Consider the following 72089-nt stretch of genomic DNA (forward strand, 5'->3'; position numbering starts at 1 on the left):
CTCCAATATTTGGGTTGTCACCGACCATTTCTCTAAGATGGTGCATTTGGTGCCGCTTCCTCAGTGACCTTCAGCACGGGCCTTGGCGGTGTTGTTCATTAAGCACGTTTTCCGATTGCATGGTATGCCTGATAAGATTGTCAGCGATCGGGGTCCCCAGTTCGCGTCTCGGTTTTGGAGAGAGCTCTGCCGTTTACTCAGCATAGAGTTAAACCTCTCCTCTGCATACCATCCCGAGATGAATGGGTTGGTGGAGAGAACCAACCAGACTCTGGTGACATATTTGCGTCATTTCGTCTCTGCTAGGCAGGACGACTGGGCATCTTTGCTACCTTGGGCGGAACTTGTCTTGAACAACACCGTAGCCGATTCCACTGGTCAGACTCCTTTTCTCCTTAATTACGGCCAGCATCCGTGTGTCCCTGTGCCCATGCCCGTGTCATCCACCGATTCTAGGGTGGCAGACTGGGCGGTGGAGGTACGTGACATCTAGGACCGCACACAGTATGCCATCCGGGCCTCCAAGGAGACAATGAGGGTTTCGGCTGATACACACCGGCGCCCCGCTCCGGTCTTTGCTCCTGGCGACTTGGTGTGGCTCTCCGCCCGTAACATCAGGCTGCGAGTTGAGTCCACTAAGTTTGCTCCTCGCTACATTGGCCCGTTTAAGGTTCTGGAACAGGTCAACCCTGTGGTCTACCGTTTGGCTATTCCTCCACGCCTTGGTATCAACGATACTTTTCATGTTTCCCTCTTAAAGCCCGTTCGTTTGTCCCGGTTTTCTGAGTCATCTGCTGGGACATTGGGTTCATCCACAGATGAGTTTGAGGTGAATGCTATTGAGGGGTGCAAGGTGGTACGTGGCAAGAAATTTTATCTGGTGGACTGGAAGGGTCACGGCCCAGAGGATAGAACCTGGGAGCCTGTGGAGCACATTCGGGCTCCGCTGCTTATTGCAGCTTTTGAGCGTAGTGAGGCTCAAGGAGGGGGGGTAATGTTAGGAGTCAAGTTTCCTCTGCTACACAGGAGGAATCTCGATCCGTGTCTGCTGCGGTCTCCCATTCTGCATCGGCCGCAGTGGGGTCTGCTCAGCGGAGGCGTCGCTCCCAGCGTCTTGCTGGGACTGATTCTGTGCAGAGGGTTACTACTGCCTTTTCTGGCTCTCCTGTTGTACCCTGCACTGATCTGCGGCGAGCGGGCTTCTCTGGGACTAAGTCCTTATTTTCACACACTGAGCATGCCCAGGGCGGGATCTCCCGTTGGAGATTGAGGGTCACATGCTCAGGTACTGCAGCACATTCCATTGGTCCTCCAGGAAGGTCCTGAAAGGGCAAAACTTCGGTAGCAGCTTCCTGTGCTGCAACTATATAAACTGCGCATGACCGCACGGCCATGCGCTAGTATTGTCTTGTAAATATGTGTGTGTGTTGTGAGTGAAAGTCGTTCTTTAAATAACCCTCCCTACTGGATGTCTGTTCACGGAAGGTGTATGTTTGCTATCTAGCGCCCGACTTATCCAACAGCACGTAACACACATTACAGCTACCAGTTGCTGTGTCCGCCAGTACGGCGCCTGTTGTGAATTCTGTGGTCAAGCTCCCTCCTGTGGTCATGAGTGGTACTTCGGCTGGTTCTGTCCATGAGCTTCCTTTGGTGGATGTGAGTGGGGCTGCGGCTTCTGAGTTTTCTTCCTCAGGTGACGAGGTTAAGTCGTTAGGTGCTGCTCTATTTAACTCCACCTAGTTCTTTGTTCCTGGCCTCCAGTCAATGTTCCAGTATTGGTCTTGCTTTCTCCTGGATCGTTCTTGTGGCCTGTCTGCCCTGCATAAGCTAAGTTCTGCTTGTGTTACTTTTGTTTGCTATTTTTTCTGTCCAGCTTGCTATATTGGTTTGTCTTGCTTGCTGGAAGCTCTGGGACACAAAGGAAGCAGCTCCGTACCGTTAGTCGGTGCGGAGGGTCTTTTTGCGCCCTCTGCGTGGTTGTTTGTAGGTTTTTGTGCTGACCGCAAAGCTATCTTTCCTATCCTCGGTCTATTTAGTAAGTCGGGCCTCACTTTGCTAAAGTCTATTTCATCTCTGTGTTTGTGTTTTCATCTTTGCTCACAGTCATTATATGTGGTGGGCTGCCTTTTCCTTTGGGGAATTTCTCTGAGGCAAGGTAGGCTTATTTTTCTATCTTCAGGGCTAGCTAGTTTCTCAGGCTGTGCCCGAGGCGCCTAGGTCTGGTCAGGAGCGCTCCACGGCTACCTCTAGTGTGGTGTGATAGGATTAGGGATTGCGGTCAGCAGAGTTCCCACGTCTCAGAGCTCGTCCTATGTGATTAGCAACTATCAGGTCATTTTCTGTGCTCGTAACCACCAGGTCCATTGTGGTTCTGAATCACCTGTTCAGAACAGTACTGGAGGCCCAAAGTACTAATGCTTCTCAATAGAGGGAAAAGAGAAGTTCTGAGAGCATTTTTTTTTCTTTGCACTGTGTTTTGTCTTTTTTTTTCCCCTTTACATCAGGGTGGTTCAGAACACAGGTGTAGACATGGACATTCAAGGTCTGTCCTCTTTGATGGATAATCTCGCTATAAGTGTAGAGAACATTCAAGATTTAGTGGTTCAGAATCCTATGTTAGAACCTAAAATTCCTATTCCTGAGTTATTTTCTGGAGATAGAGCTAAGTTTCTGAATTTCAAAAATAATTGTAAACTATTTCTGGCTTTGAAACTCCGCTCTTCTGGTGACCCAGTTCAACAAATAAAGATCATTATTTCTTTATTACGTGGCGACCCTCAAGACTTGGCATTTTCCCTTGTGCCAGGAGATCCTGCATTATGTGATATTGATGCGTTTTTTCTGGCGCTCGGGATGCATTATGATGAACCTAATTCAGTGGATCAGGCAGAGAAAATCTTGCTGGCTCTGTGTCAGGGTCAGGATGAGGTAGAGATATATTGTCAGAAATTTAGGAAGTGGTCTGTGCTCACTCAATGGAATGAATGTGCTCTGGCAGCAATTTTCAGAAAGGGTCTCTCTGAAGCCCTTAAGGATGTCATGGTGGGATTTCCTATGCCTGCTGGTCTGAATGAGTCTATGTCTTTGGCCATTCGGATCGATCGACGCTTACGTTAGCGTAAAACTGTGCACCATTTGGCGGTATTATCTGAGCATAAACCTGAGCCTATGCAATGTAATAGGACTTTGACCAGAGCTGAACGGCAAGAACACAGACGACGGAATGGGCTGTGTTTTTACTGTGGTGATTCCACTCATGCTATCTCCGATTGTCATAAGCGCATTAAGCGTTTTGCTAGGTCTGCCACCATTGGTACGGTACAGTCGAAATTTCTTTTGTCCGTTACTTTGATCTGCTCTTTGTCATCCTTTTCTGTCATGGCATTTGTGGATTCAGGCGCTGCCCTGAATTTGATGGACTTGGAGTTTGCTAGGCGCTGTGGGTTTTTCTTGGAGCCCTTGCAACATCCTATTCCATTGAGAGGAATTGATGCTACGCCTTTGGCCAAGAATAAGCCTCAGTATTGGACCCAACTGACCATGTGCATGGCTCCTGCGCATCAGGAGGATATTTGCTTTTTGTTGTTGCAGAATCTGCATGATGTGGTCGTGTTGGGGTTGCCATGGCTACAAGTCCATAACCCAGTATTGGATTGGAAATCAATGTCTGTGTCCAGCTGGGGTTGTCAGGGGTTACATGGTAATGTTCCATTTCTGTCTATCTCATCATCCACACCTTCTGAGGACCCAGAATTCTTGTCAGATTACCGGGATGTATTTGATGAGCCCAAGTCCAGTGCCCTACCCCCGCATAGGGATTGCGATTGTGCTATCGATTTGATTCCTGGTAGTAAGTTTCCTAAAGGTCGACTGTTTAATTTGTCTGTACCTGAGCACGCCGCTATGCGGAGTTACGTAAATGAATCCTTGGAGAAGGGTCATATTCGCCCCTTGTCGTCGCCATTGGGGGCAGGGTTCTTTTTTGTGGCCAAGAAGGATGGTTCGTTGAGACCTTGTATTGATTACCGCCTTCTAAATAAGATCACAGTCAAATTTCAGTACCCCTTGCCGCTGCTGTCTGATTTGTTTGCTCGGATTAAGGGGGCTAGTTGGTTCACCAAGATAGATCTTCGTGGTGCGTATAATCTTGTGCGTATTAAACAGGGCGATGAATGGAAAACAGCATTTAATACGCCCGAGGGCCATTTTGAGTACCTGGTTATGCCATTCGGGCTTTCCAGTGCTCCATCTGTGTTTCAGTCCTTTATGCATGACATCTTCCGAGAGTACCTGGATAAATTCCTGATTGTGTACTTGGCTGACATTTTGGTCTTCTCGGATGATTGGGAGTCGCACGTGAAGCAGGTTAGAATGGTGTTCCAGGTCCTGCGTGCGAATTCTTTGTTTGTGAAGGGGTCAAAGTGTCTCTTTGGTGTTCAGAAGGTTTCATTTTTGGGTTTCATTTTTTCCCCTTCTACTATTGAGATGGACCCTGTCAAAGTTCAGGCCATTTATGATTGGACTCAGCCGACATCTCTGAAGAGTCTGCAAAAGTTCCTGGGCTTTGCTAATTTTTATCGCCGCTTCATCAATAATTTTTCTAGAATTGCTAAACCGTTGACTGATTTAACCAAGAAGGGTGCTGATGTGGTCAATTGGTCTTCTGCTGCTGTGGAAGCTTTTCAGGAGTTGAAGCGTCGTTTTTCTTCTGCCCCTGTATTGTGCCAGCCAGATGTTTCACTCCCGTTCCAGGTCGAGGTTGATGCTTCTGAGATTGGAGCAGGGGCTGTTTTGTCGCAAAGAAGTTCTGATGGCTCGGTGATGAAACCATGTGCCTTCTTTTCCAGGAAGTTTTCGCCTGCTGAGCGTAGTTATGATGTTGGCAATCGAGAGTTGCTGGCCATGAAGTGGGCATTCGAGGAGTGGCATCATTGGCTTGAAGGAGCTAAGCATCGCGTGGTGGTCTTGACTGATCACAAGAACTTGACTTATCTCGAGTCTGCCAAACGGTTAAATCCTAGACAGGCTCATTGGTCGCTGTTTTTCTCCTGTTTTGACTTTGTGGTTTCGTACCTTCCGGGCTCTAAAAATGTGAAGGTGGATGCCCTGGTTAGGAGTTTTGTGCCCGACTCTCCGGATTTGCCTGAGCCGGCGGGTATTCTCAAAGAGGGGGTAATTTTGTCTGCCATCTCCCCTGATTTGCGGCGGGTGCTGCAAAAATTTCAGGCTAATAGACCTGACCGTTGCCCGACGGAGAAACTGTTTGTCCCGGATAGATGGACGAGTAGAGTTATCTCTGAGGTTCATTGTTCGGTGTTGGCTGGTCATCCTGGAATCTTTGGTACCAGAGATTTGGTGGCTAGATCCTTTTGGTGGCCGTCTCTGTCGCGGGATGTGCGTTCGTTTGTGCAGTCCTGTGGGATTTGTGCTCGGGCTAAGCCCTGCTGTTCTCGTGCCAGTGGGTTGCTTTTGCCCTTGCCGGTCCCAAAGAGGCCCTGGACACATATCTCTATGGATTTTATTTCGGATCTCCCCATCTCTCAAAAGATGTCGGTCATTTGGGTGGTTTGTGATCGCTTCTCTAAGATGGTCCATATGGTACCGTTGTCTAAATTGCCCTCCTCCTCTGATTTGGTGCCATTGTTTTTCCAGCATGTGGTTTGTTTACATGGCATTCCGGAGAACATCGTTTCTTACAGAGGTTCCCAGTTTGTTTTGAGGTTTTAGCGAGCCTTTTGTGCTAGGATGGGCATTGATCTGTCTTTTTCCTCGGCTTTCCATCCTCAGACAAATGGCCAAACTGAACAAACCAATCAGACCTTGGAAACATATCTGAGATGTTTTGTTTCTGCTGATCAGGATGATTGGGTGTCCTTTTTGCCTCTGGCTGAGTTTGCCCTTAATAATCGGGCCAGCTCGGCTACTTTGGTTTCGCCGTTTTTCTGCAATTCTGGTTTCCATCCTCGTTTCTCTTCAGGGCAGGTTGAGTCTTCGGACTGTCCTGGTGTGGATACTGTGGTGGATAGGTTGCAGCATATTTGGACTCATGTAGTGGACAATTTGACATTGTCCCAGGAGAAGGCTCAACGTTTCGCTAACCGCAGGCGCTGTGTGGGTCCCCAACTTCGTGTTGGGGATTTGGTTTGGTTGTCGTCTCGTTATATTCCTATGAAAGTTTCCTCTCCTAAGTTTAAGTCTCGTTTCATTGGTCCGTATAGGATTTCTGAGGTTCTTAATCCTGTGTCTTTTCGTTTGACCCTTCCAGCTTCTTTTTCCATCCATAATGTATTCCATAGGTCATTGTTGCGGAGATACGTGGCACCTGTGGTTCCATCCGTTGATCCTCCTGCCCCGGTTTTGGTTGAGGGGGAGTTGGAGTATATAGTGGAGAAGATTTTGGATTCTCGTATTTCGAGACGGAAACTCCAGTACCTGGTTAAGTGGAAGGGTTATGGTCAGGAAAATAATTCCTGGGTTTTTGCCTCTGATGTTCATGCTGCCGATCTGGTTCGTGCCTTTCATTTGGCTCAACCTGGTCGGCCTGGGGGCTCTGGTGAGGGTTCGGTGACCCCTCCTCAAGGGGGGGGTACTGTTGTGAATTCTGTGGTCAAGCTCCCTCCTGTGGTCATGAGTGGTACTTCGGCTGGTTCTGTCCATGAGCTTCCTTTGGTGGATGTGAGTGGGGCTGCGGTTTCTGAGTTTCCTTCCTCAGGTGACGAGGTTAAGTCGTTAGGTGCTGCTCTATTTAACTCCACCTAGTTCTTTGTTCCTGGCCTCCAGTCAATGTTCCAGTATTGGTCTTGCTTTCTCCTGGATCGTTCTTGTGGCCTGTCTGCCCTGCATAAGCTAAGTTCTGCTTGTGTTACTTTTGTTTGCTATTTTTTCTGTCCAGCTTGCTACATTGGTTTGTCTTGCTTGCTGGAAGCTCTGGGACGCAGAGGAAGCACCTCCGCACCGTTAGTCGGTGCGGAGGTTCTTTTTGCGCCCTCTGCGTGGTTGTTTGTAGGTTTTTGTGCTGACCGCAAAGCTATCTTTCCTATCCTCGGTCTATTTAGTAAGTCAAGCCTCACTTTGCTAAAGTCTATTTCATCTCTGTGTTTGTGTTTTCATCTTTGCTCACAGTCATTATATGTGGTGGGCTGCCTTTTCCTTTGGGGAATTTCTCTGAGGCAAGGTAGGCTTATTTTTCTATCTTCAGGGCTAGCTAGTTTCTCAGGCTGTGCCCGAGGCGCCTAGGTCTGGTCAGGAGCGCTCCACGGCTACCTCTAGTGTGGTGTGATAGGATTAGGGATTGCGGTCAGCAGAGTTCCCACATCTCGGAACTCGTCCTATGTGATGAGCAACTATCAGGTCATTTTCTGTGCTCGTAACCACCAGGTCCATTGTGGTTCTGAATCACCTGTTCATAACAGGCGCCGTGCGCTTGCTCTGCGCTTTCCTGACCCAAGCCTGGGTGGTTAGTGGCGTCCGTCAGTGCGGCACCGCACGCACTCTTGTGCCTTTATATTATTACTTATGTTCCTCTGACACCCCAGTTGCGGTGTCGAGCGCATGGGGTCTTCTGAACTCAAACCCTCAGTCTCGGGTTTGAGATTAGTGACTCCTTGCTTGCGCTCTATGTGCGGTACCGCGGTCCTGTGACGCAACAGGGTTCGCTTCCTTCACACAGGGTGAAGTTAACCCATGTGTGTATTCTTATAGTACCGCCATATAGTCCGTCTTTACTAGCAGCAGGGTTTTTACCTGCACGGTGGACCTCGGACTGCGAACGCACCTAGTTCCATTTCATCTTGTACTTGGTGCGTTCCGCCAGTCCTTAACACCTTGTATGGTTGCTACAGAGCAACATGTAACTGACACAAAATATATATCTGCTGCTTCAAGGACATTGGTCACTGGATGGACCAAATAGTACGAAACAATCGGGCGGGAGATGTCATCTCCTTCCTGATTGTTTCTAGAAATTAGGGGCTCTGTATATACAGTCTGCAAATTGTTATAGAAACATCTGTGCTCCAGGAGGCAAATAACGCTCCGTTCTTCCCGAGACTCTCCATATAGCTAAGTAGTACTGTACAGCCACATATGAGATATTGCCACATTCAGTAGAAAACATGGGCCAAATTTTGATGCCATATTTACCTACTTCTAGTGAGAAAATGTAAAATATGGGGCAAAATTTTGGTGGTAAAAATGTAATTATTTTTTTTTCACTGCCCAATGCTAAAAAAAAAATATGTGACACACCTGTGGTGTCAATGTGATCACTGCACCCCTAAATTAATTCATTGATAGGTTTAGTTTGTAAAATGGGGTCACTTATGGAGGGTTCTGCTGTTCTGGCACCTCATGGCCTCTCCCAGTGGGTCATTGCCCTGCAAACCATTACAGTAAATCTGGCGCTCCTTGCCTTCTGAGCTTTTCACTGTGTCTCAAAAAATATTTCCTGATTACTTGTAAGGTTTTGGCGCATTCAGGAAAAAATGAACCTCAGTTTTTTGTTAAAAAAAGCCCTATTAGCCCTTAGAAAATGTAACATCTTAGTGTTAAAACAACTTTTTAGCCGTAAAAATATTATTTTCAATGGTATAAAATTCTGTGAGTCACATGTGGAGTCAATATGATCACTGCACCCCTAGATGAATTCATTATAGAGTGTAGTTTGTAAAATGAGTTCATATATAGGTGCTTTCTGTTGTTCTTGCACCTCAAGGGCTTTGCCAACGTGACATGGCACCCTCAAACCATTCAAGAAAAATCTGAACTCCAATGTTGTTGGGACTGGCGGAACGCACCAAGAAAGGTGATATAGATGCGTTCGCAGTCCGGGGTCCACCGTGCAGGTGAAAACCTGCTGCTAGTAAATACAGACTATATGGCGGTACACAAAAGTATATACATGTGGGTTCAACCTCACCCAGCGTGAAGGGAGCAATCCTGTTGCGTCACAGGATCGCGGTACCGCACCTAAAGCGCGAGCGAGTAGTCAGCGTACTTAACCCCAACTGGGATTGAAGTCCAATTAGACCCTCGCTGGCACTACACCGCAACTGGGTGTGTAAGGAAACTAAGTATAAATATATAAATGCACAGGAGTGCGAGCAATGCTGCACTGACGGACGCCACCAACCACACTGGCTTGGGTATGGAAAGCGCAAGGCAAGCGCACGGCGCCGTACAGGCGTACACAGCAAGAGGACGCTGTAATGTGTGTATCGTGCAGATGATTAGTCGGGCGCTAGATAGCTACCAACATCCGCGAGCAGACAACAACTCTAGGGAGGGATATTTAGGAGCTTTCATCCATCGACATACATTCATCTACACACACACATATAACATTATGAGACAATACTAGCGCATGGCCGTGCGGTCATGCGCAGTTTATATAGTTGCAGCACAGGAAGTGGCTACAGCACTTTTGCCCTTCCAAGACCTGCCAAGAGGACCAATGGAATGTGCCGCAGAGCCTGAGCACCTGACCCTCGATCTCCAACGGGAGATCTTGCCCTGGGCATGCTCAGTACGTGCAGACAAGGACTTAGTCCCAGAGAAGTCCGCTCGCTGCTGACCAGCACTGACTTTAATGGCAGAGACTGGAGAAGCAGCAGCAACTCTTCGCAAAGAGTCAGACTGAGCGAGACGCTGGGATCGACATCCCTGCTGAGCAGACTCCACTGCGGATGGAGGAGAATGTGAGACCGCAGCAGAGACGGATCGAGATTCCCCCTGTGCAGCAGAGGAAACTCGACTCCTAACAAATGTGGCACTTATCTTTTCTTCTGAGCTTTCCAATGTGGCTTAAAAGGAGAAATTGCATAATGAATTATATGGTACAATTTCTACTCTTCCCATTATTAAAAAGCAAATTTATGGCCAAAATAACATTTTTTGGGGAGAAAATTTGATTTTTTTTATTTTCATGGCTCAACGTGCTAAACTTCTATAAAGCACCTTGGAGTTCACCACACATCTCAATACGTTCCTTGAGATGTCTAGTTTTCAAAATGAGGTCACTTGTGGGGGGTTTCCACTGTCTTGCACATCAGGGAATCTCCAATTGGAAATTTTACATTCAAAAAGCCAAATGATGCTCCTTCGCTTCCAAACCCTGCTGTGCACAAAAAACAGTAGTTTTCCCCCTCATATGGGGTATCGGCATGCTCAGAAGAAATTACACAATACATTTTGAGATCCATGTTTGTGTTACCATTGTCAAACTTAAAAAATTTGAATCTGAAGTAATTTTTTTGTGAAAAAAAGCTACATTTTCATTTTTTTCACATCCCAAAAAATTCCTGTGAAGCACATGAAGCATTAGTAGACTTATTGAGTGTGGTATTGAGCACCTTGTGGGGTGCAGTTTTCAGAATTGTGTCATCTTTGGGTATTTTCTGCCATATAGACCCATCAAAATGACTTCAAATGTGATGTGGTCAATAACAAAATATGGTTTTGTAAGTTTTGCTCGCTGGTCAACGTTTAACCATTATAACTTCCTACAAAAAAAAAATGGTTACAAAATTGTGCTGATGTAAAGTAGATGTGGGAAATGTTACTTATTAACTATTTTATGGGACATATTTTGTGATTTAAAGATATTAAAATTTAAAGGTGGAAAATTGAGAAATTTTCTACATTTTTGCCAAATTTTATTTTTTTTTCACAAATAATCGCAAGTCATGCTGACTATCATGAACTACAATATGTCATGAAGAAACATTCTCAGAATCACTGGGATCTGTTGAAGCTTTCCAGAGTTAAAAAATGGCCGAGTCATTAATGTGCAAACCTCCTTCAACTGTAAAAGGGTTCAAATACTTTAGGAGCAACGCAATAATTTTCCATCACTTTTACAGAATCTAACTGACTTTTTCAGATTTTAAGCAAAATGCCTGAGATTCCGATCACGAATGTGCCATGTGCAATGTGACAAATTTATGTTTGGCAATAGTTTTCCGAACATATTCGCTCATCACTAGTATCAACTGCTGAGGATTCTCAAATCTTAATATTTATTTATCTACTGGCTAATAGTGTTGAGCGATACCGTCCGATATTTGAAAGTATCGGTATCGGATGGTATCGGCCGATATCCGAAAAATATCGGATATCGCCGATACCGATATCCGATACCAATACAAGTCAATGGGACACAAATATCCTGTAATGGATCCCAGGGTCTGAAGGAGAGGAAACTCTCCTTCAGGCCCTGGGATCCATATTCATGTGTAAAATAAAGAATAAAAATAAAAAATATTGATATACTTACCCTCTGACGCGCCCTGGTTGTCACCGCTGCAACCGCCATGCTTTCGTTCCTAGGAATGAGCGCGTTAAGGGCCTTCGATGACGTCACGGCTTGTGATTGGTCGTTGAGCGGTCGTGTGACCGCTCACGCGACCAATCACAAGCCGCGACATCATCGAAGGTCCTTAACGCGCTCATTCTTAGGAAGGGAATCATGGCGGTTGCAGCGGTGACAACCAGGGCGCGTCAGAGGGTAAGTATATCAATATTTTTTATTTTTATTCTTTATTTTACACATGAATCTTAATCCTGATACCGATTCCCGATATCACAAAAATATCGGAACTCGGTATCGGAATTCCGATACCGCAAATATCGGCCGATACCCGATACTTGCGGTATCGGAATGCTCAACACTACTGGTTAACATTTATATCTTTCCTGTTTATAATCTACGGAATAATTCAATAATTTAAGCAAAATCAACTATTTTCTGTACGGCTTTTCTAATATCTGCATTTCTCAGACTGTATATAATAGGATTGATGAATGGTGTGAACACAGTATATAGCAGTGATAGGATCTTACTTGTAGTAAGTGTTCGGCCTTTTGTTGGGATGATATAAACTATGAATATTGTCCAGTAATATATGGAGACCACAATGAGGTGGGAGCTACAGGTGGAGAAGGCTTTCTGTCTACCGGTGCTGGATGAGATCTTTAAGATTGCTAAAACTATATTGGTATAAGATATTACAATGATTGTGGTTGGAATGAAGACAATTGGAATACATGTTAAAAAAATCTCCAAATGAATAATGAAGGTGTCAGAACAGGCAAGTTCTATCAAAGGAACAATATCACAGAATAAATGGTCAATTATATTTTGTCCGCAAAAATATAACTTTGCTACTTGCATGATGTCAATTAGAACTATAAACCACCCAAACCCCCAACAGATGACAGTCAGTATCGTACAATGTCCACCTGTCGTTATAGCGGTATAACGTAGGGGATTACAGATGGCCACGTATCTGTCATAAGACATCACTGTCAGAAGAAGACATTCTAAAGTTTCTGAGGCACCAAAAACATAAAATTGAAAAATGCAGTTGTTAAAAGTAATGGTTCCACCATTGTTCAGTAGGATATGGAGCATGTTGGGGACAATGTCTGTGGGTAGGATTATGTCACTGATGGACAGTTGTGAGATGAAGAAGTACATTGGAGTGTGGAGGTTCTTGCTGGTGGACACCAGGGTGATGATCAGGAGGTTCCCACATATTGTCCCACAGTAAATCGCGAGGAGAAGACAGAACAGTAAAATTCTTATACGTTGACTGACTTGAAATCCTAAGAGAAAAAATTCTGTGATCGCAGTCAGATTGTTTTCCTGTGGTTAGAACAAAAGTTGAGTCTACTGCGTGTCATTTATATGGAGAAACTGATCCAATAGACTGACAAATGTTGCCAAATTTACGGTAACTATAAAAATAACAATCCATCTTTATAACTTATCACTTGCACATGCTGTATTTATCATATTTCTCATCAACATTTTTATACATTTATTTTATTTTATTATTTGTTTATTTTTTATTATTATGCTTCGTTTATTTACAGTGTTACTTGAAAATATAAAAATTGAAGACTATTGTCTTTTTATCAAATAAATTTACTTAACAAATGTCAGCCTTTTAGGAGTAATGTTTTTCTTTTTTATATACATTAATTTAATTTAAGATTCTAACCTTAAATATATCTTTGCTCCTGAAATTCATTTTCAATCAATATTTCTTCCCATTCCCCTCAGTTATCTAAGGGTTTAATGAAAATGTCAGGCAGCAGCGTGGTCCTTGTCCAGAGTCAAGTGAGGCTCCTTGATGCTTCCTCAGATATTTATGCGGAATCAGAAGACAAGGTACCGTGTAGAATGAATCCCAGCAGACATTACTACTACAGACTTATGCATCTCCATTGCTCTTGTCTTTTGGGGAAAAAATTTAAACAAATAATTAACAATTTGAATCTTTGAATCCAATCAATTATTGTATTTTTAAGAATATATGATTCAATGTTTAGCTATAAGTGACATCATTGTAAAGTTGAAAGGGATTCACAGTAAAGGAAAAAAGAAAAACAGGTTAGTAATAAAATAAAATATAAAGTATACATAGGCTGCTCTATTCTTGAAATGACATAGCTGTTAGGGATTAGAGAAGATGCTTGGTGTTACTGGAATATCACTCAGACTTCTCCCGTGCTTCCCCCATACTCTGGAACTCTCTACCCCAACACATCAGACTCTCACCTACCATAGAAACCTTCAAAAAGAACCTGAAGACTCACCTATTCCGACAAGCCTACAGCCTTCAGTGATCCTCCACCTACTGAACCGCCATACAACCAGCTCTACCCTCTCCCAGTGCATCCTCAGCCATCCCCTGCAGACTGTGAGCCCTCGCGGGAAGGACCCTCCCTCCCTATGTACCCGTGTGCCTTGTTTTTTGCTCATGTTTAATGTATTTGTCTATATTTTCCCCGTAGTCACATGTAAAGCGCCATGGAATAAATGGTGCTATAAAAATGTATAATAATAGTAATAATGAACTCATTACTCGGCGAGCATTGGGTGCTGCTCCATGTAAAACTCGAATCCCTGCCCCACATGTTTAGCACCTGTTAAACAACCAATAAGCATGCAGGGATTCCCTGGGTGTCACTGTAATGTTGTAGCCACGTTTCCATTTTTTGTGTTACATTACGGTGGTATTAAACTCCCAAAAGCCAATTTGACTGCTGCAGGTGATTATTTTTTTTTAATACATCTGGTTTCTAGGAACCCAGCAATTACAAAATTCATAAAGCTTACGGTAACGATGGGGTAAGTGTAAGTTCTGATGATGGTGCTCGCAGATGCTGAGGACCTGGGGCAGGTGCGACCACATCTGTTTATGAAGCACAATAAACATGCCCATTCATAACACAAAGGTTCCTGTCCCACTTTACAAGGAGGCACATTACACCAATTCTGAAGTCAAAGCAGCGCAAACAGGTGGTGTGTTGGATAGTAGATAATGCTTCCAGCAGGCTTGACAGCACCACCCAGTTTTCAAAATGGTCCAGCCTCACCAGCCAACAGTCTGGATCACTTAATCCTCACCCTGATCCTCCTTCCTTCCGTCATGTTGAAGCCCATGAGATTAGTGATCACACTAGGACACTCGAAGGAGCACTTTATAACAACATTTCTTGATTGTGGCCTCTCAACCTGCATGCTCCATGAGGGACAGCAGTGCATGCTGTTTAGTGATGCACACAACTTAGAGCAGCCACGATCACAAGAAGATGACAGTGGGAAACTGCAAATTTTCACTAAGAAGGAAGATGATGATAGACAGTTTCCACTAAATCTTGTTGTTAAGTCATAAAGTCAGGAGGACCAAGGTGTGGGGGTGAAAGACGAGGTGATGGATGAAAATGCGAGTGAGCCAACCTGGGAAGCTGGCATGCAGAGCGAGGCCAGTAGTGCTGAGGGGGACTGATCAGCAGCACCAAAACAGACAGAAAGCGGCTGTGGGGTGACCAGAGGAATAAGGCGAGCAACTGTTCTTCAGAGCACTCACACTCTTAAATTTCTCTCTCAAATAGTAAGGTGTTCTCCAGTCTGAGACTTTTTTAACCCTTCCGTGCCTGGGTCTGATTTTGCCTTCGTGACTGGGCCAATTTTTACAATTCTGACCACTGTCACCTTATGAGGTCATAACTCTGGAACACTTCTACAGATCCCGGTGATTCTGAGACTGTTTTCTTGTCACATATTTTACTTTATGATAGTGATAACATTTATTTGATATTACTTGTTTTTATTTGTGAAAATATTAAATTTGTCGAAAATCTTGAAAATTTAGCAATTTTCAAACTTTATTTTTTTATGCCCTAAAATCAGAGAGACATATTGCACAAAATAGTTAATAAATAACATTTTCCACATGTCTACTTTACATTAGCACAATTTTGTAACCAAATTTTTTTTTGTTACGAAGTTATAAGGGTTCAAATTTGACCAGAGTTTTTTCATTTTTTCAACAAATTTTACCAAACCATTTTTTTTAGGGACCAACTCACATTTGAAGTCAGTTTGAGGGGTCTATATGAAAGAAAATACCGAAAATGACACCATTCTAAAAACTGCTCCCCTCAAGGTGTGCAAAACCTCATTCAAGAAGTTTATTAACCCTTCAGGTGCTTCACAGGAATGAATGGAATGTGGAAGGAAAAAATAAACATTTACTTTACTTTCACAAAAATGTTTCTTTGGACCCAATTTTGCTTCCTCTCAGTCGCAGGTCATGGGTCTTGCAACAGGATAACGACCCAAAACACAGCTAAAAACTCTTAAGAATGGCTAAGAGGAAACATTGGACTGTTCTGAAGTGGCTTCCATGAGCCCTGACCTAAATCCTATTGAGCATCTTTGGAAAGAGCTGTAACATGCCGTCTGGAGAAGGCAACCTTCAAACATGAGGCAATGGAACAGTTTGCTCTTGAGGAGCGGCCAAAATACCTGTCGAGAGGTGCAGAGGTCTCATTGAAAGTTACAGGAATCGTTTGATTGCAGTGATTGCCTCAAAAGGTTGTGCAACAAAATATTAAGTTAAGGCTACCATCATTTCTGTCCAGGCCTATTTCATGAGTTTTATTTTTTTTTTAAAGTTCTGTTGAAGCATAGTTGAAAAGCAGTGTCTGACTTTCATTTGTTCATTTTCATAGATCTATTATTATTTTTGTCAGATTGTAGTTATTTTTGTCACCATTGTGTTTTTTTCTGTCATTAAATGAGGGGTACCAACAATTTTGACCATGTGTGTAAATATTTTGTGTTAATTGTGTGATCCAGTCAGCAGGTCACATTTTAGCATGGGACAGGGCCTGGGACAGTGCTTGAACATCTTTTCTAACTGAAACATTAATCAGTAGCAGGTGGATGAGTGACAGTTGTAGGCCTGGTGTTTAAAGAGACTGAAAAATTCAGACAAGACACATAAAGGAGACTCAACTGAGGGTCCAAAAATTTACAAAAAATAGGGGCAGGCACTACAAAAGTGGCATCAATTTAATTATTTATTTTACTACCAAGTATAGCTCCATTAATTCCACAGTGCTTTACAGACATTATCAATTTTCTGAGTGTAGAAATAGTATAATGAGGTTCTGACACCCCTGCCACTAGAGACAACCAACCAGATGGAGACCCAACTTGGAGTCTCCATATTTCATAAAATTGGTAGTAACATCAGCAGCAGTAGCAACATCAGGCACAGAAGACACAACAAAGGTGTCACACACTGCAGTAATGCCAGATCAATGCAGCACACATAAAACTACACCATCACCTAGTCTGCCCAGTCTGGGACTGAGGTGCAAAATTGATTGAAGATGAATGACTTGTTCATCTTGATGAAAATTAGGCAGTTTACACTTTCAGGGGATAGCCGGATGTGCTCATCCTTTAGGACACCACCAGCAGCGCTGAAGACATGTTCTGTGAGAACTCTGGCTGCCAGGATTGACAAAACCTCTATGGCATGACAGACGAGCTCAGGCCACTCTTCCTTTTTTAAAGCTCAAAATGCAAAGGGTCCAAACACCCCTGATGGCATTGATATTGAGCTCAAGATACTCCTGGACCATCTTCTCCAGTCATTCACAAGGTGTCAGATTTGCTAATCTGGCCTGGCCTGGCCATTTGAAGGGATGAAGTGTATGATTGTGGGAAAATTTGAAGCCATTTAGTGGATGTAATACATAAAAGGTAGCACACAATACTCTAGAAAGCAAGTTATCAACTTGGGACATGTGGTAACTCGCTTATTACTGAACAAACAAAGAGTACCCCTACAGGAAAATGAGAACAGGTCCCTGAAAGGCTCCATTTGAATAAATGGACACCCATTCTATTAATTCTGTATGAAACCAATAGCGATAGCATACTCAAAAAAAGAACACCATTACATCACTGGGTCTTGTTTAATCAAAAGTATATTGGGTATGTCAAATGTATTGCACACTTTCTCTGCATTTTAAACTCCCAATAGTGCTAAACAAACTCACAAATCTATTTTTCTGTTATTTACTTAAATTCTTTGGTGCAGTTCTTAGCAATATGGACTAATATATGTTAAAACATAAATAAATATAATTAAATAATAATAATGTATAAATAATGTGGGTGGTCAAATACGTTTGTCGCACTCTATCATTAAAAAGAAGGTCAACATTTTTCAGCACACCCTCCTTTTGTTACAGGAAACATGGTGCACATGGGCTCTGGGGAGAGTGAGTCCCAACCAGAAAGTTCCAAGGCGCTAGAAGATCCAACACACATAAATTTAAAAAAAATCAATGTTTAAAACATAATTGTTAAAAACATCTTCATTAGGCTACTTTCACACTAGTGTTTTTTTGACGAACGTCGCAATGCGTCGTTTTGGAGTAAAAACGCATCCTGCAAAGTTGCCTGCAGGATGAGATTTTTCTCCATAGACTTTCATTAGCGACGCATTGCGACGTATCGCCACACGTCGCATGCGTCGTGCGATGGATGCGTCGTGCTTTGGCGCACCGTCGGCACAAAAAAACATTACATGTAACTTTTTTTGAGCATCGAGTCCGCCATTTCCGACCACGCATGTGCGGCCGGAACTCCGCCCCCTCCTCCCCGGACCTTACAATGGGGCAGCGGATGCATTGTAAAACTGCATACGCTGCCCCCCGTTGTACACTTTTTTCGCAGTTTGCGCATGGCGATGGCCCTGTACCGACTCTAGTGTGAAAGTAGCCTTAGTGATAAGTGAGCACTAAAATGCTCAGGTGCTTGTTACTCAAGTACAGCAAATCGTAATGCTCGGGTGCTTGACTCAAATAACGAGAATAATGGATGTCAAGGGGAAAATCAGTGTTAGGGCTAGCGGAACGCACCAAATAATGATACAGATAGAGTATGGTGCGTTCGCAGCCCGGGGTCCACCGTGCAGAGATGGAACCTGCTGCCAAGTAATGACGGACTATATGGCGGTACTCATAAGTATACACACGTGGGTTAGACTTCACCCAGCGTGAAGGAAGCGATCCTGTTGCGTCACAGGATCGCGGTACCGCACATAGAGCGCGAGCAAGTAGTCAGCGAACTCAACCCCAACTAGGATTGAAGTCCGATTAGACCCTTGCTGGCACAACACCGCAACTGGGTGTGTAAGGAAAATAACAATATTTAGGGCACAAGAGTGCATGCGGTGCCGCACTGACGAACGCCACTAACCACCCAGGCTTGGGTAAGGAAAGCACAGAGGAAGTGCACGGCGCCGTACTGGCGGTCACAGCAACTGGACGCTGTAATGTGTGATTTGTGCTGTAGGATAAGTCCGGCGCTAGATAGCAACCATACACCTTCCGCGAACAGACATTCAATAGGGAAGGGGTATCCAAGGACGACTTGCACTCACAACAAACACACGTATGCAAATGTACACTAGCGCATGGCCGTGCGTTCATGCGCAGTTTATATAGTTGCAGCACAGGAAGTGGCCACAGAAACTTTGCCCTTCCAAGACCGGCCAAGAGGACCAATGGAATGTGCTGCAGGGCCTGAGCACATGACCCTCGATCTCCAACGGGAGATCTTGCCCTGGGAATGCTCAGTGTGTGCAGACAAGGACTTAGTCCCAGAGAAGTCCACTCGCTGCTGACCAGCACTGGCTTTAATGGCAGAAGCTGAAGAAGCAGCAGTAACTCTCTGTACAGAGCGAGACTGAGCAAGACGCTGGGACCGACGTCCCTGCTGAGCAGACTCCACTGCGGTTGGATAAGAATGGGAGACCGCAGCGGAGATGGCTCGAGATTCCCCCTGTGCAGAAGCGGGAACTCGAGACCTAACAATACCCCCCCTCCTAGGGCCCCCCCTCCTTGGGCCTCGCTACGCTCGAAGACAGCAATGAGCTGTGGGGCCCGAATGTTTTCAGCAGGCTCCCATGACCTGTCCTCTGGGCCATAACCCTTCCAATCCACCAGATAGAACTTTTTGCCGCGTACCACCTTGCACCCCAAAATAGCGTTCACCTCGTAATCGTCCATAGACGAACCCGATGTCCCGGCAGATGACTCGGAAAACCGGGACATGTATACGGGTTTCAAGAGGGACACATGAAAGGTGTCGGTGATACCCAAGCGTGGAGGAAGAGCCAAACGGTAGACCACAGGATTAATCTGTTCGAGAACCTTGAAGGGACCCAAGTAGCGAGGAGCAAACTTAGTGGACTCGACTCGCAGCCTGATGTTACAGGCGGAGAGCCACACCAAGTCGCCAGGAGCAAAGGTTGGAGCGGGGCGCCGATGAACATCGGCAGAGGACCTCATTCTCTCCTTGGAGGCCCGAATGGCATCCTGCGTGCGGTCCCAAATGTCCCGTGCCTCCACAGCCCAGTCTGCCACCCTGGAGTCAGCAGAAGACACAGGCATGGGCACAGGAACACGCGGATGCTGGCCGTAATTTAGGAGGAATGGAGTCTGACCGGTGGAGTCGGCTACGGCATTGTTAAGTGCAAACTCTGCCCACGGTAGCAAGGATGCCCAGTCATCCTGCCTGGCAGAAACAAAATGTCGTAAATATGTGACCAAGGTCTGGTTGGCCCTCTCTACCAACCCATTCGTCTCGGGATGATATGCCGAAGAGAGATTCAACTCAATACTGAGTAGACGACAAAGCTCTCTCCAGAATCGAGACGCAAACTGGGGACCCTGGTCACTAACAATTTTGTCTGGCATACCGTGTAGGCGAAAGATATGCTTGACGAACAAGACAGCCAACGCCCGTGCAGAAGGTAGCCGTGGAAGAGGCACCAAGTGCACCATTTTGGAAAAATGGTCGGTGATCACCCAGATAATGGTGCAGTTACGAGACTTGGGTAAGCCCACCACAAAGTCCATCCCGACCATCTCCCAGGGCCTGTCCGCCACCGGCAGAGGATAAAGCAAACCAGCTGGCCGTTGCCGAGTAGTCTTGTTCTTGGCGCAAGAGACACACGCCCGAACATACTCTGCGACATCACGAGCCATATGCGGCCACCAGTATGTCCTCGCCAGTAACTCAGATGTCCTTTTGGTACCAAAATGTCCACCCACCCTGGACGAGTGTGCCCAAGAGAGAACCTCCGGTCGCAAACTGGATGGTACAAAAGTCTTGCCCGAAGGCACAGACTCTAGCGAAACCGGGGCCACAGTTCTCAAGCTCTCGGTGGGGACAATAAGCCGAGGCTCCTCCTCCTCCTCCACAGATGACACAATGGAGCGAGAGAGAGCGTCGGCCCGAATGTTCTTCTCCCCAGAAAGAAAATGGAGGGTGAAATGAAACTGGGAGAAGAATAAGGACCATCTGGGCTGGCGAGAATTCAACCGCTGGGCTGTCTGCAGGTACACCAAATTTTTATGGTCTGTGAAGACTTGGAAGGGAAAACGTTCTCCCTCCAAGAGATGTCTCCACTCCGAGATAGCCAACTTCATGGCTAGCAACTCCCTGTCCCCGATGGAATAATTCCTCTCTGCTGGTGAGAAGGTCTTGGAGAAAAAGAAGCAAGGATGCTTCCGACCTTGAGCATCCTTTTGGAAGAGGACTGCTCCAGCACCAACAGAAGAGGCATCCACCTCCATGATAAATGGCTTATCAACATCGGGGCGATGTAGGATGGGAGCGCTAGCGAAGTGTGACTTTATAGAGTTAAAGGCCTTGGAGACCTCCTCAGACCACAAATTGGGATTCGCCCCCTTCTTGGTGAGGGCAACCAAGGGAGCTACCAAAGTTGAGAAGTGCGGAATGAACTGGCGATAATAATTAATGAACCCCATAAAGCGCTGCACCGCTTTAAGAGAATGGGGTTCCTGCCAGTCCATCACAGCCTGTAGTTTGGCAGGATCCATAGCCAATCCCTGGGCAGAGATGATGTAGCCTAGGAAAGGTAAGGACTCCTGCTCAAACATACACTTCTCCAACTTGGCATAGCGGGAGTTTGCCCGTAGGAGGTCGAAGACTTTGCAAACATCTCTCTGGTGGGAGTCAATATCTGGAGAGTAGATGAGAATTTCATCCAGATAGACTATGACCGAGGTGGAAAGCATATCCCGGAAGATATCATTCACAAAGTCTTGGAAAACGGCTGGGGCATTACAGAGCCCGAAGGGCATCACCAGATATTCATAGTGCCCATCCCTGGTGTTAAAAGCCGTCTTCCATTCGTCCCCCTCACGGATGCGAATCAGGTTGTAAGCACCCCGCAGATCTAGTTTAGTAAATACCCTTGCTCCCCGAAGCCTATCGAAGAGCTCAGATATCAAGGGCAAAGGATACTTATTTTTAACGGTGATGGCGTTAAGACCCCTGTAGTCTATGCATGGACGCAATTCCCCATTCTTCTTCTGCACGAAGAAGAACCGTGCCCCAGCAGGTGACACTGACTTCCTATTGAATCCTCTTGCCAGATTTTCCTGGATGTACTGTGACATTGCCTCCATCTCCGGGAGAGATAGCGGATAGACTCGACCCCGGGGAGGCTCAGCACCAGGCAAGAGATCAATAGGACAGTCATAGGGGCGATGGGGCGGAAGGATCTCCGCCGCCTTTTTGGAGAACATGTCTGCATAAGACCAATACTGCTTGGGGAGAGAGGAAAGATCTGCGGGTACCTCTGTAGTAGCAACCTGAACGCACTCCCTCTGACACCTACCCCCACAAGATTCGCCCCATCCCAGAATTCTGCCTGAGGACCACTCGATATGAGGAGAGTGGTACCGTAGCCAAGGTATTCCCAACAGGACCTCATCAATTCCATCAGGAATGACGAGCAGAGATATAATCTCCTGATGAGATGGCGACATGGACAGAGTAAAAGGGATGGTCTGGTGTGTTATCTATGAGGGCAGTGTCGACCCATTCACCACTCGTACCGTTACTGGTTGAGCTAGCATAACCAGGGGTATTGCGTGACGTTGGGCGAAGGCAGAAGACATAAAATTGCCCTCCGCCCCAGAATCCACGCAGAGCTCTACCGAGTGGGAGAATGAGCCTACAGTAATTGTCCCCTTAAAAGACAATTTAGAGTCAAACGTCGCCGTGTCTAGTGTACCTCCACCTACTACCACTAGACTCTGACGTTCCTCGACCGCTGAGAACATCTGGTGGCTAGATGTCCTGACTGCTGGCAAACATGACAGACCCTGAGTGCACAAGCGGTCCGGGACTTAGATCCCGCTTGTGACACTTTCCTGGCCTCATGTGACTCAGGAAACAGGACCGGAGATTCCAGAGGTTTGGCGAAGGTAGGAGCCAGCCGAAACCTCTGCCTACACTGGGCTCGCTCTAACCTCCGCTCGTTAAAATGGAGGTCAATTCGAGTGGAGACAGTTATTAACTCCTCCAGTGTGGCAGGAATCTCCCTAGTGGCCAGAGCGTCCTTAACGTGATCAGCCAGGCCCCTCCAAAATATGGGAATAAGAGCTTTATCCGACCAATCCAGCTCAGCAGCTAAAGTGCGGAATTGGACGGCAAAATGACTGACCAAGGACTCACCCTGAGTTAATGCCAGCAGTTGGAGCGCAGTATCATGGGTGACTTGAGGTCCTAAAAAGACCTGTTTCAGAGTGCTCAGAAACAGCGGAGCACTCTGCACCACCTGATCGCCACGCTCCCACAGCGGCGTAGCCCATTCCAACGCCCTGTCCGACAAGAGAGACACTATAAATCCCACCTTAGCCCGCTCTGTGGGAAAACGTGCAGCCAGGAGCTCGAGGTGAATAGAGCACTGACTAACAAATCCCCTACAAAACTTGCTATCACCAGAAAATTTTTCTGGCAGCGGGAGGCGAGAAAATGTCGGAGCAGGGGTGGCAATGGACAGGGTTGCTGCAGCCACGCTAGCAGCCTGTACAGCAACTGCGGTAACATCCACAGCTGAGGTTGCGCTCTCAAGAGCCGCCAACCTACCCTCCAGCTGCTGGATATACCACAAGGATTGCTGTTTGTCCGTCATTACTAACCAGACCCTGGCGCTAGTGTAATGTTAGGGCTAGCGGAACGCACCAAATAATGATACAGATAGAGTATGGTGCGTTCGCAGCCCGGGGTCCACCGTGCAGAAATGGAACCTGCTGCCAAGTAATGACGGACTATATGGCGGTACTCATAAGTATACACACGTGGGTTAGACTTCACCCAGCGTGAAGGAAGCGATCCTGTTGCGTCACAGGATCGCGGTACCGCACATAGAGCGCGAGCAAGTAGTCAGCGAACTCAACCCCAACTAGGATTGAAGTCCGATTAGACACTTGCTGGCACAACACCGCAACTGGGTGTGTAAGGAAGCTGAATAACAATATTAGGGCACAAGAGTGCATGCGGTGCCGCACTGACGAACGCCACTAACCACCCAGGCTTGGGTAAGGAAAGCACAGAGGAAGTGCACGGCGCCGTACTGGCAGTCACAGCAACTGGACGCTGTAATGTGTGATTTGTGCTGTAGGATAAGTCCGGCGCTAGATAGCAACCATACACCTTCCGCGAACAGACATTCAATAGGGAAGGGGCATCCAAGGACGACTTGCACTCACAACAAACACACGTATGCAAATGTACACTAGCGCATTGCCGTGCGGTCATGCGCAGTTTATATAGTTGCAGCACAGGAAGTGGCCACAGAAACTTTGCCCTTCCAAGACCTGCCAAGAGGACCAATGGAATGTGCTGCAGGGCCTGAGCACATGACCCTCGATCTCCAACGGGAGATCTTGCCCTGGGCATGCTCAGTGTGTGCAGACAAGGACTTAGTCCCAGAGAAGTCCGCTCGCTGCTGACCAGCACTGGCTTTAATGGCAGAAGCTGAAGAAGCAGCAGTAACTCTCTGTACAGAGCGAGACTGAGCAAGACGCTGGGACCGACGTCCCTGCTGAGCAGACTCCACTGCGGCTGGATAAGAATGGGAGACCGCAGCGGAGATGGCCCGAGATTCCCCCTGTGCAGAAGCGGGAACTCGAGACCTAACACTCAAGGGTTTTTCTAGCACAAACCCCTGGAGATATAGAGGGTCTAAAAATTGCTGAAAATGATATAAGAAGGACTAAAATGGCATGGATACAGCAGTGGGAAATCCTGTGGAAGCATCGCTGAATCGCAGGTCACTGCTTGGAACATTGTTGTCAGAGTATTATGCCACTTTTAACCACTTGATGACATGCACAGTACATGCATAGTGCCTGTCAGGTCTCCCCCTTTGATGTGGGCATTGGCATCAATCTCTAACAGCGGCATTTAACACGATCATGCCAAGAGCAAGTCACTAATCAAACCATCGATGATCGTTTCACATGACCGAGGGTCGCCGATGGGTTGGCATGACAGCTCGGGATTTGCAGCTGACCCCTGTGGTTGTCATTGGAAGATTGCTATGAGCACCGCCCAGTGGATGGTGCTCATAGCAAATGACCTTTTCTTCTATATGGAGCGAGGTTGCAGCCCCGCTCTATGTAGCAAAAGCGATCAGATGATCACAGCTTCTAGTCTCCCACAGAGACTATTTAAGCAAGCGAAAAGTAAAAAAAAGTTTTAAAAAATATTTAAAAAATGAAAAAAAATATAAACGTGTAAATCACCACCCCATTCAAAATAAAACAATTAAAATAAATATAAAATACACATATTTGATATCGCCCTTTCTAACAAGATATAAAAAGAATTAATCTGTAAATGGCGTAACAAGAAAAAAAGTCCAAATGCCAGGATTACATTTTTGGTTGCCTCAACATTGCATTAAAAAGCAATAACAGGTGATCAAAAGATCATATCTACACTAAAATTATATAGATAAAAACATATATTCGACACACACAAAATAAGCCCTCACTCAGCCCCAGGACCTGAAAAAAAAGACACAACGGGTTTTGAAAAAGGACACAATTTATTATTATTATTATTTTTTTTAACAAATTTGGGATTTTTTTTTTACCACTTAGTTAAAAAAAGAACCTTTACATGTTTGGTACCTATGAACTCATAATGACCTGAAAAATCATAATGGCAGCTCAGTTTTAGAATTTGGTGACTTTTTTGCAATTTCACCGCATTTGGAATGTTTTTCCCATTTTCCTGTACAGTATATGGTAAAACCAATGGTGTTGTTTAAAAGTAAAACACGTCCCACAAAAAAATGCCCTCACATGGCCATATTGAAGGAAAAAGTTAAAAGTTATGGCTCTGGGAAGAAGGGGAGCAAAAAAACAGAAATGCAAAAATTAAAGTGGGCCGCGGGGTGAAGGAGTTAAGGACTGACAATAAAACATACAAAACGGAAGATAAAATGGATTTTAATGGAAAAAATGTTGATGCATTGTCTACTGGATAATGACTTGTATATAAGCCAAAATAAATAAGTGGAAAAAAATGCTCCTCCATACCATGTGCTATGTTCACACGTAGAGTTTTTGCTGAGTGCTTGCATGTTTTCATTGCTTTCAATGGTGAAAGAATCATTCTACAGGAAATATAATTTTATGATTTTAATACCTTATCTGTTCATGTAGTGTGTGAGACATGATCATACTTATCCTGTTTAATTTATGAAGAAAGGACTTTGAAAGTTACAATTTTTCTTTCAGGGCCATTAGATGGCCATTACTATTTAAAGAGGGCCATCAGGTGGTCCTTACTATTGTTAGAAAGCCAGAAGGTGGTCCTCAGTACTGTCTTAGGGACATCCGGCGGCCCTCACTCTAATTTTAGAGAGCCATTAGAGAGTAATTTTAGAGAGGTGGGCAAATTTTCTTTTTCGCATTAATCCTGTAAAGTTTATTTATGCGCTGTTAGGGACACATGTCAAATCAGCTGACATGTGCTAGGAAACATAAGGACCCAGCGACGGAGCCCACATCAAAGAGGGAGATCCGACATGCGCTGTACTTGTACCACGTGTGTCATAAAGGGGTTAAAAGTGGTGAAATATTTGGACATCACTGTTCCCAGCAGTGAACTGGGATTCAGAGATGCTTCCAGGGGACTTGCCAATGGTGTTTCCATGCCATTTTAATGCTACTTATCTCATTTTTAGCAAATTTTATACCCTTCTTCACCTCCAGATAGAGGGAGGGGGCACCAGAAAAATGCTTGAGTTTCCCCTTGAATTCCATTACACTCATTATTCAGGTCACGCACCCAACATCCTTTGGGAATCTATGCATTTCATGATGCTTTGCTCACAGTAAAGGCACAGGACCAGAGGCAACAAAACAAACCCAAAATATCTTTTAACTGCCACCATGTTTGACTGTAGGTACTGTGTTCTTTTATTTGTAGGCCTCATTCCATTTACAGTAAACAATAGAATGACAGGTTTTACCAGAAAACTCTATCTTGGTCTCATTTTTTCACAAGACGTCTGCTGGCTATTTTACTACAGTATAGTGGGGTCTGCCTGCTATCCCTCTATAAATTCTGAGAGCTACCTGCTGGTTCTCCAAGTTTCAAACTTTACAGTATTAATCCGAAAAAGAAAATGTGCCCACCTCAGATGGATAAATCATATTTGCGGTAGAAATATACGGCTATGCAAAGCATATACATCTGCTGGCCCTTAAAAAATGCTTGGTATGGGCTGGTTCCTGTCCCTCTAAAATTAGAGTGAGGGCCACCTGATGGCCCTCTGACAATAGTGAGGTCCACCTGCTGGCATTCTAGCAATAGTTTGGGCCAGCAGATGGCCCTCAGCAAATAGTAATGGCCACCCAGTGGCGATGAAAAAAATGTGACTTTCAGAGTCCCTCCTTTATACATTAAACAGGATGAATCTGATCATGTCTCACAGACTACATGGATAGATAAGGTATTATAATGATAAAATTACATTTCCTGTAGAATTTTATTTTCATGAATCGGTCAATGAGTCCATGGAAAATGCAGCAGCAGCAAGGTTTAGGGTTTCTATGATAATAATCTCTATTTAGATGCCTGTCATACGCTATACCTAGTGCCACACCTCACGGTAGACAAAGTGCAGATAAGAGCGGAATTATTGTTGCAGAATAGATTCTATTTGACTTAGCCCTGAAAAAAGCGATTAATTTAATGGAGCAGGACTGCTATTTCACCAACCCTGCTGGGGAATATAGTGGAGCATTTTGCATCTACTCAGCCTGATATGGAGGAGACTAGGATCTTCTGTATTACTTTACAAACTCTCCCGTCCTGGCTGTCAAATTCTGTATGCAGTGTGAGAACTCCCTATGTAATGACTACCTGACAGCCCCCAATAAGGTCATAAGGTCATATACTAATAGAACCCACCAGCTCTTTAAGTTAAAAAAAATATTCCTGCAACTAGAAGGTGGCGCCCCAAAAATGCATTTTTTTCCCATTCCTAAGAAGTGGGTCTACTACAATGGTAAAGCGTTTGCACTAACTGCAAGGGTTGCCAAAAATTAGAAGTCACTGCAATACCCCTCTGAAGAGACATAACTGAGGGCATCAAAATAACATTTTTTCCCATTGTTATGTAGTGATTATCCTAGACTGGTAAAGCCGATACGCTAACTGTAAAAAAGTGAAAAACATTTACCCCTGGGAGGTATATATATTTATAAAAGAATATTTGAGGTAGGTCTCTAAAAATTGTTAATGTGGGCATCATAAACACCCTTAAAAAATTTATAGTGAGAGTAGATTGATCACCCTCTTGATATGATGGTGGAGGAGGATGAGGATGACACAAAAAAGATGAAATACTGAAGTGTATACCCATGTCTGTGTGGGAAAAGGTGCATGGGAATAGACCAGAAAAAAACCCACTGCATTTAAATTTATGTTCTTCTGCTGTCATCCGGTGGTGTAGAGAAGTCTGCGTAGTCCAGTATATATATATACAATTATGCTGATACTACAGCACTAATACAGTAATATCGCTACAGTATAAAGTGATATCCCAACAATATCACACAGTAGTAGCCCACAATATCCAGTAATACCACAACAATATCACACAGAAAAAACCTGCAATTAACTGCCCAAATTACCCAATTACCACATACAATATCAGCTCTCTCATCTATAGCTTGATATCCCTAATGAGTGTGCAGTGACTGTTTCAGTAGACAGAGAAGTGTGATGGTCAGGCAGATTCTGGTGTCATCACAACTCACCATCTTGTTTGAGTCCTCAAAGTTATGGAGAATGGCACAGATTTCAGTCATCCATGCCCACTCATCAGTTCTTATGTGCGGAGTCTGAGTGGAATACCGACTGGCATGGTGTAACTGGCATTCAACTATTGCCCTCTGCTGCTCACAAAACCTTGCCAACATATGTAATGTTGAGTTCCAATGCATAGTGATGTCACACACCATTTGGTGAGCTGTAAGTTGCAAACACTGCAGTAGCGCCACCAGGGCAGCGGCAGCTGTAGCTGACTTGTGGAAGCGGACACATGCGGCATATTTTTACGAATAGCTCAGGTAGATCTGGGTATGTTTGAAGAAACCGCTGGGCCACTAAGTTGAGCACGTGGGTCAGGCATGGTACATGTGTGAGGTTGTCAAGCTTCAGAGCTGCCACCAGGTTACATTGTCACACATGACGATGCTTGATTGTAGGATCAGGCGCAAGAGCCACAAACCAGTCTGCTCTGTTAGACCTTTCAACAACTCCACAGCAGTGTGGGGTTTGTCACCCAAACAGATTAGCTTCAGCAGAGCTCGTTGCCGCTTGGCTGAGGCAGTGCTGCAGTTCTTTCAGCTGGCAACTGATGCTGATGTTTCTGAGATGGAGGTGCGGAGGAGTATTTGATGCAGGAACAGCTGTAGAACATGGGGGTAATCCTGTATGAACCAAAGTCTACTATGCTCGGTATTGGTAGAAAATTTTTTCCATCCCAGGGTCTGACTAGGTTCCACAATGTTCACCCAATGTGCTGTCATGGAAATTTAGTGTCTCTGGACAAAAGTACTTGTCCGGTGTCTGTAGTTAAGTGGACCTCCCCAGTAACAGGGATGTCAGGGCTCGACTGATGTTATGGGTAAGATGCATGTGTAATATGTAGATATGGCACACTGGGAGAAATAGTGGTGTCTAGGGACCGATTACCTAGGGATAGCCATCAAAGTTGCTGAAAGCTTTCATCTCCACAAGCCCCAATGCCAGCATTTCCAGGGCAAGCAGTCTGAAAATGTTACCATTTAGGATTGTGACTCGTGGGTGGGTGGCTCCATATTTACACTTGCATTCTAAGGACTGAGTAAGGGACAGTTGAATGCTACGCTGGGCCAAGACATGGATGTGGTTGCTGATGGTGGTTGCAAGTGTGCAATGACATGTGGTGGGAGGCATCTTTGAATACATCATGGATAGGGGATTGGCATGCCTGTAGAACAGTAGAAGAGGCAGTCATGTCACCCACAGACACTGTTTCTGGACCCTGGCCTTTTGGCCCATGTAGTAGTGTGCTTTGCTTGCATATGCCTGATCAGGCTGGTGCTTGTAAGGCTGGTAATTGTGCTGCCCCTGCTTATACTGGCATGGCAGATATTGCAAACAGCCTCTTTTGGGTTAACTGGACTGTTTTTAAAAGCATTAGATTCAAGAACACCTAGCCCTTTCCTTGGCAACTTCACCCGTGTTGATGTTCTGAGGAACAGTTTCCCACCTTGTATCTCTGGCTACTCCACTGGCTCTTCCTGCCTGTTGTGGTGCTACAAATCCTTCACCCCTGTGCGCTACTGTTCTTGATCTGCATGCAACCTTCACAGGTTGGGTCAGTGACTTCATCAATCACCACTTCAACGTCCACTTCCCCACCCTGGCCCTTCTCCTCACTTGCTGATGTAGCAACACCACTTGATGGCAATTGTGTCTTATCATCATCCAACTCTTGTGATAGTTATTGCATTTTCCCACCACTGCCTTCTAGTGAGCGTGGCTGCTCAAATATTTGGGTATCACTACATGCAATCTCCTTTTGTCCTGTTTGAAGCGTGCAAGGTGAGAAGCCAGAATCTATAAATGGAAATGTGAACTGCTCTTTGGAAAGTCCAAGTGTGGGATCACTTATCTGCTGGCACTCAGCATGATGGGAGGAAGGATCAGGGTGAGGATTATGTGGTCCAGAATCATGACTACTGAGACTGGACTGTGTGGAAGACAGGGTGGTGCAAGCAAAGTGACTGGAAGCATTTTCTTCTATCCATCCAACAACCTCTACACACTGCTCTGGCTTCAAAAGTGGTGTTCCACACCCCCTACAAAGTGGGACAGGAGCCTAATTCATTATGATGTGTGTTTGTTGTCCTACCGAGGAAGTCACAGTTTCACATTTCACATGGCCTCGGCCTCTGCACTCACCATCAAAATCACTTCCACTTCCTCATCCCATACCACGAGTCTTGCCCATTTTAAATTATGCATGATATATCATTGCTGAAAAACTGTTACAGTATTACAATAGCATTAAAATTTGCCCACCTCAGATGTACTCCATAGACTGCAGTATCAATATATTGATGCTATTTCTAACCAAGCATGTTTTTTTGCGTGTTTTGAGGCACAACTGGAGCACAATAAATGCTGTATAAAATTCCACTGCTGAAAAAAATTGCTGAAAAAAATGGCAATATTACAACGGCAGGAAAATTTTCCCTCTTCAGATGAACTTCTTAAGCTGTAATATAAATATAAAAGTTTTTTTTTCAGTTTCAAGGCACAAATGGAGCATGATAAATGCTGTAAATAGTGAAAAAATTGCAGTATTACTATTTCAAGAAACTTTGCACACCTCAGATGGACTGCTTACACTGCAGGAGCAATATATGCTATTGATATCCAATCAAGTCTGGCAGTATGCTTTCGATGCACAACTACAGCAGTAAACATGGTGCATGATATTTCTCTGTTCAGAACAATTTGCAGGATTAATAGCAAAAATAATATTATGAGCCCTGAGAAGGGGTTTTGGTCTGAGTTTCAGGCTGCAGTATAAAGAACATTCAATTCACCCTTTTGTGTCCTACCGGATCCCCTCAGCACAAACTCTCCCTACGTGCTACTAACAGCAGTAATACTATTTATTATAATACACCTTAAGAAGGGCTGTTGTTTTACTTGACATAATTGAAAATGTGATTAAATCCCTGGCTAAACACAGCTACAATTCTGTCCCTCTTTCACCAGCTTCTCTCCCTACGCTTCCCTTTTCTGGGGCACAGTGGGGCGAGCATGGCATCATGAGTTTGCTATAGACCTGATGACACTATGCCGCCAGTCAATCACGGTAATGCCACAATAAAGATGGCTGCGACATTGCAGTGACTTACAGGCAATCCCTACATGTTTATAGGCTGTCTAAAAAGCTCCAAGCATGCGGGGACGAAGACTCTAGCGCCTGCTTGAGGATTGAAGAAATACCCACTGAGAAAATAGCATCCCTAGCACACTGATGTTAGAGCGAGTAATGAGTATTGATGAGTAGGCTTGAGCGAAACGGATCGGACAAATTCAAAAGTCGCCGACTTTTGGCAAAGTCGGGTTTCATGAAACCCGACCCGATCCTAGTGTGGGTTCGGCCATGCGGTCGGCGATCTTCACGCCAAAGTCGCATTTCATATGATGCGTTTGGCGCCATTTTTTCAGCCAATGAAGGAGCGTGGGCAGAGTAATGACATAGGTCTTAGGGGCGTGCACGCCTATCGCCATCTTCTCGCTTGCGCGCTGTAGCGATTTGCAATGTGCTACACCAGCTTTTCTGTTCAGCGACGGAGAGAGAGAGAGATTTCCCATTGACTTTGCATTGGGTTTCGTGTTTCGGTCGATCCCCGACTTTTCGCGATAATCGGCCGATTTCACTCGACTCGACTTTTGAGATAGTCGGGTTTCACGAAACCCGACTCGACCCTAAAAAAGTAAAAGTCGCTCAACCCTAGTGACGAGCACGCTCGCTCATCACTTATCTTTATCAGTGTTTGTACCATAAAAAGTTTAGGTAAAAAATATACAAAGCATGAGAGTTATTATGCATTTTGAGCCTTTGAACTCGTGAGTTCTTAGTCTTAACAATATTTTTTAATGAAATATACATAAAGATGCTTTTAGCAATTTTGGAATACTTATTGATTTTATTTACTCACATGTGTTGGATCCCCTACAACCCTTTGTGGCCCACTCTACTAAATTTATTTTAAATGTATTAGATCACCAAATTATGAAATGTCTCTTGTACAGCTTTCCTAATGTCTTTATTTTTTAGACTGTAAATGATAGGATTGAACAAAGGAGTAAACACAGTATATAACAAGGATAGGATTTTAGTCATGGATGAAGATTGTTGTTTTGCTGGGACGACATAAACACTGAACAGAGTCCCATAGAATATGGAGACCACAGTGAGGTGGGAGCTACAGGTGGAGAAGGCTTTCTTTCTGCCACTACCGGATGGGATCCTTAAGACTGTTACAACTATATAAGTATAAGACACTACTATGATTGCAGTTGGAATAAAGACACAAGGAATGCCTATTAAAAAAATCACCAAGTGAACATGGAACGTGTCCGAACTGGCAAGTTCTAGTAAGGGAAGAGGATCACAAAATAAATGGTCAATGATATTTGAACCGCAAAAGTTTAGTTTTGCTGTAGATATATTGGAAATTAAATTAAGAGAAAATCCAACCATCCAACATAAGATGGTCAGTATCATACATGAGGTATTTGTCATGATGGAGGGGTAATGAAGAGGGTTACAGATGGCAACATATCTGTCATAAGACATGAGAGCAAGGATAAGGCAATCAAATGCTTCTGCGACTCCGAAAAAATAAAGCTGAGTGATACAGTCAATAAAAGGAATGATCCCCCCATTATTGAGAAGAATTTGGAGCATATTGGGGACAATAACACTTGTTAATAAGATGTCACCTATGGACAGTTGTGAGATGAAGAAGTACATTGGCGTGTGGAGGTTCTTGCTGGTGGACACCAGGGCGATGATCAGGAGATTCCCACATATTGTCCCACAGTAAATAACGAAGAAAAAAAAGAACAGGAAAATTCTTAAACATTTGCTTGCTTGAAATCCTAGAAGCAAAAACTCAGTGACTGCAGTCAGATTGTTCTCCTGTGGTAGAACATATGGTAGAAGCAATAATAATACTGGTTAGCATTTTACAAAAGCCAGGCATGGTCACTGCATATTTCTTCTTATGATTAGTAGTAATGATTTGGCTCAATGAGATTTTCCTTCTTATTTGAAGAATCTAATCATACCTTCCAACAAGTTCTAAATATTTTTTTAAATATTATTTCTATTAATAAAAAGACGTCTATAACAAGGTGATTTATTTTTATAAAACAGGTGATATAATACATGGTATAAATTTTACTTTTGCTAAAATGATTTTCTGATATTTTTGCTCCAAAAATTACAAGACTAGCCTAAACTTACAAATAGCATTCAATACCAGTTGCATACTAAATATCAATGATCATAATTTCATATTTTCAGATAAAATGATTAATTTAAGAAAAAAATCAAAGGAAAAGAAGAAACACAATTACTAATTTAAGACTTAAAGTACTTAGAATTATTCGCACATTAGATATTATTTTCATGTTGCTGTTTTCTGCTTTTCCCTTCAATTCTGTTTTCAGTCGAGTCCCTGGAGTGAATAATGACAATATTAGAAAGCAGCATAGTCAGTTTAGTGTGGTTACCAGACACAGGAATATAAAGTGCTATCTTCGGATATTTATAAGTAACATGAAGGCAAGAAGCCAAGTAAAAAGTCTCCAGAGTTATAGGTCTGCTATTATCTCATAATTCTCCAGTGTACAACAGAGAAATATCAAAATAAATAAGAGAATTCAAAAATACACTGCCGCTCCAGGAGAAAGCGAAGGAGAAAATAGAAGCTTAAAGGGACTCTGTCACCTCAAATTGGCGGGATATTTAAATGACTTTTTACCTGTCTGATGGGCGGCGTTTCATCTTCATTTCTCCACCCCGTCCGTCCCTGTTGTCCGCAATATGTTAGTGAATTAGAGTACTTGTGATCCACGCGTGCACAATGCAATCTTTGTTCGCGCACGCGTAGTATGCTTTGCCCAACTGCGGGCAAAGCCGAAAAGCATTGCTGCGCATGTACCCGCGCACTATGCCCCTCAATACAGCTAAATACTTGCGGGACATAGTGCGCATGCACAGTAATGCTTTTTGGCTTTGCCCGCAGTTGGGCAAAGCATACTGCGCGTGCGCAACCAAAGATTGCATTGTGCACGCACCAACTATGGAGCACAAGTACTCTAATTCACTAACATATTGCAGACAGCAGGGATGGACGGGGTGGAGAAATGAAGATGAAACGCCGACCATCGGACAGGTAAAAAGTCATTTAAATATCCTGCCAATTCGAGGTGACAGAGTCCCTTTAAAGGGACACTGTCACCTGAATTTGGAGGGAACAATCTTCAGCCATGGAGGCGGGGTTTTTGGGTGTTTGATTCACCCTTTCCTTACCCGCTGGCTGCATGCTGGCTGCAATATTGGATTGAAGTTCATTCTCTGTCCTCCGTAGTACATGCCTGCACAAGGCAATCTTGCCTTGCGCAGGCGTGTTCTATGGAGGACAGAGAAGGAACTTCAATCCAATATTGCAGCCAGCATGCAGCCAGCGGGTAAGGAAAGGGTGAATCAAACACCCAAAAACCCCGCCTCCATGGCTGAAGATTGTTCCCTTCAAATTCAGGTGACAGTGTCCCTTTAAGCTGCTGGTGTCTGGACAGATACTGTGCCAGAGTCTGTCAGCTAAATCATTAAAACATAAAAAAACAGAAATAGACAAAGAGCAATGTCTGATACTGAAATGGGTGCTGATGAGTAAGGCCGGGGTCAAACCTAACGCATAAAAATACGGTCTGTTTTTTACGGCCGAGATAAGTTCCTTAACAGTGATCCTTACTCAATGCGAAAATGCAATGTTTTCTCAAAAAAGTATCCGTGTGTCATCCGTATGGCATGCGTATGGCATCCATACGGCAAAATTTTCTCGCCAGCTTGCAAAATGGACATATAATGGATCCATGGGCTTAAATATTCGTGAAAACATATATATACAGTATTTATATTTATATTTAATACAGCGCTAGATAGCATAAAAGCCGGTAATTCAATTGTCGGCTTTTGCTATCTCCTTATCAAACACGACAGGATATGAGACATGGTTTACATACAGTAAACCATTTCATATCCATTAGATTTTTACATATTCCTCACTAATAATGTTAGTAGTGTGTGTGCAAAATTTGGGAGCTCCAGGTGTTGAAATAATGGGTTAAGTCACGGAAAAACTGGTGTGAGCTCCCGTGCAATTTTCTCAACCAGAGTGGGAAAGCCAGTGACTGAGGGCAGATATTAATAGCCAGGAGAGGGATCATGTCATTGTCCCCCAGGCTAAAAACATCTGCCCCCAGCCACCCCAGAAAAGGCACATCTGGAAGATGCGCCTATTCTGGCACTTAGCCGCTCTCTTCCCACTCCCAAGTAGCTTTGGGATATGGGAAAATAAGGGGTTAATGTCACCTTGCTAATGAAAGTTGACATTAAGCCTGGTTAATAATGGATAGATGTCAATAAGACACCTATCCATTTTTAATGCAATAGTAATAAGGTATTAATATACACACACAGACATTATGAATAAAGTATTTTAATTAAATAAATAAACACATTGGGGTTTAATATCATTATTGTACTCTCAATCCAACTGACGACCCTTGTCTTCTGAAAAAAAAAGGAAAATAAAAAAGCAACATATATTTCATATATATTTAGTCTGGCTGGGATAGGACACGTGCGGTTTCGCGTGTGCAACAGATATTAAGTGCAACGGTATAAAGTGCATGGCACTTATACAGTGGCATTGAAGCTGATGTTCCTCTCTTCTCTTCTTCACACAGGTATTTCAATCCATCATCCATGTGTGTGCTGACTGCAAGTGTGAACAGATTCATATCTAGCAAGCTTTGCTCAGAGTATTTCAATCCATCACTCCTGTGTTGCTTTTTTTTCCCCTCTGTTTTTGGTTTCTGATTTAAAGTGTTCAAAGCTATTTTTTTTTCTTTCTTCATCTTTCCCACTGTTTTATGGCCTTGTTCAGCATTGGTTGGTTACCCTGCATAGTAACACCTGCTAGGGCCTTATGCTAATTGGTTAATTGTTGATTGTGGCCACTTGGTTCCTTGAACTAGCAGTCATTTCATTTCATATATATTTAGTCTGGCTGGGATAGGAAGCGTGCGGGTTCGCGTGTGCCACAGATATTAAGTGCAACGGTACAAAGTGCATGGCAGTTATACAGTGGCAGTTGGACAGGGCAGAAGACAGGTAAGGTGCATAAGTTTTTCAAACAATCATGCTTCTTGGTCAGTCATACTACATTATGCATTGATCATATCAATCTGCTTCTTATTTGTTTTAACTTCTGCTTTCTCACAACTCGCCCGCCCTTTAACACATTCTGGTCACTCTCTCTATATCTACCCCTCCCTTCTCCCCTCATCCATGTATAACTCTGAGGCTCTACTGACATTTCTTACCCACTCCAAACCAGCCACTACCGCCATGCAGCACTCAAAACATTCATACAAATCATCCCACCACCTGCTCTTTCTGTTTTTTCTCCTTCTACTAGTTGCAGGTGACATCTCCCCAAACCCTGGACCTCCCACCACCAGCATACATTACTCTCCTCCAGCTACATATAGAAACCCTGCTAATCTTATTAACACTCAGTGCACGCCTTCTCCTATTGCTTTCCACTGTGCTCTCTGGAATGCACGGTCTGTGTGTAACAAACTAACTTACATTCACAATCTTTTCCTCTCTAATTCCCTTAACCTTCTGGCTATTACAGAAACCTGGATTCAGCATTCAGACACCACCACCGCTGCCGCTCTCTCTTTTGGTGGGCTGAAATTTTCACATACCACCAGACCTGAGAACAGACAGGGTGGAGGTGTTGGTTTACTCCTTTCATCACAATGTGCTTTCCAGGTCATCCCCCCCGGTTCCCTCATTTACATTTCCTTCCTTTTGAAATCCATGCCATCAGACTCTTTAAGCCCTTCTCCTTGTGGGTGGCAGTTGTTTATCGCCCTCCAGGCTCCTCCCGCCTGTTTCTAGACCACTTTGCCACCTGGTTTACTCACTTTCTATCCTGTGACATCCCCAACCTCATCATGGGAGACTTTAACATCCCCATCAATGATTCCCTCTCCCAATCTGCCTCTCATCTTCTCTCTCTAACTTCTTCATTCAATCTCTTGCAGTTTACTAATTCTCCTACGCATGAGGACAGGAATACTCTGGACCTGGTTTTCTCCCGTCCCGGATCGCTGCATGACTTTACTAACTCCACTCTCCCGCTCTCATACCACAACCTTCTTTCCTTCTCTGTCAAGAATTGTCTCCTCACCCAGGACATCCCCACTTACCACACTTATCGGAATACACGTACCATTAATACCCAGCAGCTTATGGACAACCTCCACACATCTTTAGCCCCCATCTCCTCCCTCTCCTGTCCAGACTTAGCATTGTCACACTTCAATATTACACTGAAGAATGCCCTGGATGAAGCAGCACCTTCTACATGCAGAAAGACCCGACACAGACAACGGCAGCCCTGGCACACTATGCAAACACGCTTTCTTCAGCGTTGCTCAAGGTGTGCAGAGCGGCAGTGGAGAAAATCTCTCTTAGCAAAAGACTTCATACACTATAAGTTCATGCTCAAAACCTATAACTCTGCCCTTTCTCTGGCCAAACAATCCTACTTCACCACCCTCATCACCTCACTATCCAACAACCCAAAACAACTTTTTGAAACCTTAAACTCGCTCCTGAAACCTAAAGTACAGGCGCCCATAATGTACCTCAGTGGTGAGGATCTGGCCACTTATTTCCTAGAAAAAAATCAACCACATCCATCAGGATATCTCAGCCCAATCTCCTCAGTGCCTGGATCCCCTTCCCTGCCGCACTTCAAGCTCATTTGACATCTTTGAGCCTGTTTCAGAAGAAGTTTCCAAGCTCCTCGCTTCTGCTTGGCCTACAACCTGCAATAGTGACCCCATTCCTTCGCCCCTCCTGCAGTCTCTCTCACCAGTGGTCACCACTCACCTGACTAAAATATTTAACCTCTCTCTTTCTTCAGGTATCTTTCCCTCCTCATTTAAACATGCCATCATTACCCATTTACTTAAAAAGCCATCCCTGGACCAGAACTGCACTGCTAACTATAAACCTGTCTCTAACCTTTCCTTCATCTCTAAACTCCTGGAACGCTTGGTCCACTCCCATCTAACCCACTATCTCTCGGATAACTCTCTTCTTGACCCCATGCAATCTGGTTTCTGCTCTTTACACTCCACTGAAACTGCCCTCACTAAAGTCTCTAATGATCTAATAACAGCTAAATCCAAAGGTCATTGCTCTCTGCTGATTCTCCTGGATCTCTCTGCCGCATTTGACACTGTGGATCACCAGCTCCTTCTCACTATGCTCCGCTCCATAGGCCTTAAGGACACAGCCCTCTCCTGGTTCTCCTCCTACCTCTCTGACCGCTATTTCACTGTATCTTTTGCAGGCTCCTCTTCCTCTCCTCGTCCCCTTACTATCGGGGTTCCACAGGGCTAAGTCCTGGGCCCCCTCCTTTTCTCTCTATACACTGCCCCTATTGGACAAACAATCAGCAGATTTGGGTTCCAGTACCATCTCTATGCTGATGACACCCAATTATACATTTCTTCCCCCGACATCACTCCTACCTTAATTCAAAATACCAAGGATTGTCTGTCTGCTTGTCTCTAACATCATGTCCTCCCTCTATCTGAAACTAAATCTCTCCAAAACTGAACTACTTGTGTTTCTCCCTTCTACTAACCTCACTCTACCCAACATCAAAATTACCCTGGAGGGTTAAACCATAACTCCCAAGCAGCATGTCCGCTGTCTTGGGGTCATATTCGACACCGAACTTTCCTTTACTCCCTATATCCAATCACTCACTCGCTCCTGTCACCTGCATCTTGAAAACATCTCCAGAATCTGACCTTTTCTCACCTTTGAAACTGCTAAGACTCTTACTGTCGCTCTTATTCATTCTCGCCTGGACTACTGCAACTCTCTTCTGATCGGTCTCCCTCTTTGCAAACTTTCTCCTCTCCAATCCATCTTGAATGCGGCAGTCAGGGTCATATTTCTGTCCAGCCGCTTCACCGATGCCTCCATCTTGTAACAGTCATTATACTGGCTACCCATTCGCTACAGGGTCCAGTATAAACTTATCTCTCTCACCCACAAAGCTCTCCACAGTTCTGCACCGCCTTATATCTCCTCTCTCATCTCCGTCTATCGCCCTACACGTGCCCTCCGTTCTACAAATGACCTAAGACTAACATCCCCCGTAATCCGAACCTTGCACCTCCATCTCCAAGACTTCTCTCGTGCTGCGCCAGCTCTCTGGAATGCACTTCCCCAGACGATCAGACTGATACCTAGCCCCGACCTATTCAAGCGCGCTTTAAAAACACATCTCTTCAAACAAGCCTACCACATCAACTGCTCAGCAAACTAACTTTGTCCTGTTCCCTACTACCAAATATTATCTGCATGTGAATCTGCACCCTACTATTCATCTGTCTCCACACCCTCCATGCACATGATAACTGCACTTGATACTTGACTATTGCACTTAAACACACGGGCTGATGACCGGATCATGCAGCTTTATATGAAAATCCCTAGTAATTATAATTGCCAGACCTGAAATAACAAGCACTTTTCACCTATTGTGTCCCCCCATTTCCTTGTAGATTATAAGCTTGCGAGCAGGGACCTCACCCCCAATGTTACTGTTTAAATTTTTAAATTGTCTTAACTTTTACTGAATTTATTGTCTGTACATGTTCCCGCTTAATTGTAAAGTGCTGCGGAATATGTTGGCGCTATATAAATAAAAATTATTATTATTAAAGCAACAATATCCCATACCTGTCTGCCGTACAGTCTTGTCCCACGAAGTAAATTCATCTGAAGGGGTTAAATAAATGTATAACCAGGAGCCTGCTAATGCAGCCACCCCTGGATGTAAAAACTGGGGAATAAATGGAAAGCAGGTTCGCTGAATTGCGGTGCCATCACAGAAGCTGCACCCCCTGGTGGCATAAACTCATATGAACTGTAGCGTGGGAATTTTTCGGAAGCTTCCAGTTCTGAGTGACATCACCCAGACCTCACCCCCTCCTTATTCTGCTACCGTTCAGTGGCGTCTGTCGGCCGCGGCATGCAGCCTGTCTTGCTTTCTGATCTGAGTGGAGATTCTGTGCTACAGCTAGGGGGGGACGCTCCCCACATCTGATCATCCCTCTACCGACTGATGGGTCTGTGGAAATCCCCGTGAAGATGGCCTACGTAGCTGCTGTCACTTGCAGTCAGAGTGCCCGGAATGCAGATAACATTCTGCCTTCTGGACCTTCCTCAGTCCCAGGGGTGACTGAACCAGAGATGAACCCAGAGCAGGTCCCAGAGGGTTCACGTGGGGAAGGGACCCTTACGTCGCTTCTGGCTGCACCTAGCCAGGGGTTCCAGGCTGCTCTGCACGCAGATGTGAGCCTGGAGAATTTGAGACACTTTGCTGAGACGCCCATCTCCATGACTGATAAGGAGAGGGTGTTCTGGGAACGAGGGAGGTTGTACCGAGAGACAGTACCCGGTCAATCCCAAAAGCAGTGGTGTAGGGAAAGGCAGCTGGTCATCCTGTACCAATTCAGAGGTGAGTTGTTGGGGATGGCCCATGAGATTCCACTCACTGGACACTTGGGGATCAGCAAAATTAAGGCCCGGCTGTCTCAACACTTCTATTGGCCCAAGATGGGGACAGATGTGACAAACCACTGCTGCTCCTGTATTACCTGCCAAAGAGTGGGGAAAGGAGGGCCTGCTCTTAAGGCTCCGCTGATCCCTTTGCCAAGGATAGAGGAGCCTTTCCAGAGGATCGTTGTGGATATTGTGGGCCCATTGGCCGTCCCCACTCCCAGCAACTCTTAATAACAATGCGTCCTCACTGTGGTAGACTACACTACCCAGTACCTAGAGACAGTGCCTCTGTCCTCAACCAGGGCGGATAAGGCGGCTGATGCACTGTTGGCCATCTTTTCACGGGTAGGATTTCCCAGGGAGATGCTTACTGATCGAGGGACCCAATTCATGTCTCGCCTAATGGAGGCTCTCTGTAAGAGAATGCTGGTGAAGCGTCTGGTACAGAGTGCCTATCACCAACAGACCAATGGCTTGTGTGAGCATTTCAAAGGTGCCCTCAAATAGATGCTATGCATGCTGGTTGAGAGCCAAGAATGTGACTGGGAGCGGTACCTCCCACACCTGTTATTTGCTTACCGAGAGGTTTCGCAGGCCTCGATGAGGTTCTCCCCTTCGAGCTCCAGTATGGCAGGCGAGTCCAGGGACGCCTTGGGTTGGTAAGGGAATCCTGGGAAGAGGAACCTAACCCTTCTGAAGTGTCCATAGTGTATTATGTAATGCGCTTCCATGACAAAATGCAGACCTTGACGCAGTTGGTGCTTGACAACATGACGCAAGCTCATGTACGACCAGCATGTCCGGAGCGGATCTACCAGGTGGGTCAAACGTTGTGGGTGCTGTTCCTTGTACCAAAGGATAAGCTTCATGCAGCCTGGAAACACCTGTACGTCATCCACCAACAGCTCAAACCAGTCATGCTTGACCACGCTCGTGGAAGGCGAAAGGCCTTTCACGTCAATGTGATGAAGGCTCATCACGAATGTGAAGCCTACATCCAACTGGTCGGCAGCCTGCCCGATGACCAGATGTTACAGCTGGGTGTGATTCAACAATCAAAAACCTCATGGATTTCACCTGTAGTTCTCATGCCAAAGAAGGAGCGGACCACCTGGTTCTGCATGGACTACAGTGGTCTCAACGCCATCACAGCCTCTGACGTGTACTCAATGCCGCTCATCAAGGAGCTGCTTGAGCGGTTAGCTGGGGCCAAATATCAGTCCATAATGGATCTGAGTTGGGGATACTGGCAGATTCCCCTGAGCCCCGAGGCGCAGGAAAAGTTGACCTTTATCACACCCTTTGGACTGTACAAGTCCACTTTCATGTCCTTCGGCATGAAGAATGCCCCTGTCACTTTCCAGAGAATGGTTAAGCACCTGCTTAAGAGACTGGAGAAGTACACGGTGGCGTACGTGGATGACATTACCATCTTCAGTTCCTCCTGGGATGAACACTTGCAGCATCCTTGGAGGTGCTAAGGTGAATTCACTAAGCAGGTCTGGCCATCAAGCCGGGAAAGTGCCAAATGGGCATGAGATAGGTCCACTACCTGGGGCACCAGGTAGGCAGAAACTCCATGAGGCCAGAGCCTGGGAAAGTGGATGCGATTGCATCCTGGCCCACTCCCTGGGCCAAGAAGCAGGTGATGTTCTTCCTGGGCACTGCAGGGTACTATAAGCACTTTGTACAATTCTATAGTAGCCTGGTAAAACCCTTGATGGACCTCACCAAGAAGAGACTACCCCAAACAGTCTACTGGACAGACGCCTGTGAGGTGGCCTTCCATGCTTTGAAAACAGCCCTGTGCAACTCTCCCGTGTTAACAGCAGTCCACAGCAATCGACCCTTCCTGGTGTAGACTGACGCCAGTGAGTTTGGCCTCGGTGTTGTGCTCAGCCAGGTCGACTCAGGGAACCAAGAGCACCCCATGTTGTACCTGAGCCGGACACTTCTGCCGAGGGAAGTGGCCTATTTAACCATTGAGAAGGAGTGCCTGGCCATGGTCTGGGCCCTGCAACGTTTGCAGACCTACCTGTATGGTCGCACCTTCACTGTAGTGACCAATCACAACAATCTGCGCTGGCTACAAGCCATGTGTGGAACCAATGGAAGGTTGCTACGCTGGAGCCTTGCCCTCCAACAGTACAACTTTACAGTGATACTCTAAAAGGGCAGCGAGCATGTCAATGCAGATGGGTTGTCCTGCCAGGGCAAACCTGCCGAGGTGCGCATGGAGGAGTACCGAGAAGTTCTGCTTCCTTCGCGCAGTCCAAAAGGGGGAGGTGTTAGGAAATAGGAAGAATTTCTTATTACTTCAATTACACATACAGAGCTGTCAGCTGCAGTTTCCTCTGCCTGTATGTGCCTGTGTGCGATTGCACCTTTCCCCCTCCCTTCCCCCTGCTATATAGCTGTAATGAGAGACAAGCATACCAGCAAGGTTCACTGAGGAGTTTTATGACTTTTAGCTGGGAAAACATGTCCATGTCTGAAACCATGTGCTCCTTTGTGTATCAGAGAGTAATTCAAGATGGAATAATTTCACCCCAAGTAGGTGTCCAAGTTACATATTCTGGATGTCTACCGAGAGATCTGCAACTCACTGAAATCGCTAGGGTCTACACCCAATGGAATGCAAGGAACAGATTTCTCTATAGGCGGGTCATATATCTACTCTGTGTTTATGCTTAAAGGAACCCCCATGACGTTGTGGGCATCATGATCATTGTGTCACTCTTCTGCGAGGTTCAAGCAGCGACTTATGAATAGAAATGCCTTGTCATAACTCTATGAAAGGGGAGTATTCAGCCTCTGAGTGAGGTCACCACAGGGGGAGTGCCTTGGTTTTGGGCACGGAGATAAGTGAGTGAGACATCAGTCTTCACTAGTCTTTTCTAACAGGTCTAGCTTAGAGTCTGTCATGCACTTGGATATATGTCACCCTTCCCCTGAGCCACATGGTTTGCCATGATCTGAAATGATATGAGAGAACTGTAAGTGTTTGTTTTCAACTTTAATCACTTTTTTATTGTTTGTACATGCGATACTTGTCTACTTTTATAATATCTTTTCATACATTTGTAAACACTGCCTACCTTTTTGGAGTAAAATATATAAAATTACTAGCTTTGTTTCTCCTTGCTCTATAACGTACTGTCACATCATTTACGCTACTAATTTGGGTTGGCTCCGGACCCCTTATTAATTAAGGAATCAGAGCTGGTGGCAGTGGATTTGTCCTGTGAGTTTGGGAAACCTGCTAGTGAATAACGGCATTGATAATTATTGTTCCCATCTGAGTGGGAGTAGTTCTATCGCCCTAGCTGCAGTGTGCCCATTAGACAGTACAAAGTAAGGCAGCCTTTCTGGCGACTAATTATCCTAGGTGCAGTACCCTGTCTGACCTGAGAGTAATGGGGACGCCAGAGAGCTGCAAGTTGCAAACCAGAACTGGGAAGTGGGATATAGATAAATCCCCTTCAGGAAGAGCTGGGGCAACCAAACAACTTTGATTCATGACATATTAGTGTGAGCAGTGGGGATGATAAAGATATCCTCCCAGGGATCCCTGACAACATTAATGTGAAAAATGAACTTTTTTGGAATTTACAAAATTGCTGCAATGATACAAACAGTGAAAAATGTAAAGGGGTCTGAATACTTTCCGTATCCACTGTATCTCAGACGGAAAGGAGCGACGTAATGGAGTTTAGATTTTGCTAGAATGGTTTAAGGGTGCTTGTCACATTGGCAGAGCTCAAGGTGCCGGATCAGCAGAACCATTCCATAAGTGACATCATATACAATACTACACCCAGTGAATAAATGAAGGGGTGCAGTTAGCATGTTGGTAATACATATGTGTCTCAAAGAATTTTATACCATTGTGCAGTAAAGATTAGGGTTGAGCGAAACGGGTCGAAAATATTCAGAAGTCGCCGACTTTTGGCAAGGTCGGGTTTTCATGAAACCCGACCCGACCCCAGTGTGGGGTCGGCCATGAAGTCGGCGATCTTCTGAATCTGGAATCGGAATTCCGATACCGATTCCCGATATGTTTAAGATATCGGGAATTGGTATCGGAATTCAGATTTAAGTGTAAAATAAAGAATAAAAATAAAAAATATTGCAATACTTACCCTCTGACGTGCCCTGGTACTAACCGGGAACCTTCCTTTCTTTGAATCAGCGCTTTCAGGACCTTCTGTGACGTCGCGGCTTGTGATTGGTCGCGCGGCGGTCACATGGGCGGTCGCGCGACCAATCACAAGCCGCGACGTCACCGCGACGTCACCGAAGGTCCTGGAAGCGCTGCTTCTTAGAAAGGACCTTCGGTGACGTCGCGGTGACGTCGCAGCTTGTGATTGGTCACCGCGACGTCACCGAAGGTCCTGAAAGCGCTGATTCGAAGAAAGAAAGGTTCCCGGTTAGTACCAGGGCGCGTCAGAGGGTAAGTATTGCGATATTTTTTATTTTTATTCTTTATTTTACACTTAAATATGGATCGCAGGGCCTGAAGTAGAGTTTCCGCTCCTTCAGACCCTGGGAACCATTGGAAACCCAATGCACTGCATTGGGTTTCGAGTTTCGGCCGACCCCGATCCCGACTTTTTTATAGGATCGGCCAATTTCACTCGACCCGACTTTTGAAAAAGTCGGGTTTCGTGAAACCCGACCCGATCCTATAAAAGTAAAGGTCGCTCAACCCTAGTAAAGATGTATTAATTAAATTCTTACCACTAAAATGTTGTTTTAGCCCCAAGTTTTTATTTTTTATTTTTTTGAGGGCTAATAAGTAGAATGGACCTCTCAGTTTGTTGTGTAATTTCTACTGAGTGTCAGAATACCCTACATGTATTTTGAAAATATTTTTTAGACACAGTGAAAAGCTCAGCAGAGAAAGAAGAAACATATTATAGTGTAGATTTTGCTGTTATTGGTTTGCTGGTGCCATGATCCACTTTGGGAGCCCTTGAAGTGAAAGAACAGAAGAATTCCACCATAGCTGACCCCATTTTACATAGTAAACCACACGTGTGTCAAAATTTTTTATTCCATTTGTCAATAAAGAAAAAAAATTACATTTTTACCACATAAAATTGCGAGACTCCAGATGGACGGAGATATATTTACTTTTTAGAGAACTATTTTCTTAGAATATTTTGTGGACTCCATATACAGAGCCCTTAGGTGCCAGCAGAGCAGAATCCCCACTCAGGTGATCCATTTTAAAAATTACACCCCTCTGTGAATTTATCTACTGATGTAGTGATGATTTTGACTCCAAGTGCATTTACCAGAAACAAGCAGTAGTGGATGTAGCTGAGTGAAAATTGCCTAGTATGTTGTAGTGCCCAGGACATTGTAGCAGTCACACATTATTCTCAGCTTGTGCTTTTGGTGATACAGTATACCATTTTATTTATATTTTCCTTTTTTTGGTGGTGCGATAAAGAAGCATTTTTTTGCCACTTTTTTGATTGTGTTCATTGATGGGATTAACAGATGTAATAGTTTCATACATCAGGTGATTCTAGACAGGGCAATTCTAAATATGTGTACTATTTTTGTTTATTTTTGGCTTTACATAAGGTTGAGTATTTATGAGTGCAAATAAAACAAAAATATTTTTTTTATTATCTTGTGATTGTAAAAAAATTACATTTTTTCTTTTTACTTTTGTTTTGTAATTTTACTTAGTCCCTCTATGGGATTTAAAATGTTATTACTAGGGTTGAGCGAAACAGGTCGGCCACTTTCAGAAGTCGCCAACTTTTGGCAAAGTCGGGTTTCATGAAACCCGACCCGACCCCTGTGTGGGGTCGGCAATGAAGTCGGCGATCTTCTGAATGTGGTATCGGAATTCCGATCCTGATTTCCGATATGTTTGCAATATCGGAAATCGGTATCGGAATCCATATTTAATGTAAAATAAATAATTAAAATAAAAAATATCGCTATACTTACCCTCTGACGCGCCCTGGTACTAACCGGGAACCTTCCTTCCTTCGAATCAGCGCTTCCAGGACCTTGCGGTGACGTCGCAGTGACGTCACGGCTTGTGATTGGTCGCGCGGCCGCCCATGTGACCGCTCGCGCGACCAATCACAAGCCGCGACGTCACGCAAGGTCCCGCAAGCGCTGATTCTTAGGAAGGAAGGCTGCCGGAAAGAAGCAGGGCGCGTCCGAAGGTGAGTATATACCTAATAGGAATATACTCACCCTCGGATGCGCCCTGCTTCTTTCCGGCAGCCTTCCTTCCTAAGAATCAGCGCTTGCAGGACCTTGCGTGACGTTGCGGTGACATCGCGGCTTGTGATTGGTCGCGCGAGCGGTCACATGGGCGGCCGTGCGACCAATCACAAGCCACGACATCACCGCGACGTCACCGCAAGCTCCTGGAAGCGCTTATTCGAAGGAAGGAAGGTTCCCGGTTAGTACCAGGGCGCGTCAGAGGGTAAGTATAGCGATATTTTTTATTTTAATTCTTTATTTTACACTTAAATATGGATCGCAGGGCCTGAAGGAGAGTTTCCGCTCCTTCAGACCCTGGGAACCATTGGAAACCCAATGTACTGCATTGGGTTTCGAGTTTCGGCCGACCCCGACTTTTTTATAGGATCGGCCGATTTCACTCGACCCGACTTTTGAAAAAGTCGGGTTTCGTGAAACCCGACCCGATCCTATAGAAGTAAAGGTCGCTCAACCCTAGTTATTACTTTGATCACTGGTATAATGCATTGCAATGACCCTGACAATAATGCATTATACCTGTTAGTGTTATACTCCTTGAAACCTCTGAGATCATGCTCCCAGCATTATACAGGCCTCCGTAGCTTGCACACAGCGCTACATGGTCAGAAAAGGGTTCCTGACTAGAGATGAGCAAATATTTTAATGTTCGCATTACAATCACCGAATTTGCTTTATTCAACAATTTATTTGGCGAATATGCGTAGAACGTAGCCGAACGCCATTCAGCTCAAAGGGAGGCAAAAACAAATGCATACACAACTCCTTCAGACGGGCTCAAAAGCTGTCAAAAAATCAAATGAAGGACAGTCAGCACAAAAGGGACCTCAATTCACCCACACAAATGGCACAGCAGCAATTAGCCAGGCATGAGGTTTCAGGTCTGGGACAGCATTAAAGGTACCATCACACTAGACGATATCGCTAGCGATCCGTGACGTTGCAGCGTCCTCGCTAGCGATATCGTCCAGTGTGACAGGCAGCAGCGATCAGGCCCCTGCTGTGCTGTCGCTGGTCGGGGAAGAAAGTCCAGAACTTTATTTGGTCGCTGGATCTCCCCGCAGACATCGCTGAATCGGCGTGTGTGACACCGATTCAGCGATGTCTTCACTGGAAACCAGGGTAAACATCGGGTAACTAAGCGCAGGGCCGCGCTTAGTAACCCGATGTTTACCCTGGTTACCATCCTAAAAGTAAAAAAAAACAAACACTACATACTTACAAACAGCCGTCTGTCCTCCAGCGCTGTGCTCTGCACTCCTCCTGTACTGGCTGTGAGCGTCAGTCAGCCGGAAAGCAGAGCGGTGACGTCACCGCTCTGCTTTCCGGCCGCTGTGCTCACACAGACACTACAGGAGGAGTGCAGAGCACAGCGCTGGAGGACAGACGGCTGTAGGTAAGTATGTAGTGTTTGTTTTTTTTTACTTTTAGGATGGTAACCAGGGTAAACATCGGGTTACTAAGCGCGGCCCTGCGCTTAGTTACCCGATGTTTACCCTGGTTACCGGCATCGTTGGTCGCTGGAGAGCGGTCTGTGTGACAGCTCTCCAGCGACCAAACAGCGAAGCTGCAGCGATCCGGATCGTTGTCGGTATCGCTGCAGCGTCGCTAAGTGTGACGGTACCTTAACTTCAAATTAAGATGAAGTGGGTGAGGGATAGGTGTAGGCCTGCTGTGCTGGGAACCCTGATACCACATGCAACAGCTCAACCTGTTTTCATGCTGACCCACACTCAGCTGGCACAAGTATCAGTTTCGTAGACTACTATTGTCAGAAAAATCTAAGGATAGTAAAACAGGTAGCTGACTCACAGAAAGTAAAGACCTTCCAGTCTTGCTTCCTACTGCTACAGACATCACACATTTATAAAAATTAGTGCACACAACAACAAAGTGACATAAATTTTACCACAGTAGAAATAGTATAATAGGGACCGACACCTATTACAATACAGTCAACTCAGCAGATGGAGAGCCCCAATCAGGAGTGTTCACATTTCAAACAATTAGTAGCAGACACAACCACAATGGCATCAAATTCCTCACAGTAGAAATAGTATAATAGTAGACACAACCAAAGTGGCATCAATTTTACCAAAGTCAAAATACTATAATGGGGAGCGACGTGTCTTCCTCTACAACCAACCTAGAAGATGGACACCCAACCAGGAGTGTTCACATTTCCAAAAATTAGTGGCATACATCAACAAAGTGGCACCAATTTCACGAGAGTAGAAATAGTGTAATAAGTGCCTACACATCTTTCACTGTAGCCAAACCAGCAGAAGGACACCCAACCAGGTTTGTTCACATTTCTCAAAATTAGTGGCAGACACCAATAAAATGGCATCAATTTCATCAAAGTAAAAATAGTATAATAGGGAGCGACATCTCTTCCATGACATCCAACCCAGCAGATGGACATCCAACCAGAAGTCTACACATTTCCAAAAATTTATTTAAAATTAATGTAAAAGAACAACAAAGTGGAACCAATTTCAACACAGTAGGAATAGTATAATGGGGAGCGACATCTTCTCCATGAAAGTCAACCCAGCAAATGGAGACCCAATCAGGAGACTTCAAATGACAAAAAATTAGGGTCTGACACCACTGAAGTGGCATCAATTTCATGAGAGTTGAAATAGTGTAATAGGACCAACATATCTTCCATTACAGCCAACCTAGCAGATAGACATCAAACCAGGATTGTTCACATTTCCAAAAATTAGTAGTAGACACCAAAAAAGTGGCACCGATTTTATCACAGTAGAAATAGTATAATTGGGAGCGACAACTTTTTCATGACAGCCAACTCAGCAGATGGAGAGACTCAATCAGTAGTGTTCACATATCAAACAATTATTGGCAGACATCAATTTCACCAGTGTAGAAATAGTATAATGAGGAGGGACATCTCTTCCACTACAGCCAGCCCATCAGATGGACAGCCAATCAGGAGTGTACACATTTTCAAAAATTAGTGGCAGACACCAACAAAATGTCACCAATTTCACCATAGTAGAAATAGTATATTAGGGAGCGACATCTTTTCCAGGACAACCAACCCAGAAGATGGACACCCAACCTGGAGTGTACACATTTCAAAAAACTAATGGCAGACACCAACAAAGTGGCATCAATTTCACGATACCCGGCCCTTGCTGTGTCCTATTAACACTCTCTGAACTGTCTGAGTTGGAGCCTACTTTACGAGTTTACATCGTAAATGTTAACCACCTAAATGACACATCTCTCCCCTCGAGAACCTGACTGGAATTATTTTTACAATACACATGCACAATATTACAACATCCAGACATACATTGTACATACACACTTTGAATATACACATTATATATATACAAATTTTTACAGACACATGTGCATGTATATTTCTTTACAGTTGTGCTCAAAAGTTTATATACCCTGGCAGAAGTTTTGTTTTCTTGGCCTTTTTTTCAGAGATTATGAATGATGACACCAAACCTTTTTTTAACTCATGGTTAGTGGTTGGGTTAAGCCATTTATTGTCAAACTACTGTGTTTTCTCTTTTTAAATCATAATGACAGCCCAAAACATCCAAATGACCCTGATCAAAAATTCACATACTCTGGTGATTTTGGCCTGACAGCATGCACACAAGTTGCAACAGAAGAAGCTGCATTTGTCAATGTATAACTTAAGTCATCTCATAGTGTAGCCCAGACCTTATCAAGCTTACAGTGTCCATTTTAGGACATGATCATTTATCAAAGTCAAACATCAGAATTAAGTCAGTTTGAGTCTAAATACCCTGTCTGAGAACTGACTTTGACATCTGACTATGACATCTAACTTGAGATCTGACTTTGACATCTGACTCTGATATCTAAAAACATAAGGATGAATGACTTTGGGGAGATCAAAACATCCAACACCGCGGAGACACCATAACGTGTTTCACAACGCAGTGATCCAGAACACTGCTCTCATCCCTTATGGGAAATACGCTTCAATGGATCCCGGTGATTCTGACACTGATTTCTCATGACATATTGTACTTTATGACAGTGGTAACAGTTCTTTGATATTACCTGCGTTTATTTGCGAAAAAAATGGAAATTTGGCAAAAAATTTTAAAATTTTGCTAATTTTCCAACTTTTAATTTTAATGCAATTAAATCACAGAGATATGTCACACAAAATTCTTAATAAGTAACATTTCCCACATGTCTACTTTACATCAGCAAAATTTTGGAACCAACATATTTTTTTGTTATGGAGTTATAAGGGTTAAAAATTGACCAGCAATTTCTCATTTTTACAACACCATTTTTTTTAGGGGCCACATCTCATTTGAAGTCATTTTGAGGGGTCTATATCATAGAAAATAACTAAGTGTGACACTATTCTAAAAACTACACCCCTCAAGGTGCTCAAAACCACATTCAAGAAGTTTATCAACCCTTCAGGTGTTTCACAGGAATTTTTGGAATGTTTAAATAAAAATGAACATTTAACTTTTTTTCACAAAAAATTTAATTCAGCTCCAAGTTGTTTTATTTTACCAAGGGTAACAGGAGAAAATGGATGCCTAAAGTTGTTGGACAATTTGTTCTGAGTAGGCTGATACCCCATATGTGGGGGTAAACCACTGTTTGGGCGCATGGCAGAGCTCGGAAGCGAAGGAGCGCCATTTGACTTTTCAATGCAAAATTGACTGGAATTGAGATCGGACGCCATGTTGCGTTTGGAGAGCCTCTGATGTGCCTAAACATTGAACCCCCCACAAGTGACATCAATTTGGAAAGTAGACCCCCTAAGGAACTTATCTAGATGTGTGGTGAGCACTTTGACCCATTAAGTGATTCACAGAAGTTTATAATGCAGAGCCGTAAAAATAAAAAATCATATTTTTTCACAAAAATGATTTTTTGCCCCCAATTTTTTATTTTCCCAAGGCTAAGAGAAAAAATTGGACTGCAAAAGTTGTTGTACAATTTGTCCTGAGTACGCTGATACCCCATATGTGGGGGTAACCCCCTGCTTGGGCGCAAGGGTGAGCTCGGAAGCAAAGGAGCGCCATTTGACTTTTCAATGCAAAATTGACTGGAATTGAGATGGGAAACCATGTTGCATTTAGAGAACCACTGATGTGCCTAAACATTGAAACCCCCCACAAGTGACACCATTTTAGAAAGTAGACCCCTTAAGGAACTCATATAGATGTGTTGTGAGAGCTTTGAACCCTCAAGTGTATCACTACAGTTTATAACGCAGAACCATGAAAATAAAAAATCTTTTTTTTCCACAAAAAATATTTTTTAGCCCGCAGTTTTGTATTTTCCCAAGGGTAACAGGAGAAATTGGACCCAAAAAGTAGTTGTTCAATTTGTCCTGAGTATGCTGATACCCCATATTTGGGGGGGAACCACGGTTTGGGCGCATGGGAGGGCTCGGAAGGGAAGGAGCGCCATTTGTAATGCAGACTTAGATGGAATGGTCTGCAGGCGTCACATTGCATATGCAGAGCCCCTAATGTACCTAAACAGGAGAAACCCCCCACACGTGACCCCATATTGGAAACTGGACCCCCCAAGGAACTTATCTAGAAGAGTTGTGAGAACTATGATCCTCCAAGTGTTTCACTGCAGTTTATAATGCAGAGCTGTGAAAATAAAAAATCTTTTATTTCCACAAAAAGTATTTTTTAGCCCCCAGTTTTGTGTTTTTCCAAGGGTAACAGTTAAAATTGGACCCTAAAAGTTGTTGTCCAATTTGTCCTGAGTACGCTGATACCTGATATGTGGGGGGAACCCCCATTTGAGCGCATGGCAGAGCTCAGAAGGGAAGGAGCGTCATTTGGAATGCAGACTTAGATGGATTGCTCTGCAGTTGTCACATTGCGTTTGCAGAGCCCCTAATGTACCTAAACAGTAGAAACCCCTACAATTGACCCCATATTGGAAAGTAGACCCCCCAAGGAACTTATCTAGGTGTGTTGTGAGAACTTTGAACCCCAAGTATTTCACTACAGTTTATAACGCAGAGCCGTGAAAATAAAAAATCTTTTTTTCCCACAAAATTTAGTTTAGCCCTCAGTTTTATATTTTCCCAAGGGTAACAGGAGAAAATGGATGCCAAAAGTTGTTGTCCAATTTGTCCTGAGTACGCTGATACCCCATATGTTTGGGTAAACCCCTTTTTGGGCACATGGGAGAGCTCGGAAGGGAAGGAGCACTGTTTTACTTTTTCAATGCAGAATTGGCTGGAATTAAGATCGGACGCCATGTCGCGTTTGGAGAGCCCCTGATGTGCCTAAACAGTGGAAACCCCCACATGTGACACCATTTTGGAAGCTAGACCCCTTAAGGAACTTATCTAGATGTGTGTTGAGCACTTTGAACCCGCAACTGCTTCACAGACGTTTATACCGCAGAGCCATGAAAGTAAAAAAAACATTTTTTTCCTCAAAAATGATATTTTAGCCTGCATTTTTTTATTCTCTCAGGGGTAAGAGGAAAAACTGGACACCAAAAGTTGTTGTCCAGTTTGTACTAAATACGCCGATACCCCATATGTGGGGGTAAACCACTGTTTGGGCGCTCATCAGGGCTCGGAATAGAAGTAGTGACGTTTTAATATTCAGACTTTGACAGAATGGTATGCGGACATCATATTGAGTTTGCAGAGCCCTTGATGTACCTAAACAGTAGAATCCCCCCACAAGTGACCCCACACTTGAAACTAGACCACCCCAAGGAGCTCTGCTCTGCTCTGCTGTGCACCCAAACAGGGGTTTACCAACCTATATGGGGTATGTGCATACTCAAAACAAATTGCACAACAACTGTGGTGGTCTAATTTCTCCCGTTACCCTTGTGAAAATAAAAAAATTTGGGTGAAAATATATTTTTTGTGGAAAAAATTTGATTTTTTATTTTCACGGCTGTATATTATAAACTTCCGTAAAGCACTTGGGGATTCAAAGTGCTCACCACACATCTAGATAAAAAAAATTGGTTCTGAAGTAAAATGTTTGTAAAAAAAAGTTAAATGTTAATTTTTTCCTTCCACATTGCTTCTGCTCCTGTGAAGCACATAATGGGTTAATACACTTCTTGACTGTGGTTTTGAGCACCTTGAGGGGTTTAGTTTTCATAATGGTGTCAGTTTGGGGTATTTTCTGCCATGTACACACCTCTAAGTGACTTTAAATGTGAGATGGTCCCTAAAAAATATCGCCTCGTAATTTTTTTTGTAATAATGAGAAATTGCTGGTTAACTTTTAAACCTTATAACTTCCTGCAAAAAAAATTGTTTCCAAAATTGTGCTGATGTAAAGTAGACATGTGGGAAATGTTATTTATTTAGTATTTTGTGAGACATATCTCTGTGATTTATGTGCATAAAAATTCAAAGTTTGAAAATTGCAACATTTTAAAATCTTCGCCATATTTCCATTTTTTTCATAAATAAACGCAAGTAATATCAAATTTTTTTTACAACTATCATGAAGTACAATATGTCATGAAAAAATAATCTCAGAATCAGCGGGATGCGTGTAAGCGCTCCAGAGTTATAACCTCATAAAGTGACAGTGGTCAGAATTGTAAAAATTGGCCCGGTCATTAAGTACCAAATTGTCTCCATCACTTAGGGGTTAAATTGCCAAAACCTGAGATTTAAACAACATGAACAAATCCCCTCCTGTAAGTAAAATTTGGGCTGGGATAAAGCCTCTCACAGCTAGTCAGTTTGTGCCTATCTTTTCTCTCCCACTTATCACTAGGTTCCTATGCCTTTCAATACATCCCACTAATTAGACAATTTTTTTAAATAATCCACATTATTATTATTATTATTATTATTATTATTATTATTATTTTATCTATACCTTATTGTCAAATGTATGTATGTTCCGCTGTTGGCTTTACTAAAAATATATGTTATTTCATAACTTCATTTTCGGTGTTTAAACATATTGTATAGACTCCTACCTCTGTACTTATACACCGGAGACAGAACTGTGCACAGTATTCTAAGTGTGGTCGAACTAGTGACTTGTATAGAGGTAAAATTATGTTCTCCTCATGTGCAAATTGCCTCTTCTGAGAAAATGGGGACTTAAACTCTATAGCACCACCTGTTGGAAGTAGCGATCCTACAAGTCACAATCAACCCTTTAAATGAGTCGTGCAATATATATAGTATAGTATAGTCATATTGCACGACTCGTTTAAAGGGTTGATTGTGACTTGTAGGATCGCTACTTCCAACAGGTGGCGCTATAGAGTTTAAGTCCTCTTTTTCTCAGAAGAGGCAATTTGCATATTATATTTCCCAGAGGAGCATTGCACGGCGAATCAGCCTCCTTACCTTGACAAGCCAGAGATGGTATGTCACTCTCCATAAGAAACGATACCCCTTAGTTCTCCTCATGAGCATCTATGCCTCTTTTAATGCATCACATTATTTTATTTGCCTTTGCAGCAGCTGCTATGTGAGTTTGTCATCGACCCATACACCCAGGTCTTTTTCATTGACGGTTTTGCCCAGAGATTTATACATCTTATTACTTCTACCCAAGTGCATGACCTTACATTTATCCCCATTAATGCTCATTTGCAATTTATCAGGCCAAGCTTCTAGTTTACATAAATCATCCTGTAATATAAAATTGTCCTCCTCTGTATTGATTACCCTGCAGAGTTTATTGTCATCTGCAAATATTGAAATTCTGCTCTGAATGCCCCCTACAAGGTCATTAATAAATATGTTAAAAAAAGAGGGCCCAATACTGACCCCTGTGGTACCCCACTGCTAACCGCTACCCAGTCCGAGTGTACTCCATTTATAACCACCCTTTGTTTCCTATCCCTGAGCCAGCTCTTAACCCACTTACACATATTTTCCCCTATCCCCATTATTCTCATTTTATGTATCAACCTTTTGTGTGGCACCGTATCAAAAGCTTTTGAAAAGTCCATATACACTACATCCACTGGGTTCCCTTGGTCCAGTCCGGAACTTACCTCTTCATAGAAGGGGATCAGATTAGTCTGACATCAACGGTCCCTAGTAAACCCGTGCTGATACTGGGTCATGAGGTTATTCCTCTTCAGATACTCCAGTATAGCATCCCTTAGAATTCCCTTAGAATTTTCTTTGTGTATTTTTATGTCTCAGGATATTGTCCCAGTTAATTGCACCAAGATCATCTCTCATCCGTTGGAAATTTGCCCTCCTGAAGTTTAGTGTCCTTGTAACCCCTCTACTACACATCTTATTAAACCCAGGAGAATAAAAACGTATTATTTCCCCTCAGCAGTAATCCACCTTGCTGTTCAATGCACTTCCAAAAAAAGGGGTTTGTTATAAGTCTCCAAAAATAATGGAAGCAACGGAGAATATCCTCATAAAGCAAATAGATGAAGCTGCGACTCAAGGAGAAGTCATTATTATGGGGGACTTCAACTACTCTGAAATAGATAGGGGAACAGAAACCTGCAGTTCCAGCAAAGGTAATCGGTGACTGACAATTATGAGAGACAATTACCATTCACAACTGGTTCAGGACCAACAAGAAGGGGGGCACTGCTAGACCTAATATTAACCAACAGGCCAGACCGCATATCAAATATAAGGGTTGGGGGTCACATGGGGAATAGTGATCACAAAATAATAAGTTTTCATGTATCCTTCAATAAGATGTGTAGTAGAGGGGTTACAAGGACACTAAACTTCAGGAGGGCAAATTTCCAATGGACGAGAGAGGATCTTGGTGCAATTATCTGGGACAATATCCTGAGACACAAAAATCCGGTGTATAAGAAAGACATAGCTGAACTGGAGCGGGTGCAGAGAAGAGCGACCAAGGTTATTAGAGGACTGGGGGGTCTGCAATACCAAGATAGGTTATTACATTTGGGGCTATTTAGTTTGGAAAAACGAAGACTAAGGGGTGATCTTATGTTAATGTATAAATATATGAGGGGACAGTACAAAGACCTTTCTGATGATCTTTTTAATCATAGACCTGAAACAGGGACAAGGGGGCATCCTCTGCGTTTGGAGGAAAAAAGGTTTAAGCATAATAACAGACACGGGTTCTTTACTGTAAGAGCAGTGAGACTATGGAACTCTCTGCGTATGATGTTGTAATGAGTGATTCATTACTTAAATTTAAGAGGGGATTGGATACCTTTCTGGAAAAGTATAATGTTACAGGTTATATACACGATATTCCTTGATAGGGCGTTGATCCAGGGAACTAGTCTGATTGCCGTATGTGGAGTCGGGAAGGAATTTTTTTCCCCAATGTGGAGCTTACTCTTTGCCACATGGTTTTTTTTTGCCTTCCTCTGGATCAACATGTTAGGGCAAGTTAGGTTAGGCTATGGGTTGAACTAGATGGACTTAAAGTCTTCCTTCAACCTTAATAACTATGTTACTATGTTAATAAGTTACTATCAGTAATTTATTATTTTTTCCCCCTCCCCTTATCTCCACCCACAGGGATTCTACATTTTTATTAGATTCACCAATATTATCATGGAGGATGGGTTTTAAGGATGATTTTACATATAGAGACTCCCCTCCTCCTCGCTTATCCGTTCAGTCATTTCTGAACAGACTAAAATATAAATAAATATGTCAAATTAAATTGCTAAATACGTGTCTTAAAGGTCAGTCCTTTGTGACTCAAACACTTTGTGGAGTAGTCATCTGAAAATTGGAAGAATAAGAAAAATACTTGATTTCAAATGCACAAACCAGCTGACGAAGAGCAGAAACAATGACAATATGTTTCTTGCAATATTCATACTGCACACTGATTTGCAAATATCCAGTCAGATAAACTTCATGGCTTTCTCAGAAAACCCTTTTCATTTGCTTGCTCCATTAAAATCGCACAAATAATAATATTAATAATACTAATAATATTAACACAATTTTAGATGTTTTATTGCAACTGCGAATGCAGTTTAGTTAGTACTGTTACAACGTACAGAATATTTCCTTTCTTGCCTTTCACTCACATTAATTGGAAATGTTAATTTTGTCAATAAATAAAACTAAGTATCATTATCTGTGCAGTAGAAGAACAAACACATTAAAAGAAAATAATCATCGAGGGACGGATAATTGTTTCTATGATTTTCTATGTGTTATACAGGTGCCGAGCTTCATTTCCCTCCTGGGGAATTATCAGTTAGAGGAGAAAGAAATCAGAAATGTGGAAATTCCCAGAAGTTTAATTAAGAGACTGAGATAGACGGTAATGAAAATTATGTCATATACAATGTAACAAAGGGAAACATTTACATCAGAACAGTGAGACTTTTCTATCACAGTGTGTTACATTGTAATATGCTACATGTACATGTCATTAAAGGGGATATCCGGGACTTTTAAAAAAAGGCAAGTTGTGGCTAACAGAGGCAACAAGCTAACAATAAACTATATATGACACTGCACTAGATGGATATATACAGCAACAGGCACACGAAGGAAAAAACATATATAAGAACACCAAGAACATCGAAAGCAGCAGAAAACTGAAAATAAAAATGCTGGAAAAAAAGTGAAAAACAATAATACAATTTTTAGCTAAACTTCAGTGCACCTTCAACAAATAGTGCCAATAGAATAAATCAAAGGACCCAAAGCTCATCATAGGCTATGCAATCAATAAAAGTGGAGAATTACAAACCAAACAGCTCGTAAATTATACCGGAAAATGAGTAAGGGTGAAGTATAAAAAGGAAAACAAGAAAGGCAACCTGTTTGGTGTACATAGAGAATAAGCAGCCTCTTATAGCAATAATGCCAGGCATATGCTAGTGCATATAGGGTTAACCATGCGCACAGACTGAGTCTGAGCAAGATGCCGAGACCGACGTCTTTGCTGAGCAGCATTCACTGTGGACGAGACTGAATGGGAGACCGCAGAGGAAGATAATTCTTGGGATCTATCCTGTGCAGCGGAAGAATTCCCATGCCTAACTATAGATGTCTTATAGATACCTCTCCATTACTAAGCTGTGGGCTTGATTTCACTAGACAATACAAAGTTGACATCAAATCCACAAATATTACCCCACTTGCCACTGCTACAGGGCAAATAGGAAGAGCCCGGCAAATCGCCAGAATTGGCGCGTCTTTGGATTTTCAAACAATAAGTCCAAAGGGTAAATGCTGATAAAAAGGCATGGGCGACAAAATGAATAAAACTACATATTTATTAATAATATTTAAAATTATATAATCCAAAAAGTATCGTTTCTCCTTGTGGAGAGTGACATGATAAGCATGTCGAGTTAAAGGGACACTGTCACCTGAATTTGGAGGGAACAATCTTCAGCCATGGAGGCGGGGTTTTTGATTCACCCTTTCCTTACCCGCTGGCTGCATGCTGGCTGCAATATTGGATTGAAGTTCATTCTCTGTCCTCCGTAGTACACGCCTGCACAAGGCAATCTTGCGCGGCCCTGTTTACCCTGGTTATCAGTGAAGACATCACTGAATCGGCGTCACACACGCCGATTCAGCGATGTCTGCAGGAGATCCAGCGACGAAATAAATTTCTGGCCTCTCTGCTCCGACCAACGATGTCACAGCAGGATCCAGATTGCTGCTGCCTGTCAAACACAACGATATCGCTATCCAGGACGCTGCAACGCTGGACGCTAGCGATATGGTTGTTAAGTTGTTCAGTGTGAAGGTACCTTTAGGATAATTGCCAAACCAGAATCTCAATTTCTACTTCCAATAGGTGGCACTAGAGTTCTAGTCTTCTTCCTCTCTGAAGAGACAATTTGCATATTTCCCAAAGGAGCGTTGCGGCTTTAAGTCTCCTCACCTCGACATGCTTATCATGTCACTCTCCACAAGGAGAAACGATACTTCTTGGATCCCGGTCAGACGCCTCTCATTCAGCCAAACCAGATCTCCACTTTGCACTGATGAGGGGCAGAACCCCAAAACACAGTGTCTGCAAATTTAGATTCTGGTTTGGCTATTATCCTAAGTCATGTGACAAGGATCGTTAAAGGGTCAACATTGACTGTTAGGATTGCTACTTCCAATAGGTGGCACTAGAGTTCTAGTCCTCTTCCTCTCTGAAGAGACAATTTGCTTATTTCCCAGAGGAGCATTGCGGCTTTAAGTTTCCTCACCTCGACATGCTTATCATGTCACTCTCCACAAGGAGAAACGATGCTTCTTGGATCCCGGTCAGATGCCTATCTATCAGCCAAACCAGATCTCCACTTTGCACTGATGAGGGGCAGTATCCCGAAACACAGTGTCTGCAAATTGTGATTCTGGTTTGGCTATTATCTTAAGTCATGTGACAAGGCTCGTTAAAGGGTCAACATTGACATTATTACATCTCTATTTCTTAACATCTATGTTTTCATTTTGAAATATTTGTTTGCTAATTTTGAAACAAAATAAAAATTAAATATTTAATTAATAATATGAAATAAAATTTCCACTGTTATGACTTTAGTGTCATAGCAACCAATCTTATGGGATCCTAACTGTGATCATTATCACAACAGACTTAAACGGGATGATGCCTCGGACAAAGTTGTTGATGAGTTGTACCCAGAATGTCCTGGAATGCTTCTGGAAAGAAAAAAGAAAATATGTAAGTAAATATTGATGTATACACAAGGTAACACATAGAAATCACAAAAATTAACCAATTTTTTAATGATAACATTTTAGTGAAAGATGTGAGAACCAGGTGGCCATCAGTGTGGGATAGATTTAAAAAAGTTCAAGATCAGGAGAGAAGTGGGGCTACAACCCAAAGAAATGTCCCTACTATGATGTACTACAATTTCTATTAAACACCCCTGAGCTACGAATGTAAGTTTTTAAAAAAATTCACTCTTACATCCCTTTTTATTTTAGATTGGTGAAACACAAACAAAATATAATAAATACAAATTAATAAAGACACATTGATGAGGAAAGTTTTTTTTTATTGATAATCTGTAACCATAATTATCAATTACATGAGAGTGTGAAAATGCTAATTTGGTATTTATAATGTCTTTATTTTTTTTGGGGGTAGTGTCATATAAACCTTTTTTTTTCCAAGAATAGTTGTGCTCTTGTTTTTAGTGAAAGTGCTTACAAAAATGTTTGTCATATTGTATTTTTTTGTTAACATACTGATGTTTCAACCTTTTTATTGTGCAAAACAAAGAGAAACATTCAACATTCCACCTCTAGAGTGTGAAATAGAAACGGGCCAAGATCAGGGGTCAGTGTCAGAAGATTTAAATACAATAAATTCATCTTTATTAGAATACACACAAGATCAAGGATCAACTGATAGACAAGCCTCAATCGAGTCTGCACAAAATGTCCTCTCACAAAGTCAAGTAGACCTATAAGTAATGTGAGACAAGTTACACACAGGCAAGCAAGTCACAGATGTCAACAACTAAATGAAAATATGAGGCAAAATGCTCAAGCCGTAGCTGTTACTGAAGAGGCTATGCGCTTCATACATCACTTCGACAATAATGACAATTGGGACAATTTCTGTGCCTCAATGGCTCTGGTTTTTGTAACCAGTGGGCATGTGCCTCAGTAGTTTGTAGTGTGCTGGATATTTTTCAAAAACACCACCATACAATTAATTATTGTGAAATTATCATATCAATTAAAGAAACAGAAAGACAGCTAACCTCCTCACAAATCACCACAAGCCTAGACCAACCATCCAATTTTAATTATCCAGCTTCACATGCTTCCATTTTCCCTGCTCAACATGCTTCCTCTTTCCTTTCTCCCAATTCATCCTCTTTCCCTGCTCCCTATACTTCCTCTTTCCCTGCTCCCCATTCTTTCTCTTTCCCTGCTCCCAATGCTTCCTCTTTTCCTGCTCCCCATTCTTCCTCTTTCCCTGCTCCCAATGCTTCCTCTTCCCCTGCTCCCAATTCTTCCTTTTTCCCTGCTCCCCATTGTTCCTCTTTACCTGCTCCCCATTCTTCCTCTTTCCCTGCTCCCAATGCTTCCTCTTTCCCTGCTCCCCATTCTTCCTCTTTCCCTGCTCCCAATGCTTCCTTTTTCCGTGCTACATGCAATTCCTCTACTGCTACTTCTTAATTTCTACAAATTTCAACGTTATTGGATTTTCTTCACTCCTCCTTGTCCAGAGCTTCAAGCTCCCAAACCACCACATCCATGACCCCTACTGGTAACCTTCCTAACCCCTCACCTACCACTTTCTTCTTTCCCTGCTCCTCATTCTTCCTCTTTCCCTGCTCCCTATTCATCCTCTTTCTCTGCTCCCTATTCATCCTCTTTCCCTGCTCCCAATTCTTCCTCTTTCCCTGCTCCCTATTCTTCCTCTTTCCCTGCTCCCAATTCTTCCTCTTTCCCTGCTCGCCAGTCTTCCTCTTTCCCTGCTCCCATTTCTTCCTCTTTCCCTGCTCCCAATTCTTCCTCTTTCCCTGCTCCCAATTCTTCCTCTTTCTCTGCTCCCAATGCTTCCTCCTCCCCTGCTCCCAATTCTTCCTTTTTCCCTGCTCCCCATTGATCGTCTTTCCCCACTCCCCATTGTTTCTCTTTCCCTGCTCCCCATTCTTCCTCTTTCCCTGCTCCCAATGCTTCCTCTTTCCCTGCTCTCCATTCTTCCTGTTTCCCTGCTCCCAATGCTTCCTCTTTCCCTGCTCCCCATTCTTCCTCTTTCCCTGCTCCCAATGCTTCCTTTTTCCATGCTACATGCAATTCCTCTACTGCTACTTCTTAATTTCTACACATTTCAACTTTGTTGGATTCTCTTCACTCCTCCTTGTCCAGAGCTTCAAGTTCCCAAAGCACCACATCCATGACCCCTACTGGTAACCTTCCTAACCCCTCACCTCCCACTTTCTTCTTTCCCTGCTCCTCATTCTTCCTCTTTCCCTGTTCCCAATTCTTCCTCTTTCCCTGCTCCCTATTCATCCTCTTTCCCTGCTCCACATTCTTCCTCTTTCCTTTCTCCCAATTATTCCTTTTTCCCTGCTCACCATTCTTCCTCTTTCCCTGCTCCACATTCTTCCTCTTTCCTTTCTCCCAATGTTAGGGCTAGCGGAACGCACCGAGTAAATATAGATGTTTTATTGTTATAGATGCGTTCGCAGCCCGGGGTCCACCGTGCAGGAGAACCTGCTGCTAGCAAATGGCGGCACTATATGGCGGTATGACCTAGCTCTGTTATTTCACAGAGTAGCCGTGAAAGCAAATTGTCACTGACAATCTTGTCCGACATACCATGTAGGCGAAAGATATGCTTGATGAACAACGCTGCCAGAGCCCGTGCAGAAGGTAGCCGTGGAAGAGGCACCAAATGAACCATTTTGGAAAAATGGTCGGTGATCACCCAGGTAATGGTGCAGCTAAGAGACTTGGGTAAGCCTACCACAAAGTCCATGTCGACCATCTCCTAGGGCCTGTCCGCCACCGGCAGAGGATAAAGCAACCCAGCTGGCCGATGCCGAGGAGACTTGTTCTTGGCGCAAGAGACACACGCCCGAACATAGTCTGTGACATCACGAGCCATATGTGGCCACCAGTATGTCCTCGCCAGTAACTCAGATGTCCTTTTGGAACCAAAATGTCCACCCACCCTGGACGAGTGAGCCCAAGAGAGAACCTCCGGTCGCAAACTGGATGGAGCAAAAGTCTTGCCCGGAGGCACAGACTCTAGCGAAACCGGTGCTACAGTTCTCAGGCTCTCGGTGGGGACAATAAGCCGAGGCTCCTCTCCCTCCTCCACAGATGATACAACGGAGCCAGAGAGAGCGTCGGTACAAATTTTCTTCTCCCCAGAAAAAAAATGAAGGGTTAAATGAAAGCAGGAGAAAAACAAGGACCATCTGGCCTGGCGAGAATTTAACCGCTGGGCTGTCTGCAGGTAAACCAAATTCTTGTGATCTGTGAAGACTTGGAAGGGAAAATGAGCTCCCTCCAAGAGATGTCTCCACTCTGATAAAGCCTTCTTCATGGCTAGCAACACCATGTCCCCAATGGAATATTTCCTCTCTGCTGGTGAGAAGGTCTTAGAGAAGAAGAAGCAAGGATGCTTCCGACCTTGAGCATCCTTTTGGAAAAGGACTGCTCCAGCACCAACAGATGAGGCATCCACCTCCATTAGAAATGGCTTATCTACATCGGGGCGATGTAGGATGGGAGCGCTGAGAAGTGTGATTTAATTGAGAGAAAGGCCTTGGAGACCTCCTCTGACCACAACTTGGGATTTGCTCCCTTCTTGGTGAGGGCAACCAAGGGAGCTACCAAAGTTGAGAAGTGTGGAATGAACTGGCGATAGTAGTTAATGAACTCCATAAAGTGCTGCACCGCTTTAAGAGAATGGGGTTCCTGCCAGTCCATCACAGCCTGTAGTTTGGCAGAATCCATAGCCAATCCCTGGGAGGAGATGATATAGCCAATGAAAGGTAAGGACTTATGCTCGAACACACACTTCTCCAACTTGGCATAGAGGGAGTTTGCCCGTAGGAGGTCGAAAACTTTGCAAACATCTCTCCAGTGGATGTCAATATCTGGAGAGTAGATGAGAATATCATCCAGATAGACTACAACCGAGGTGGAGAGCATATCCCGGAAGATGTCATTCACAAAGTCTTGGAAAATGGCTGGGGCATTACAGAGCCCGAAGTATGTCACCAGATATTCATAGTGCCCATCCCTGGTGTTAATAGCCGTCTTCCATTCGTCCCCCTCACGGATGCAAATCAGGTTGTAAGCACCCCAAAGATCTAATTTAGTAAATATTCTTGCTCTCCGAAGCCTATCAAAAAGCTCAGATAACAGGGGCAAAGGATACTTATTCTTAACGGTGATGACATTAAGACCCCTATAATCTATGCATGGACGTAGTTCCCCATTCTTCTTCTGCACGAAAAAGAACCCTGCCCCAGCAGGTGACACTGATTTCCTGATGAACCCTCTTGCCAGATTTTCTTGAATGTACTGAGACATTGCCTCCATCTCTGGAAGAGATAACGGATAGACTCGACCCCGGGAAAGCTCTGTACCAGGCAAGAGATCAATAGGATAGTCATAGGGGCGATGGGGCGGAAGGGTCTCCGCTGCCGTTTTGGAGAACACGTCTGCATAGGACCAATATTGCTTGGGGAGAGAGGATAGAACTGCGGGTACCTCTGTAGTAGCAACCTGAACGCACTCCCTCTGACAGCTACCCCCACAAGATTCAACCCATCCCAAATTCTGCCTGAGGACCACTCGATATGAGGAGAGTGGTACCGTAGCCAAGGTATCCCCAACAGGACCTCATCAATTCCCTCAGGAATGACGAGCAGAGATATAATCTCCTGATGGGATGGTGACATGGACAGAGTAAAAGGGATGGTCTGGTGTGTTATCTGTGAGGGCAGTGTCCACCCATTCACCACTCGTACCATTACTGTTTTTATCTGGTGGCCTAGGAGCAGCATGAGACGGACTCTGGAGAAGGTGGTCCCTGTACTGACCGCAAACCCTGAACCTAGCAGCACAACTAGAAGTAGCCGTGGGGGGTACCTAACACTCCCTAGACCCCTCGGCACAGCCTAAGATCTAGCTACCCCTAAAGACAGAAACAGGAAACCTATTTGCCTCAGAGAAAATCCCCAAAGGATAGATAGCCCCCCACAAATATTGACTGTGAGAGGAGAGGGAAATAACATACGCAGATATGAAATAAGATTTTAGCATAGGAGGCCATACTAGCTAAAGAGAAAGAATAGAACAGAGTACTATGCGGTCAGTATAAAAACACTAGAAAATATCCACCGCAGAAAATACGAATCACCACATCTGACTAAAGACATGGGGGGTATATCTGCATCTCCAGAGAAATAGCTGGGCTGAAAAAATCCTTCACAGACTAAGCTGGACAAGACAAAAACATGAAAATGCACAGAACTATAAGGTCCACAGCAGGTGGACAGCAAAAACAAAGCCAGGACTTATCTTTGTAGAAAAACACAGCAAACTGGAGAGACCAGCAGGGAAGTGAATCCTTCAAGAACAATGGACAACTGGCACTGACTAAAGGATCCTGCAAAGCTATATACCCCAGTCAGTTTTGCAATTAGTAGATACACCTGTCCACTCCTGCAGTCCAGGCACAACTGTCATGATCCCAATGGCAGGGGATCACAAAAGGACAAGCACAAAAAACAAAACAAGCTCTAGGGTGATGGAAACTGAGCTGACCGTGATCCTGAACCTAAACACACAACTAGCTGTAGCCGGGGAACGTGCCTACGATGATCCTAGACGTCTTGCTCCAGCCGAAGGACTAACTTCCCCTATTAGAAGAAACACAGACCTCTCTTGCCTCCAGAGAACACCCCACAGAAATAGCAGCCCCCCACATGTAATGACAGTGAAATGAGAGGAAAGCACATACGTAGTTATGAAAACAGATTCAGCAAAATGAGGCCCGCTAAAGCTAGATAGCAGAAGATACAAAAGTGAACTGCGCGGTGTTAGGGGTCGAGTTCCCGCTTCTGCACAGGGGGAATCTCGAGCCGCCTCCGCTGCGGTCTCCCATTCTTGTCCAGCCGCAGTGGAGTCTGCTCAGCAAAGACGTCGGTCCCAGCGTCTTGCTCATCCTCACTCTGTTCTGAGAGTTACTGCTGCTTCTCCAGTCTCTGCCATTAAAGTCAATGCTGGTCAGCAGCGAGCGGACTTCCCTGGGACTAAGTCCTTGTCTGCACGTACTGAGCATGCCCAGCATAAGGTCTCCCGTTGGAGATCGAGGGTCATGTGCTCAGGCTCTGCAGCACATTCCATTGGTCCTCTTTGCAGGTCCTGGAAGGGCAAAGGTGCTGTGGCCTCTTCCTGTGCTGCTGCTATATAAACTGCGCATGACCGCACGGCCATGCGCTAGTATTGTCTTACAATTGCTTATGTGTGTATGTTGTGAGTGCAAGTCGTCCTTGGAAACCCCTACCCTATTGAATGTCTGTTCGCGGAAGGTGTATGGCTGCTATCTAGAGCCCGACTTAGCCTACAGCACTAAACACACATCTCAGCGTCCTGTAGCTGTGCCTGCCAGTAAGCCATTCCTTTTGGAAGTGGATGCCTCATCCGTTGGTGCTGGAGCAGTCCTCTATCAAAAGGATGCTCAGGGTCGGAAGCATCCATGCTTCTTTTTCTCTAAGACCTTCACACCAGCGGAGAGAAATTACTCCATCGGGGATAGAGAGTTGTTGGCAATGAAGTTGGCCTTTTCAGAGTGGAGACATCTCTTGGAGGGTGCCCGATTCCCATTCCAGGTTTTCACGGATCACAAGAATTTGGTCTATTTACAAACAGCCCAGCGGCTGAATTCTCGTCAGGCCAGATGGTCCTTGTTTTTCTCCCGGTTCCACTTTACCCTACATTATCTCGCCGGGGAGAAGAACATTCGTGCCGACGCTCTCTCTCGCTCCTTCGTGTCAGCTGAGGAGGAGGAGGACGAGCCTCGGCTCATTGTCCCTTCGGAGAGTCTGAGAACTGTAGCTCCGGTTTCGCTGGAGTCTGTGCCCCCGGGCAAGACTTTTGTTCCCATCAATTTGCGTCCGGAGGTTCTCTCTTGGGCTCATTCGTCCAGAGTGGGTGGACACTTTGGGGCTAAAAGGACCTCTGAGCTACTGGCGAGGACGTACTGGTGGCCACATATGGTTCGTGACGTCGGAGACTACGTTCGGGCATGTGTCTCTTGTGCCAAGAATAAGTCTTCCCGACAACGGCCAGCTGGTTTGTTATACCCTCTGCCGGTGGCAGACAGGCCCTGGGAGATGGTCGGGATGGATTTTGTTGTGGGTTTGCCCAAGTCTCGTGGCTGTACCATTATTTGGGTAATCACCGACCATTTTTCTAAAATGGTGCATTTGGTGCCACTTCCCCGGTTACCTTCTGCACGGGCCTTGGCAGCGTTGTTTGTCAAACACATCTTTCGTCTTCACGGTATGCCAGACAAAATTGTCAGTGACCGAGGTCCCCAGTTTGCGTCTCGGTTCTGGAGAGAGCTTTGTCGTCTTCTCAGTATCGAGTTGAATCTCTCTTCAGCTTATCATCCCGAGACGAATGGGTTGGTAGAGAGAGCCAACCAGACCTTGGTCACATATCTGCGACATTTTGTTTCTGCTAAGCAGGATGACTGGGCATCTTTGCTACCGTGGGCGGAGTTTGCTCTTAACAATGCTGTCGCTGATTCCACTGGACAGACTCCATTCCTCCTTAACTATGGTCAGCATCCGAGGGTACCTGTGCCCATGCCCGTGTCTTCCGCCGATTCCAGGGTGGCAGACTGGGCTGTGGAGGCACGGGACATTTGGGATCGCACTCAGGATGCTATTCATGCTTCAAAGTAGAGAATGAGGTCCTCCGCCGATGCACATCGGCGCCCCGCTCCAACCTTTGCTCCTGGCGACTTAGTGTGGCTCTCCGCCCGTAACATCAGGCTGCGAGTTGAGTCCACCAAGTTTGCACCTCGCTACTTAGGTCCTTTTAAGGTCCTCGAACAGGTTAATCCTGTGGTTTACCGTCTGGCCCTTCCTCCACGCCTGGGTATCACCGACACCTTTCACGTGTCCCTCCTTAAGCCCTTCTACATGTCCCGGTTTTCTGAGTCATCTACTGAGACGTCGGGTTCGTCTACGGACGATTACGAGGTGAACGCGATCTTGGGGTACAAGGTGGTTCATGGCAAAAAATTTTATTTAGTGGACTGGAGGGGTTACGGCCCTGAGGATAGATCCTGGGAGCCTGCTGAGCACATTCGGGCTCCGCAGCTCATTGCTGCCTTCGAACGTAGCGAGGCCCAAGGAGGGGGGGGCCCTAGGAGGGGGGGTAATGTTAGGGGTCGAGTTCCCGCTTCTGCACAGGGGGAATCTCGAGCCGCCTCCGCTGCGGTCTCCCATTCTTGTCCAGCCGCAGTGGAGTCTGCTCAGCAAAGACGTCGGTCCCAGCGTCTTGCTCATCCTCACTCTGTTCTGAGAGTTACTGCTGCTTCTCCAGTCTCTGCCATTAAAGTCAATGCTGGTCAGCAGCGAGCGGACTTCCCTGGGACTAAGTCCTTGTCTGCACGTACTGAGCATGCCCAGCATAAGGTCTCCCGTTGGAGATCGAGGGTCATGTGCTCAGGCTCTGCAGCACATTCCATTGGTCCTCTTTGCAGGTCCTGGAAGGGCAAAGATGCTGTGGCCTCTTCCTGTGCTGCTGCTATATAAACTGCGCATGACCGCACGGCCATGCGCTAGTATTATCTTACAATTGCTTATGTGTGTATGTTGTGAGTGCAAGTCGTCCTTGGAAACCCCTACCCTATTGAATGTCTGTTCGCGGAAGGTGTATGGCTGCTATCTAGCGCCCGACTTAGCCTACAGCACTAAACACACATCTCAGCGTCCTGTAGCTGTGCCTGCCAGTACGGCGCCGTGCGCCTGCCTTGCGCTTTCCATACCCGAGTCTGGGTGGTTAGTGGCGTCCGTTAGTGCGGCATCGCTCGCACTCTTGTGCACATATATTTCTTAAGGTTCTCTACACACCCAGTTGCGGTGTTACGCCAGCAAGGGTCTAATCGGGCTCCAATCCCTTCTGGGGTTAAGTCCGCTGACCACTTGCTCGCGCACTAGTGCGGTACTGCGGTCCTGTGAATTAACAGGATCGCTTTCTTCACGCTGGGTGAGGTTTAACCCACGCGTGTATACTTTAGTGTACCGCCATATTGTCTGCAAATTGCTAGCAGCAGGTTCTCACCTGCACGGTGGACCCCGGACTGCGAACGCACCTTTATCATCTGTCTTGGTGCGTTCCGCCAGTCCTAACAGAATACTAGCGCCAGGGTCTGGCTAGTAAAAATGGCGGACGACCAGCGTTTACAGCGGTACATCCAGCAGCTGGAGGGAAGGTTGGCGGCTCTTGAGCGTACAACCTCAGCTGTGGATGTCACTGCTGTAGCTGTGCAGGCTGCAAGTGTAGCCGCAGCCAGTTTGTCCACTGCCACCCCTGCTCCGACTTTATCCCGTCTCCCACTACCTGACAAGTTTGCTGGCGACAGCAAACATTGTCGTGGATTCGTGAGTCAGTGCTCTATACATCTTGAGCTCCTGGCGTCACGTTTTCCTACGGAGCGGGCGAGAGTGGGATTTATCCTATCTCTCTTGTCGGGCAGGGCGTTGGAGTGGGCAACGCCACTCTGGGAGCGAGATGATCGTGTGGTACAGAGTGCTCCTCTCTTCTTGGACACTCTGAAGCAGGTCTTTTTAGGGCCTCGGGTTACCCACGACACCGCACTCCAATTGTTGTCCATTACACAGGGTACCTCCGTGGTCAGCCAGTTTGCCATTCAGTTCCGGACTCTAGCTTCAGAGTTAGAGTGGCCAGACAAAGTTCTTATTCCGGTGTTCTGGAGGGGACTGGCAGACCACGTGAAAGACGCCTTGGCCACTAGGGAGATACCGGCCACACTGGAGGAACTTATTTCCGTGTCTACCCGCATCGACCTCCGTTTTCACGAGCGGAGGTTGGAGCGGACCCAGTGTAGGCAGAGGTTTCGGCTGGCTCCAACTTTCGCCAGACCTCTGGAATCTCCTGTCTTGGCATCAGATTCTCATGAGGCCATGGAGGTTTCTCAAGCGGGACCTAAATCTCTAGCCGCTCGAGTACCCGTAGTTTGTAATAACTGTCGACAACATGGACATTACGCCAATAAATGTCCGCGGCGGTCGGGAAACGATCGCGTCTAGTGGCCATTGGGGGAGGTTCACTAGACACAGCAGCATTCTCCTCCAAACTGTCCTTTAAAGGGACAATCCTGTTAGGCTCCTCCACTCTTACAGTCGAGCTTTGTGTGGATTCAGGAGCAGAGGGAAGTTTCATGTCCTCTGCTTTTGCTACACGTCATGCTATACCACTGGTCATGCTCGCCAAACCAATAACGGTTAGAGTTGTGAATGGGGCAACACTCCCACTGCAAATCACGCACCAGACAGTCCCGTTATCGCTGTCCATGTCTCCTTCCCACCAGGAGATTATTTCCCTTCTTGTCCTTCCTGAGGGAATGGATGAGATTTTGCTGGTAATACCCTGGCTCCGTTTCCACTCGCCACATATTGAGTGGTCCTCAGGGAAAATATTGGGCTGGAGTAAGTCATGTTTGGGCAGATGTGTGAGTGAGTGTGTACAGGTCTCTACTACCCAGGTACCCGCAGATCTCTCGTCGCTTCCCAGGTATTATTGGTGTTATGCAGACGTGTTCTCTAAAAAGGCTGCTGAGACTCTACCGCCCCATCGCCCTTACGACTGTCCTATCGACCTCTTGCCGGGAGCTCTCTTGTGCACATATATTTCTTAAGGTTCTCTACACACCCAGTTGCGGTGTTACGCCAGCAAGGGTCTAATCGGGCTCCAATCCCTTCTGGGGTTAAGTCCGCTGACCACTTGCTCGCGCACTAGTGCGGTACTGCGGTCCTGTGAATTAACAGGATCGCTTTCTTCACGCTGGGTGAGGTTTAACCCACGCGTGTATACTTTAGTGTACCGCCATATTGTCTGCAAATTGCTAGCAGCAGGTTCTCACCTGCACGGTGGACCCCGGACTGCGAACGCACCTTTATCATCTGTCTTGGTGC

The 72089-nt window shown here is 44.7% G+C and overlaps 2 protein-coding genes across 2 annotated transcripts; both read right to left on the reverse strand.

The window, feature by feature from the left end:
* Nucleotides 1-11725: 11725 nt before the first annotated feature.
* On the reverse strand, nucleotides 11726-14440 carry LOC138674811 (olfactory receptor 2A2-like). The gene is made up of 2 exons (XM_069762627.1): nucleotides 14417-14440; nucleotides 11726-12646 (listed from the first exon to the last, which is right to left on the reverse strand). Exons 1-2 carry the CDS (start codon nucleotides 14438-14440, stop codon nucleotides 11726-11728), a joined length of 945 nt encoding a protein of 314 aa, XP_069618728.1.
* An 18070-nt stretch (nucleotides 14441-32510) lies between these two features.
* On the reverse strand, nucleotides 32511-41587 carry LOC138674812 (olfactory receptor 5G9-like). Its single transcript, XM_069762628.1, has 2 exons — nucleotides 41462-41587; nucleotides 32511-33437 (listed from the first exon to the last, which is right to left on the reverse strand). The coding sequence occupies exons 1-2, from the start codon at nucleotides 41585-41587 to the stop codon at nucleotides 32511-32513; spliced, it is 1053 nt and encodes a 350-aa protein (XP_069618729.1).
* Nucleotides 41588-72089: the final 30502 nt, after the last annotated feature.

The sequence above is a fragment of the Ranitomeya imitator genome, chromosome 4 (genome assembly GCF_032444005.1).
Source record: "Ranitomeya imitator isolate aRanImi1 chromosome 4, aRanImi1.pri, whole genome shotgun sequence".
Taxonomy (NCBI): Eukaryota; Metazoa; Chordata; class Amphibia; order Anura; family Dendrobatidae; genus Ranitomeya; species Ranitomeya imitator.

Bases quoted from the DNA above. Each gene is read 5' to 3' on its own strand.
- LOC138674812 (XM_069762628.1), bottom strand. From the start codon at position 41,587: ATGAATTGGGTCCCTCGATCAGTAAGCATCTCCCTGGGAAATCCTACC. The intron at 33,438-41,461 runs GTAGTGTAGTCT...GTTCTACCACAG, and splicing joins GCACTGTCTCTAGGTACTGG to GAGAACAATCTGACTGCAGT.
- LOC138674811 (XM_069762627.1), bottom strand. From the start codon at position 14,440: ATGACGGAAGGAAGGAGGATCAGG. The intron at 12,647-14,416 runs GTGAGGATTAAG...TTCTAACCACAG, and splicing joins CGGAAGGAAGGAGGATCAGG to GAAAACAATCTGACTGCGAT.